The sequence below is a fragment of the Pinus tabuliformis genome, chromosome 8 (genome assembly GCF_031772625.1).
Source record: "Pinus tabuliformis cultivar Carrire ecotype Pingquan chromosome 8, CPIR1, whole genome shotgun sequence".
NCBI lineage: Eukaryota > Viridiplantae > Streptophyta > Pinopsida > Pinales > Pinaceae > Pinus > Pinus tabuliformis.
The window spans coordinates 1,187,556,884-1,187,628,972 of NC_142294.1; positions in this window are offsets into that span (position 1 = coordinate 1,187,556,884).

Genomic DNA, 72,089 nt, shown 5'->3' on the forward strand with positions numbered 1-72,089 from the left:
AGCCGGGTCATGGTACTTTTCATTACCCTCCGGATCCATCACAAGTTGGGAAATCTTCCAGGACCAATTCCTAACAAAGTTTGGTGATGACAGATCAACGGCAACGTTAATCAATGACCTATCTAATCTTAAAGCCGAAGCTAGAGAGCCTATTAAGGATTTCAATTTACGGTTCAACAAAATTCCTACTGCTTCCCAGCCCAGCGAAGAAGTATGATGTGAATGGTATATTAACACTCTGCCATCAAACATAGCCATCTTCATGGACAGGGCAAATAAAACAACCTTAGCTGAAAACATGAAAGAAGCGATAGCAGTAGAAAAATGAATATTAGCCCTGGAAAAGAGATCCGCGATAGAGGAACTTAAGATAAAAAAAGTCACCTTCAAGGAAGACTCCAAGAAGAAACAAGCAAAAGATCCTTTTGATTTGGAAGGATTGCAGAAATTCTAAAGACCATGTCCAATGAAATGGTCGACATAAAAAAGCAAGTAGCAGAAACTTCTTCGAAAAAGCCCTACAGAGCTTTTAAGAGAGGTCCTTCAACGGATGCAAAGTCACCCAATGCCATTTCGAATGCTGAATCCGAGGAAGAGGAAGAGGAAATTGCCACTGAAGGGCAGACCGATGACGAAGAAGTTGTGGAATTACAAGGAATGTGGGATTTCATCCTCCCACAAGAGGAAGATCAAGAAGTATTTCCAGTTAGCACACGAAGTAAAAATCAGCTTGATCCTCCCCAAACTACCCCTAAACAGAAGAGCACAAGCTCTGCAGCAAAGGATAAAGTCGCGAAAAAGAAAACGACATCTAAAGTGACTCAAACTAGCCCAGTCCAAGCAGATGAAATGACTCCATCAAAAACACTGATAGTGTCGGATGAAATGGAGTACAATATTATTGATGACATGAAAAAGACTAGGGCTAATATCACCCTTTACGAACTGAGCAAGTTGAACATCAACAGAGGATAATGATGAAAGAATTACATGCCGTGCCAGTTACACCTTTGCCTGCCGCTGTACTTTCTCAAGCTTCCCACAACATGGGAAGACCTCCAACTAACGCGATTAGTAAGATTGATCCAAATGACATCGCCTTGATTGGAGGAAGATCAAGATCTCACACTCCCTCGTTTCTCCTTACTTATGAAATCTTCAATAAAAATGTGCACAATTGTTTAGTAGATTCCGGTGTTTCATCGAATATTTTACCCAAATCTATATGTGCCAAATTAAATGTTCAACTGCAGAAATCCGCAGTGCGCATAGTTCAGCTCGATCGATCTCAAGTCGAAGTGATCGGCGAACTAAATCAAGTAACCATAACATTTCATCCAACCCAAGGTATGTCAGGTCATTGACATGCTAGTTGCTGACATCCCAGAATTCTATGGCCTAATCCTTAGCAAGGATTGGTGAGAGAAACTCCATGGATACTTCGCAACTGATTGGTCGCACATGTGGCTGCCCTACAACGGTAAACCGAATCAAATAAAAGTTGAACGAGAGTTACACCAGAAGTACATAGTAACAAAGTTAGAGGGAGAAAATGAACCGGTAGCATATAACAGTAGTATCATTGGCAATTACTCGGTAGATTCTTTCCTCGGCAATTTCAATGCTCATGCATCACCATATTTAGAAAATTCTGTTTTGTCCCAAGTTGAAATTTTTTCTCGAACTGATAGTTCGAAATGTATTAATTTTTTAGATAAACTTGTAAATACATCTTTGTTTTGGAAATTATTTTTTGATGGCTCTAGATCTAATGAAGGAGCAGGAGCAGGATGCGTTCTAATTAGTCCAGAAGGAGAAAAGATCATGCTCACATGCAAGACTCGAATTCGATTGCACAAACAACACAACAGAATATGAGGCTTTGGTTCAAGGCCTGTACAAGGCAATCGGGTTAGATGTCAAGTATCTTCAAGTCTTTGGAGATTCTGAGATTGTGGTTAAGAAGGTACGTAACACTATACATTGCTTATCAGGTCACTTAAAACACTATCAATCTTTAGTACAAGATCTGACTGAGAATTTCATAGCGTTTATTTCTTCAATCCCCAGACTCCAAAACGCAAGTGCAGACCTTTTGGCTAACGTAGCTTCTAAGCTTATTCCCTCCGAAGATTTTAGTCCAGATAGATTCTCAATAGAATTAATCTTTAGACCGTCCATTCCTGACAACATCACAAATTGGAGAGTATTCAATGACGATCCTGATATCATAAATTTCCTCACATCTGAAGGATCCTACTCTAATCAAATAATTGACGAAGACTAGCATGATCGACAATTGCAACAAAATAGCACTAATAATTCTATACCGAAGTCAGTGGTCAAGTTAGAAGACTTATACGATTTGAAAGATCGGTTTAAAAGGTTTACCAATTCAAAACTCTACAGTTCAACCTTGAACTACAAATTAGTAAACCTAGGGACCGATACTAAACCACAAAACATTAATCTAGGCCTTGGCCTAGCCCCTGAAGAGAAACTAGCGTATATTCGTCTTTTGAGACAATATAAAAATGTTTTTTCCTGGAATTATGATGAGATGAAAACATACGACACTTCTATCATCCAGCATACTATTCCTATGATCGATAACGAAAAACCTGTCCAACAAAAGCTGAGAAAAATCCACCCCAATTTAGAAAATCAGATAAAAACCGATCTCAATAAGTTACTGAAAGCCAGGATAATCTTTCCCGTTAGACATTCCAAATGGGTCTCCAATATGGTACCCGTTAGAAATAAAAACAGAGATATTAATATTTGCATTGACTTTCAGAACCTTAACAAAGCCTGTCAAAAAGACAATTTTCCTCTTCCACCTATGGAGCAGATACTGCAGGTAGTGGCAGGCTCAGAACTAATGTCTTTCTTGGATGGATTTTTAGGATACAATCAAGTGTTGGTACATCTTGATGATCAGTTGAAAACCACATTCAGAACTAAATGGGGCACATACGCATATCGGAAGATGCCATTTGGTTTGATTAATGTTGGTGCTACATTTCAAAGAGCCATGGACATCGCATTCAAAGGCTTAGTCAATAAATCTGTAGTAATTTATTTGGATGATATAACAGTGTACTCCAAGAAGCGAAGCTACCATCTCAAAGACCTGAAACAAATCTTTCAACGGTGTTTAAGGTATGGAATTTCACTTAACCCAAAGAAATCTTTTTTCGCATTAAGTGAAGGGAAACTTCTAGGATTCATAGTGTCAAAGTCCGATATTCACATTGATCCTGACAGAATCAAAGAAATTTCTGAAATATCCCTACCTCATAACAAAAAAGCCATGCAATCTTTCCTTGGTAAAATCAATTTTGTAAAGAGATTCATTCCAGATTTTTCACGAATCGTGTCTCCTTTGCAAACCATGATTAAGAAGAATTCAAATTTTAAATTGGGTCAAGATGAACATGAAGCATTCAACCTGATCAAGCAAGCTATTATTAATGCTCCATCTTTAGCAACTCCGAATTTTTCGGAATCTTTTATTTTATACACATTTGCCTCAGATAAGTCATATTCCGCGATACTAACTCAAGCGAATCAAGAAAAAGTAGAAGCTCCAATTGCGTTTTTTAGCTCAAATTTACAAGGTGCTGAACTCAATTATTCAGACGTGGAGAAACAGGCTTATGCTGTTTTCAAAGCGGTCAAATACTTCAGACCTTTCTTACTTAAAGCCCATACTAAGATCATAGTATCGTTTCCAGCGGTAAGGAATCTTCTAGTACAGAAGGATGTGGGTGGGAAAAGGGCCAATTGGGTTACTGCCTTATAGGAATACGACCTTGAGATCAAACCAGCAAACATTGTAAGAGGTCAAGGCTTCTGCAAAATGCTGGCCGGAGCATCGCAAATTTCTGAAATTCCATCTGAAGAGGTACAAATGTGTGAGGTAAGCCTAAACAATGTAGAATCATTATATGCTGATATCATTTATTATCTTAAGAACGGGTATGCTCCTTCACACCTTGATCATACTAAGAAAAGAGCTCTAAGATTGAAAGCTAAATAATATCAGCTCATAAATGATATTCTTTTCAGAAAAAATTATGATTGTGTTCTTCTTAGGTGTCTTGAAAAAACTGAAGCTGAAAAAGTTTTGGAGGAACTCCATGATGGGTCAGCAGGCGGACACTATGCTGGAGATGCTACTGCACATAAAATCTTACGCACAAGATATTACTGGCCCAAGCTGTTCAAAGACTCACATAGTTACGTGAGGAGATGTCAAGTCTGCCAAACTACTGCTTGGAGACAGAAGAAGCCGTCCCTGCCACTACAACCGGTAAACATCGAGCAACCTTTCAGTCAGTGGGGCTTGGACATAATAGGTGAGATCGTTCCTCACTCTTCTAAACAACAACGATACATCCTCACGACAACAGATTATTTCACAAAATGGGTAGAAGCAGTTCCGCTCAAGACAACTAATTCTGAAAATATTATTGAGTTCATAGATCAATTTATAATCACTAGGTTTGGATTGCCATTTGCTTTAATGTTTGATAATGCATCATACTTTTCTAGAAATGCAATGACTGAATTTGCACTTAAAAGAGGATTCAAACTTAAAGATTCAGCCAATTACTATCCGCAAGGTAATGGGTTAGCTGAGTCAACAAATAAAAACCTAGTTAGGATTATTAAAAGAACAGTGGACCAGAATCAAAAGAATTGGCACAAAGCTTTGGTATATGCTTTATGGGCAGATAAGATAATGCAAAAAGCTTCAATCGGCACTTCTCCCTTTAATTTAGTTTATGGGAAATAGGTGGTTCTTCCAACTCACTTAGCCATTCCCTCTTTGTCATTAGTACAATACATTGATGAAGTACCTACTTCCTCCTTACAGTCGAGACAAATGGAAATAATTAAATTAGAAGAACAATGAGAACAAGCTAAGAAAACACATGCTCATCATCAAGTGCCAGTAAAATCCTCTTTTGATTCAAATATAATGACCAAAAAAGATTTTCAGATGGGAGATTTAGTTTTAAAGTGGGATAAGGCTCATGAGGAAAAGGGAAAACATACAAAATTTCAAAGGATGTGGCTTGGCCCTTTTCAGATTGTTGAAGTCATAGGTCCATCAACATTTGTGTTACAGGATTTAGCAGGTAAGAGGGATCCTTTGCCTGTTAATGGACAAATTTTCAAGAAATATTTTGCATAGAAGATTGTCCTTCTATTTTTGTAAAATAGTTTTTCTTTTCATAATAAAACCAGTTGTGAGTGGTTACATTAGGTATTTACGAAAAAGACACCAATTCTCTTTAAGATTTTGAGCTTTTCGCTTGTATAAATAGAAAATATTTTGGAAAACTGATCTTTATTATTGAAAGATACAGTTAAAAACTTTAACCCATATATGATACTAGTTTCAACTTCAAAGAATTTGATGAAAGAAACCTTTAGTGAAGAAATTGTTTTATATCAGCACGATTAAAGGTATCAATAACAAAATGAAGATTCTCTGTAGAATAGTTATTTCCAAAAACTCTATTATTGTCGTCTAGAGCTATCTTAAGGAAACAATGACTTCCTCCCTGCTAAGGAAAATCACAGATTTCAGATGGACAATCCAAGGATACACTATATCTTCAAGAATAAGAGGTCTCATCACGAGCCAACTTATCATGATCATAGATATTATAACTTGCTGACTTTGCCAATACTGTCTACCACAACAGGGCAATGACTCAAGATTGTTGCAATCAAAAGACAAGGGGTCTCATCACGAGCCAACTTGTTCAACAAAGTTATGAATCAAGTGAGTGACTGTGTCATAATTTGGCTACCAAACCAAGACATTGTTCTTTAAGAATAAAAAGAAAATCAAAGCAGTAAGTGTGAATATGGATTTTTTCTTTGAAATTTGTAGGTCACCTTAAGTAGGATACAAGATCATTGCTGGGTAACAGGTAACCCTGTCGAGGCTATAAACGCCTGCTGGCAGCAGAGGCTCTACCTATGACAAATGAGCATATTTAAAATTGGTTTACAGAGGAGACTTTATTTTATCTTTACAAAACCAAATAATGGCTGATGTAAATACAAGGACTAGCCTGAGGAAGCAAATAATTAGAAAAGAAAGAAGTTGAAACAAAATATCATTGACAGTTTAAAGCATAATGTACTCTATCTTTCCATAACAAAGTTTAATTTTCTGAAAAATTTTCTGTTTTGGAAGTTTGAAAAATTCAATAGAAAAAACAGAGATAACTGGTTCTTCCAAGTGAATCGCCAATTGTTGTGGCCACCAACAACCCCCCCTCCTTACTTAGTATTAGCAATAACACTAGGTAAGTGGGGACCCTTAGTAAAAAATTCAAAAAATTCAATTAAAACTCATGTATTATACTCCTTAAGAAAACATCGCATCGCGCGAAGAAGATAAGACATTTCCTTGTGAGTAGAATGATAAACTGCGAGACTGCGAGGTGAAATCCATCGTATCGCATGCATTAAGAAACGCTCATAAACGAAAACCTTAATAAATAGCCGATGGCCGATATGCGATATCGCATATCGCAACATCGCATAAACAACACATAACCATTTAACGAATTGTAACAATCTGCGATCTTGCGATAACGCGATCGGTGATCTTGCGATCGCGTGAAACAACAATTTGCAATTCTGCAATAAACATGATCGGGCAACCCTGCGATAACACATCTTGATGAAAATGCGATAACACGATAATGCAATGATGCGATGCTGCGATGCGAATCGCAGAAATCGTCCATCGCAGATTTTACCCGGTTCAACATTCAAGAAAAATTGGATACACGCGTTAATAAAAATTAATGAATGTACGCCAAGTTTTAATGAAAGACAGTTTTGTGTTTTTTGAAGAGTTAGTTCACGTCAGGTGGCATGTTTTTGTACATCCTTTGAGCTCAGAGCTTTCTCATCAATTTTTATTATCATTACTCTCTCCTTATGTGTGAACTGTAGGAATGAAAAACAGAAACAATATGACGCAATGTGCAGGGAGCGATTAAGGAAAAGGGTAAAGCTCCAATGCTCGGAAGCAGAGAAGAAATTCCCTCATGAACGGATACCGCATGCAACAGAGCTGCAAATTCCAGAGCACTGCTGAGATATCCATTACAGATCTATTAGTTAGAGCCATGGTTCAATGAGTAGTTGAACAATGCTGATATCAATAGGCGATTTAACGCTCAAGGTTAGAAGCTCACGAAAGCAGTATGTTTGAAAAATTTTAAAAGCTTATACCCGGTGAAGGAAAAGGCGCTAAAGGCGAAAAACGCACCAGAAAGGCTCGGATCAAAGAACAGAGGCAGTTTTCGATGTGTGATAGCGCCTAGCGCTAATCACGCACCGCTAAGAAAATTTCTCAAAAAGCAAAGTCCCTAACTGCTTAGTCACTCGTAAGCCAAAAAAACGCAAGAAAGCAAAGGTAGAGGCAATTTGAGGGTTAACCAAGTGGAATTTGGGTTATTACTAAGAATACATAGTAAATCCACATAGCCAGAGATGATTCTCAAGTATATCTGCTATTTTGCTGGAAAAAATGGTGCCAGCACTTGACATTTTTGTTTTCTTAGCTCAACCAAAAGCGGAAGACAGTCAACTGACTCTACCCAGGCAAATATTGAATGCTCGCAACATTAAGGAGAAAATGCAGAAATAGTTAGATATTAGATTTAATTTTTAGAAATAATTTTGCTTAGAAAAAGGGCGGTCATTTAAATTGTATCCTAAATATGTGTAATTAAGTTATTTAGTTAGTAGTATTTAAACCCTTCTCATGCATTTAGAGAAGGGTCCAGAAATTTATCAAAAACTTGTCCTCAGAACATGCATTTTGCACCCTCAGAGGAGGTTTTGGTGAATGAATGGATCAAGATTTGTTGATGTTTGCATTTGATATATGCTACTGATGTTGCACTTCTGTACTCTTAGTAGATGTTAGAGCAAGGAGAGATAAATCATTATTGCTTGAAGCTTATGAGTAGGACTAGTCATAAATGGTACTTTTATCTCTTGACCATTTCTGCTTATATGTTAAAGTGATATACAATTTTTAGTTGTTTATATGTTATTGCATGAATGCTTGAGTTACCATTTGGCACTTTTGTACGGTGGTAGCTATTTATTTATGTTTAATGTATGAATAGCTTATTATGCGATATGCTGTTCACAACTGTTTTGCCTAACTTTTTATGCGAAATAGTTCATCTTAATTGATTTCCTTTCTTATAATTACTGAATGATATTTATTACCAGTTGTTATTTGAAATCTCTTTAGATCGCATAATAGAAGAATTACATCTCGCGTTAGCATAGATTAGATGTGCTATTTTTATTAGATTACAATAGCATAGAATTAGATTAAAGTTTGGATTAGAATAGCTTAGATAGTTACTGTTAGATCAGCAACATCCAATTCTTCACACACACACCCATAGATTGGGAAACTGGTCCCATTATCCCCAGTCGGACCCGCTATACCAAACGGATAAGGAGCTGCCAACCAAGGTCCGGACTAGGCGGGTATCCCCCTTGTTGTCGACCCGATTTTCGGGGCTTCAACAATTCCTCAAACAGTTTGGAACTAATTTAACTGGACTTAACTCAGTAAACTTAGTTAACTAATTACAACTCAAATATAACCCAATCTTATCTCCTTAATTTAAGGGATAACTCTTGCATGACTTCAGAAAGACTTCTAACTTGAATTTATCCAACTAATTAATTTAAAATAAATTAATTAATTATTTCCATGTAGCTGTTAAGACTAAATTCGATTTTAATTCACAATTTAATTCAAGGACAAATTAAATTGGAACATTCTTATTGCCATATTTCAACAATTTAATGAGACTGGGGCCGATGTCAACTCCCCACCTCTTCTGCCTCTGCACGACACACGATCACGATCACGTCACATTCACAGCACTTGGTGTTGGGTCAGTCAAGTGAGCTTGCGGCTCGCCGCCCCCTCGAAACTACCAATAATTACAGTTTAAATATATGTGGCCCATGTTATATAACAAAAATCACTGTGTAGTGTATTGGTAAATTATTTCCCTCTGCTGAGCGAGGTTTTGGGGTTGAACCTAGGTGAGTTTGGGAAGTCACTATAACAATTTACATGAACTTCGAGGGACACATGGCACCCTCTCAAGGGGCCACGTGTCGCCCTTCGATTGGCCAAAACCAAAACTTCACCAACAAATATAAAACTGTCAATTTTCCTTGCGCGATCATGCCACATGTCATCATGGGATTGGCCCATCTGAACACTGTACTGCATAGTCACCTTACGGACATCAGTGCCACATCATCGTACAACTTGCCTAGTTAGTTGTCGATTCAACCCTGCAAGTTGACTTTTTAACTATTTGCCAAAAGCTTCAGAATGTGATAAATTTCTCATGCAATGTCAGATTGAGGCGATTCAAGCATCGTTGGAATCAGAACAATGAGATCTACGATCTGGCACTAGTTTCAAGAGAATATGAGAACTTGACTTTTTAGCATATTTTTGACCCCTTGGATCATTCCTCCCCACTGGAAGCTTTTCGACCACCAAAAGTCTATTTTTACTCATCAAGTAAGTTAGGGTACAAATCCCTCACTTTTCCAATCTCAATCCACCTTACTTTACTTGGATTTGTACCTTTGAGCCTTACTTAAACATACTCCATATTACCTTTGCGTGAAGTCTTGATTCTCCTGTCAAGAATTAAGTCTTCCTACAACTCATCTAAATGTTCAGGAGAAAAATATTCTAGAGATGGAATCTGAACATTCCCTTCATGACCATCAATCATTCGAAACTCATGCAATCTCAAGTTTTCCACATTGAAAACAAAATAGATTTTGATGTAAAGTGGCAAATCTAATGAGAAAGCATTATTACCGATCTTCTCAAAGATTTTGAAAGGACCATATATGACTGGATTGAGATTTTTACCTTCACCTTGAATTCTTTCCTTGTTGATATACAACCAAACTTGATCTCGTACTTGGAAATCATGATTAACTCTATGCTTGTCATGTCTTGCTTTGTACTTGGCTTTTCTCTTCTCTAGCTGCTCTTGTACTCTTTGATGCACTAGCTGAATTTGTTCAATGAAATGATTTACTTTTTCCACATCACGATGTCCATCTATTCCAATATCATAATATCCTTAAAGGAGATGCATTACTATTTTATTCACTACTTATGTTTGGCCTTCGGTTTGTGGATGAAATTCAGTGCTTTTCTTCAACTTGGTGTCCTTGAGTTCCCATAAACTTGACCAAATTTCTCGATATATCAAGAATATTGATAAAATATAATAGAAGTGAGTAATACAAAGTGAACCCATACATTTTGGAAGAATATATTTGCAGTTTGTTCAGCTGTAACTTGTTTCTTAAATTGCATCAACACACACACTTTATTGAAACAATCCACAACAACATATAGATAATCATGAATTTTTCTATACGTTGGTAGCCTCCCTATAAAACCAATAGAAATACTTTCCCAAGGATGAGAAGGAATAGGAAGTGGAGTGTACAAACCTAATTTCCTATTGTTAGGCTTGCTAGTAGCACACATGGAAAATCCCTTTACATATCTTGAAACAATTTCATTCATGTGAGGTCAATAACAATACCTCTGAATTTGAGCAATTTTTTTGCCTACACCAAAGTGATCAGCAATAAGAGAAGTGTGGGATTCCCTTATGACATTGACTCTTTCACCCCGTGGAACATATAACTTCCCAAGATGATACAAGAACTTGTTATGAACATGATAATCCAACTACTCAACATGATTGCCTTGACTCAAAGTTGCATAAACATATTTAAAATCACCATCTTGAGCATATTGTTCAATATAAATTTCACACATGATTGACTTATGCTTAAAAATCACAGATAAATTAACAATAGGCCTTGATAACATATCATCAACTTTGTTTTATATACCTTTCTTGTACCTAATTACGAAAATGAAATTGTTGTAAGAGTCCCATCCGCCTGAAATGTCTAGTGCCTTGTAGCTTGGTTTGAGATTACAAATATTGCAAAGGTTGATGGTTATTATAAGTAATCATTTCTTTACCCATCAAATAATGCTTCTATTTATTCATGCTTTATAGCAAAGCATACAACTCTTTATCATAATTTGTATAATTAATCAGTGCATTGATACAGGTTTTAGAATGATAACAATTGTCTTACCATGTTGCATTAAAAATACTCCCATAGCATAATCACTTGCATCAATTTGAATATAGACCTATTTCACACTTGTTAGAGCATGTGATGGTGCTATAGTGAGTAAGAAGTTATCGATAAATTTTCTCCAATATTGAGTTTCTCCCAAAAATCTCCTAACTTCTATTACATTGTTGGGTTTAGGCCAATTCACAATAACTTCAACTTTTGAGGGATAAATGTTCAATTCACCCCCTCCTACAATATGACCCAAATAAACCAAAGAGGTTTTCCCAAATTCACACTTATACGTCTTCAAATATAACTTTTCCTTTTTCAAGTCATCTAAAACTTGTTTCACATGCTTGACATGCTCTTCATGAGTCTTACTGAAAATCAGAATATCATCTAAGTAAACTATGACAAAATCATCAAGGGATGGTATCAAAACATCATTCATAACTCTCATGAATGTTGCAGGTGCATTGCAAATCCAAAACTACATAACTAACCATTCAAACAAACCTTTTTCTATCTTAAAAGAAATTTTCCAAATATCATCTTTAGCAATCCTTATCTAATGATAACCACTTCTCAAATCTAACTTAATAAAGTAAACAACTTCCTTTAATTGATCTTGGAAATAATCAATGCAAGGAAGAGGATAGTGGTTCTTTACTGTGATCTTGTTCAAAGCTAAAAAATCTACACGCATTTACCATGTACCATCTTTATTCGGAACCAAAAAAATAGGAGATCCACATGGAGATTTGATAGGCTTGATGAACCCTTTTTCAAGAATCTCTTCAATTTGCTTCTTGATTTCTACATTCTCCAAAACCGACATTCTATACATGCCAATATTTAGAAGTGGTGCATCTTGCTGCAACTGAAACTCATGTTGGATTCCTCTTTTAGGAGGAAACCCTTCAGGTTCCTTAAACATATTGTCATAATTGTTAACAAATTCAACCAATTCATGCTTGATTTTAGAATCACATCATGTGAAAGCTTCAGATTCCATAGTATCTTTAGCTTTAATTATCAACAACACAAAATTCTTACTAGCATTAAGAAGTCTTTTCATCTTACCAACACTTACAAGAGATATGTTCATCTTCTTGTGATGTGCTCTAACAATATACTCAACTCCATCTTTAAAAAAACTTGTATTTTTTCTCATGACGATAGAATATGGCTTTTCGGTCATACAAGTATGGACTCGCTAAAACAATTCCACATATGTCAAGTGGTACAACATCAAGCTCTACCTCATCTATAAATTTTTCACTGATGGAAAATTTGAGTTTACACTTTCTTTTCACTTGTATGAGGTATAGTTTCTAGATTTAATTTCTTGACAATTGCTTCAGAAATAAGATTGACTTGGGATCCACTATCAAACAATGTATCAACTTTTGTATGTTTTGTAATGACTCTGATATGAAAAATCTCACTTATTTCTTGATCCAGGTGGATATTGGTTGACACCCGCCTATTCCACTTGGACCCCCACTGTTGTTTCTTTTCAGTTTCCTTAATGGTAGCACAACTTACTAGTTTTGGTGGTTTTTCAAGTCCTAAAGCTCCAGAGCCATTTTGAGAGACTAAAATAAGTTTTTAGGGAAAATGGAGAGACCATAAAAGCTTAATTTTAAGCCTCCTCTTTGATATCTTTGAAACAAGGTATTATTGTAGCCAAACAAAGATTTTCTACCAAAGTTAGGACCCAGGGAAGTTGATGTACCAATTTACCCAAGTAGGGCCCACAGTTTTGGTGCTTCATCTCCTAGGGTTAGGTTTTTGGATGTTTAGGGTTTTCCATTGTTTCTCAATAATAAATAGGCCTTTGAGCCTCATTGTAACATAGTTCAGAGGCATGTAGCCAACACATCTCTTCTCAAAGATAAGCTACCATTGTTCGAGCTAGTTTATTTCCATTTTTGTATGTAAGCATATTTCAGTTCTTTGATATTAATGAAATGAATTTTATTTTGGCTACATCTTTGTGTTTATGTGTATATCCTTATTTTATTGTGTTCTTACATAAGTCTGGATTAGTCGTATCAGAGCAGTCTACTCTTTCTCTATTTTTCTTTGCATGTCCCCAATGAGGTCAGGGTATAAGGAGTTAGGGATCGAATTGGTTGAACCTTTGTAAGACCAGCCTCACAAACCCTGATGGCCTCCCATAGAGGAAGAAAAGAAATTTGAGGGGGTAGGAGATCCTTTCAAAATATTTCTTGAGGAAGCCCTCGAGCGACAAAGGAATGCGATGATGGATAACTTTTCCCAGATCCTTTGGCAGCTACCCACAAGTGACACATCTTCATCTAGCAGCCACTCTAGAGGAACCACTCCTTTTAAGGTATAAGTTAACTTTGACATTCCCATATTTGAAGGTTAGATAGATGCAGATTTCGTAGATAGATGGTTAAATTTCTTTGAAGGATATTTTTTAGTTCATGACTTTTCCAATTGGGAAAATATTACTTTTGCACTCCTCAAAGCTGCCCCACATGTCAAGTACTGGTGGGAAACCTACTATGAATATTAGTATGAGGGAATCTTCATTGTTTTCAGCTGCACCCACTTGGAATTCTTTCTGAGACACCATCAAGGAACCATATTACCCTGTCGGGAGATATGAATATAAATACATAAACTGGACCAGACTTTGGCAGGGAAGGGACCAATATGTGCTAGAGTTCACAAATGTTTTCCATACCCTTCATACGAATCTGAATATCAAGGATTTTGAGTAGCATTTGGTACTCAAGTACCGCACCTACCTACACAAGTAATCTAGGATGAGATCAAGTTCCTAGACATATCCTTGCTTGCCACCGCCTATCAATACGCTGTGAAGATCAAGTAGTAATTTAAATAAGAGAAGCGAGACTTATCCTCGAATCCAAAGCAAGTGAAAGGCGCACCCAAACCACAAAACAAAGGCCAAATCCAAGGTGGTGTAACCCAAGACAACTTGTTGAGACCACAAGCAAAGAAAAACACCACGAATACAAAGGACATAGGGAAATGATGCAAATTCCATAAGGGCCCCACTCACAACACAAGTGAGTGTCGAGCCAAGCATTCAATGGTGGTCGAGCTGAGGGCTTCTAAATCAAATTCATGTTCTGACTCTACATCAAAAACCTATAAGGGGAATGGAAAAGGGAGACAGATTAGCGATGTGGAGCCTAGTGCTACCCTTGTCATCACCAAGATCCAAAGGATGGGCCCCAAAATCTAGAGGAGGGGGAGCAACTCTTTCACTCATGGATGTGGGTGAAGGGTTCTACGCTACAATTCATTGTCAAAAGCAGGAGCCAAAATAACCCCATTTCAGCAGGGTTCATGAAGTGGTTGGGCCTATCGACCACACCACACCCACAAACGTACACAATCGGGTGACTTCCCCAAGGGAAATATCTTCACGTCAGACAACAGTTTCCCCTTCCCTACAACATCAAGCCCTTCATAGATGAGGTACTGTATGATGTTACTCCTCTTGAAGTTTGTGATGTATTATTAGGTCAACCATACTTGTGGAAGTGACATGTTGTGTATGATTGTATGCCTCACAATGTTATTATTACTTTGGGAAATAAGTTGTACATGATACCAAAGATAGCACCACCTACTGCCATTTCTTTGATCACTACGAAGAAATGTAGTAAGATCATTTACCAGACCAGGAAATTTGTTTTCCTTATGATTCGCCATCAGGGAAAGAATAATATTGTGGCTGCAACCTCCAAACAAGGCTCTTTCGCACGACGACACTAGATGGACAAGGTTGTGGAGGAGTACAAGGACATCTTGACCTCACCCAGAGGGGAACCTCTACACTAATAGGTAAAGAAATCCATCGATATGACCCCGAGCATGCCGCTACCAAATGGACTAATCTACCAATGCTATGTTATGGAGAAGGATGAAATCAAGAGGCAGATTCAGGAGTTGTTACAAAAAGGGGACATTAGACCATGTTCATCACACTTTGGGAGCCCGATCATGTTGGTAGAAAAGAAGGACGAGACATGGAGTCTCTATATTGACTATCGGGTGCCGAACAAGATCATTGTCTGAAATAGGTATCCAATCCCATGGATTTATGACCTTCTGGACTAGCTCAAGGGGGCCCAATATTTCAGCAATATTGACTTGAGGTCTTGTTATCATTAGGCACCGATCGAACCCTTAGACGTGTGGAAGACTATGTTCAAATCCAAGGAGGGCCTTTTCGAATGGTTGGTCATGCCTTTCAGGTTGACGAATGCCCTTGCAACCTTCATGAGGATGATGGATGACATCTTGTAACCCTTCACTAACTCATTATTGGTGGTGTATCTGGATAAAATTCTGATATTCAGCCACAGTTGGGAAGAGAACCTCCACTATATTCAACAGGGCCTCCAAACCCTGTGGCAGCACAAGCTGTGTGCCAATTTGGAGACATGCTCTTTTGGTATGACCTAGGTTAAATATCTATGGTACATCATTGATGAGCTGGATGTGCCTATGGACCGAGCCAAGATACAACTCATTCGAGATTGGCTAGCCCCAACCAGTCTAACAAAGCTTCACAGCTTTTTGGGCCTTGTCAACTTCTACCACAGGTTCGTGTTGGGGTTCTCTCATATCGCTTAGCCTTTCAGTCAAGTCACCAAGGGAGCAGCGAAAGAAAAGTTATTTTGGAATGAATCCTATTAGGGTCTAAATCTACCTTAGGCTCAATGAAGGCAAAATTAAAGATAACCACAAACCACGCTCAGTCTGGTAGATAGCCTTACCAAAATAGGAGAGGGCTCTCTTCGGGTCACACTCAGTAGAAATAAACAATAGGGTCTGAGATGACTCAAAATGAATGCTGATTTTAGGCTAGTAAATAGATATGAAAAAGAGGTAAATGACTAAATTTTCTGGGCTGTATGGGACAAACAAGACCGCGTGAGCTGGGAAACTAAATCAAAGACACAAAATATTTCGTGAGGCCAGATAGGCATGAGGTTTAGCAATCAGATTGAAGTAATATGGGGTGGGAAGACTGTTGAGAAAGCTGAAAAGGGCATACACATGAATCCTTTTCAGACAGAAGAGGAAACACAGAGGATGAATGCTTTCCAAGGCACAACAATAAATTGGATTCTACCTTTCCTACTTAAAAACATTCAACTGGAAATGACTATGAATGAACTGCAAAACATAACAAGTTACATATGAAACAGAGAAGAAACATATTGCTAAAATCACACCATAGGAATCTCATGAATCAAAGCTGCATCATTTTTATTAATCTCCTTGCCAAACTGTACAGTGAATAGCTGAGTTTTCTCTCCCATCGTTTCCTAGAAACTCCCACCTTTACCAATGATTTTCAATATAGTAAATAAACTGTTCTCTGAGAAAGAAAATCGACCAAAAATGGGGGATTATTTGATCATTATTAACAGAAATGAAAAGCCAATCATCAGTAACAGGAGAAACGTTACATTTTAATTTCTCTGATGACCAATTAAGAAGGCAAAACTGTAGTGTAGATCTTCTGAGTCGTAACTGAAGACAATGACTGTTCGCCTTCCTTTTTGCCATTTGAATAACCACTATTTTTTTATTATAAAAATGGCTTTTGAATTTGCCTTTGATGATAGGAAAAATGAACAATTCCAACTGCCATTTCGTTAAACTCAATAATATCTCCTTCAATACCAGCGAAGGCACCACGTTCACAAATTCCCTGCAGTTTTCCGAATGCTCCTCTCAGACCAGTTGGATACCTCTCAGCTCCGACGCACAAAAGCATCTTGTTAATATGGGGAACATGGAATGGCTATAGATAAACACACAGATGGAACAGGTCCTTTCTGGCGAACTTGGTCATGTACTTGTTACAAGCAATATGGGCCGCTTCGAGTGCCTCGCTCGTCGCATTATATTTCTCCCAACTCACCAGGCGAACACAAAAAGGAAACTCGTCGACTGCTCTTTTCTTGGCACCGACATTGTATAGATGGATTTAGTGATCTGGAACACCTGACATTATCGAGATTCCGGGTGTGGCTTATTCTTGATCTGATGGTAACATCTTGCTGGGACATCCCTTATAATTTACAACATCGAGCCGAACGCCCGTAATGGAGATGAATCCTTCATAAATAAAACAATGATATGACACACCTGCAGTTAGGGAGCATAGGAAATTGAATTAGTTTGAAATTTTGATGAAGCAGTGGTGAAAAACTGGCTTGTCAGCCCTGTGCACCGCGCGCGAGCCCAATGCGCCATGCTCACTGTATGCGCCGCGACATTGTATTTTTACTTTGCGAAATTTCGCCCAATGCGCTGCGCGCTGTGGGTGCACCGCGCCCTATCCCAATGCACCACGCGCATTCCAAACACACAATTTCACCTCGGCGTCTTTGATGTAAATATTCCATTTGAATAAAAATTTTCTTTTAATAAAAATATCTTGGAATTTCCATCTCTCCTTTACACATTCAAAACACCATTTAATTGTCATTTCAAAAGAAATAATCCATAGCTATCAGTCATTACATATGCACCCTCATGAAAATGCCACCTGTCATTGACAACCCACTTCTTGCTCGTTCTCAGATACTTTCACATCTTTGATGCTCATTTTTTCCTGTTGTGCCTTGGGATTTGGAATTTGACTTTGATAAAATGGGGAGCTAGCTGCATCAGGACCTGTCAGAATCTTGCTTCCACTGCCTGGTTCAGGAGGACCTTGACCTTCTTTATATATGTGAGGAGGCATATTTGGCACATTTGGATCGCCTCCTTCCCACTAGTAGTGACCTTCTACCTTTGAAGTCATATAGCATTGCTCTTCATCCAATGGTGGAACATCAGGCCTCCCTGGAGAGGCATGCAGACCAGGATTATGTTGCATTCTCTGGGCAGCAATATGCTGCATTTGAGTAGCAACTAGTGGATCGACATTGGAACCACCATATCCACCTTGCCGCCTCTTGTTTGCTTCTACTAGCTTTTGACTAAACCGATAAGGTTCAAAATAATACCTCTATAAATACATCATTCACTGCCAGGTCCACTTTCTGCAGGTAAAATGCACAAGAATCCCACTAGCACTTTAGATTTTCTCTCTAGTTGATTAGAAGTCCCTTCACGTGATGCAGGCATTCAAATTTGGACAAAGAGCGATGATGGAGGCTCAACCCGTCAAATTCGTGCGTGTTTTGGGCGATGGAGGAAGGTTTCAGCAATTTTTTGGCGTCCTGGCTGTGTGCACCGCACAACAGGCCCAATGCGCCGTGCCTCCTGGATGCACCGCGCACGTGTTATTTTACACTGATAATTTGCGTCCAATGCACCACACCTCACCAGTGTGCCGCGCCACTTGTTCTATGCGCCGCGCACCAATTTTTTGACCAACTTCTTTCCAATTTCACCTTGCTCACCCCAAATGACTTCTATTTTCTTTTTCTGAGCTTTACGCATTTGGAGACATGATTTTTACATGAAGATTTCCAATCTTAATTTTGCCAAACCCATTTTTGTAATGTTTGAAAACACCTTTAGTTACCAACTCTGTTTTTTGGATTTCTTCGTTTGTTTTGTAGGGATGTCTGGCATAGGATTTTGCAAAGGATCAGGGTGGTGCCTGAAACATCTCATGACTAAAAACTGTGGAAAATTACATATTGGAAAACAAATTTGATGAGTTCTTCTTCAAAACAGAGTTTTGAAGAAGAATCGTTCTCAAGCATTATTGACGATGGGATTTTGCAATGGAAACTGATTTGGAACCCCTAATGCGTCTGCTGGCCTTTTGAGGACTAGATCGACAAAACCCTAGACTTAAAAAACTCTAACAAAAAAAACTCTTTCGCTGCCCAAAAGACCATTCATGACTATGAATCACTGAAACATTGATTTTGATGAATTTTGATGAACTTTAATGATCAGACACAAGCCAGCAGATACATGACAAGACCCTTTCGTCAGATTATGGCATGCCCCTAGTGGAATGCAGTTGAGTGAATGGAGCGAGACACCTAAAAATGAAATGCAATAAAGAGATTTTGATCTCTGACAGAGGACTGAATAGACTGACTCTAACATTGGCTCCAATGGGGATGGTAGCTCCTTGGAGGTGCCAAGAACTGCAGATCTCTGGAAGAGCTAAACAATGCCTTTTCAATTGGGCTATGGAATCATTATTTCGACAAACAACACAAAACTCTTGACTCATTTATTAACTGAAACTTGAATGAAACTGACTCAAATTTGGACTTAAAATGACTCAAAGACTTACTAGACCAACTCAAACCGAAACTGAAATAAAATGGTATTTACAACGACAATGGAAATAACAGAAACAACTCAGAAATGGTACCGCTTGAGTAGCCGACCATTGACCGGCCCTCCTGGACAATCTTCCCCGTTCATCTCCTTTAGAAAAAAAGCATTCTGACCCCGATATGTTGCAATCTTGAAGGGACCTTTCCAGAGATTCTCAAACTTACCATGCTTACCCTTTTCCTCATTCCTTGCATCCGACTTCAGCACCACATCATCCAACTAGAATTTGTCCACCTTTGCTTTTCTGTCATAAATTTTCTTAATCTTCTCCTGCAACTTGGATGTGTTTCGGAAAACTTCTTCTCTTGTCTGCTGCAAATGGATCATTTGATTCAATCTTCTATTCATAGGATCGTCTTCACTACCGGCTTCCTGAAGAAGTTTGACTACCGAAGCTACGAGAGAGGTAGGAAACACTGTATCAACTCCATAAACAAGCTCAAAGGGGGACATACCAATGTATTTCTTCTGACTAACCCGATCTGCCCAAAGTGCATTGGCTAACTTCTTATGCCAACTCTTCTTGTTGATTTCCAGCAGCTTCTTAATGACGTTGACTAAAGATTTGTTAGAAGACTCCACCAACCCATTGCCTTGCAGATGATAGGTAGTTGAGTGACCCAAAAAGATTTTATATTTGTTACAAAACTTGATCATCTTCTTTGATTTGAAAGCTGCTGCATTATCAGTGATCAACTTATTCAGGCAACCAAAACGAGACAAAATGTTATTCTCCGGGAATGAAATAATTACCGCATCTGTAGCTTGTCTGGTGGGAATTGCTTCGATCCATTTCGTGAAATAATATGTTGCCGTGAGGATCCACCGATGCTAACTGGAAGAAGCCGGATGAATTTTTCCAATGAAATCCAACCCCCACTGCTAAAAAGGGGCACTCACCTCAATGTGCTTAAGCGGCAAAGGCTGTAATTTATGCCTTCCTTCAAAAATCTGACATTTATGACAACTCTTGAAGACCTTATATGCATCAGAAAATAATGACAGCCAATAGTATCCCTCTCTCAGAATTTTATTTGCCGTTGTTTTCCAAAAAAGGTGACCGCCACAATCTCCTTTATGGAAATCCTCCATGACCTTTTTTTGCTTCTTCTTCCACCGAACAATTCAACAGAACGCCACCGGGATCTTTCCAATAAAGTGCAGAATTTAGAATGCAAAACTTAGCAGCCTTTAATTTGAGAGTTCTACTTTTGTTTCTAGTCATGCCGGCGGTGGTGACAAATTCTGAAGCACATATATGATATTTGAATACCACGAAGAAAGAACAAATATTTCAGATACCTGAATTGATAAACCTTCCTCATTCTCATCGGACATAGCAGCGATCAGATTTATGTCTAAGGCGTGAAAGTTTGATTCAACCATTAACTTTGCCAATCCCTGTCCTTTAACAAGCTTTGTGGGCTTTATTTCCACATCATACTCCAACAAAGCTGCAATCCACTTGCCTCGTCTTCCTTCCGGATCTGTCTGCACTAAAACATCCTTGATAGCAGCGTTAGGAACATAAGCCGAAATATGAGAATGAGGAATGTATACCAGAAAATCTTTCAATGATTTCACAAGTGCAAGGGCTTTCTTTTCAATGATGTTGTACTTTAAGGCTGCATCTCTTATAGTTCGGCTGAAGAAAGAAATTGGTCTTTCGTGCTCATTTCTTTTCTGCGTCAACACAGCCGCCATAGTATGCTCCGAAGCAAATGAAAATAATATAAAATCCTGAGTGTAATCCAAGCTGATTAGAACCGGAGCTGAAGAAAGAGCCAATTTGATTAAATTGAAAGATTTTATAGCCTCTTCCATCCACTTCACTTGGCTTTCCTTCTTAAGCATGTTTGTAATCTCTCTTAGGTGTTCAGCAAGATTGGGTACAAAGCGGCATAAAAAATTCATCTCACCATTAAAAGATTGAATCTCCTTCTTATTCTGGGGCAGATCAATTTTTTGAATTGCTTGTACATGTGCCGGATCAATACGAATTCCAATTTTGAGATAATGTGCCCAAGTAATTTGCCATCCTCCATGGCAGACAAGCTCTTTTTCGGATTCAACAACAAACCATATTTTATGCACTTTTGAAAAATAATTTTTAGATGATACATGTGTTCTTCATCTGATTTGGAAAACACCGTCAGATCATCAAGGTACACGACCAAAAAGACATCCTTCTCATTTGTGAAAGCCAAGTCCATTGCCCGCTGAAATGTGGCACCCGTGTTCTTCAAACCAAAAGGCATTTTAGTGTAATGAAAAGTTCCCCACCGAGTGGTGAACACTGTCTTGTCTCGGTCATCTTCATGGACCAAAATTTGGTTATATCTAGAATAACCATCAAGTAGTGACATACGAGGTGCTCCAACTACTCGCTGAAGTATATGATCCATTTTGGGCAATGGATAGTTATCCTCCAATGACACTTTATTTAGATTTCTAAAATCAATGCACAAGCGAATCTCACCTGTCTTCTTTCGTACGGGCACCAAATTAGAGATCCAGTTAGAAAACCTGATGGAAACAATGATTCCTGATTTGTACAACCTGTTTATCTCCTTTTCAATTGATGGCAGCAGTTTTGGATTTAGCCTTCTCAACTTCTGTCTGGAAGGCTTCTGATTAGGCTTAATGGGTATAATGTGCTGAATTATATTGGTATCATATGTCTTTAAGTCTGAATAATCTCAAGAAAACACATCAGCAAAAGATGACAACAAACTGATATATTTGGCCTTTATCTTTTGTGGCAATGCTTTAGATAGTTTTACCATTTTGGGATTTGCAGTTGTTCCGATGCTGACCTCTTCAACACCCTTTTCTGTTGGCTGCAATGTTGGTTTGCGGGCACATCGCTATCTGGAGACTCACCATTCAATTCTGGCCCAAAAATCATTTCGGGTTGATCATCTTCGACATTCACCATATCAGACATTGGATCAAAATTCAAAATTTTAGAAACTTTCCCTCTATAACTGTTGTTCCTCATTATTTTAGTCAAGGGAATGGATACCTTCAATTTAGAAATTTCATTCTCTAAACTAAAAGCTGAAGTCTTTTCTACCTCTTTGATTGGGACATCTTTATTTTCCTTTTCTTTCGATACAATTGGTTGATTTGATTTTTCTACTGACGGTGATTTGCTGATATTAGGATCCACTGCCTCTTCTCCTTTCTTTTGTACAACAGATGAATCATTCTTTGATGCTGAAACTTCCTTCCTCTTCTGAATTGGGTTAACAGGGATATCTCTATTTCTAAGTGAATATTTCCACTGCTGAGCGAATAGAGCATTCATATAACCTCTTTGATACTCATCCGATTCTTCTTCCAAAATTGTGTCATTTGCTAGAGTGAAATCTGCATCTTTGTGTGCCGCTGAACTTTCTGCATACTCCTCATCTTTAGTAATATAAATAGGCAAATCATCAAGAGTAAAGAAGTGATTTTCCTCTCCTATTACATTCCCTTCCTCATCTGACTCCGGTCCATGCACAAAATTTTGCTACAGAGGTGGCTGTACTAGCTGCTGTGCTATCTGATCTTGGGCTCGTTGCTCTCTCTGTTTTATTCTATATTGTGGCTGTTGCTAGCCATGGAAGTTAGGATTCCTAACTTGTGGCTCAGGTTTGTCAAGTTTCACCCTTTCAAACATCTGCTCTACCTTCCAGAGTAATTGATCTATCGAGGAAGACTCTTCTTTTACTGTGAACTTCTTTTCTTCTTTTGCTCTAGCCCTCTTGGTCAGTAGATTTGCCTCAACGCTGATCGTGATCTTTTGCATGTCTTCCATTGTGGCTAGCTCTCTCTCTCTTAGTTGATAAGCCATGTCAGCATCAAAACCATCCGGAAATTTCATCATGGCTAGCCCCACAGGTGGCCTTAGATGATTAGGAATCTCATTATAAACGGAATTGAATCTAATGCAGTAGTCTTGGACCGACTCACCAACGTTTCGCTTGATCTGATCATATTCAGCAAGAATTTGAAGAGGATTCTTTTTCACTTCCCAGCGGTCTAGAAATTGTCTTTGTAGGTCGGCCAAGGTAGTGATACGTGCAGCTGGAAAAGCTCTGAACCATTTCCTAACTTCACCCGCAAATGTTTGTACAAAGAGTCTCATTGTCACATTTTCAGCATCGATCTCATGAAGGCCACAGAAATCTGCCATTCTATCCACATGTTGCAGAGTGGTAATGTTTTGAGGAGAGCCATCAAACAAAGGAATTTTGCTTTGATAATCTACAGGCATATCATCCAAAACTTGAGGCAGCACAAGAGGTGCTAAACGAGCAACCATCACTCCTGGTGGATTTGGTCTTGGGGATGTTGGAGGAGTGGGTGCAGCTGATGTGTGAAGCGTATGAGGAGGGGTGTACAGGTTTGAAACCACAATTGAATTTCGAAGCTATGTCACAATATAATCATCAATTGACCGGTTAGCCCTTTCAGTTTCTAGGTCTACAAGAAAATGCAGATTGGGGATAGTAGAGTCAACAACCCTTTCGGATTTGGTCTCAAACAATGATATTTCGAACTGCTCATCAAAATCAAGCTCTTCAAGATACTCAAAAATGGCAGGACATGAATGGGATTTAAACACAGGAGTCACAAAGCTCTCTTGACGAAGAAATCTTGGAATCAAATTAGGATTTTCGTAGACAGGAGGAGGATCTGGATCTGGATTAGCTCTGGTATATCTTCTTAAAGCCAGGGTGCTATTTTCAAAAGATCAAAAGGACATAAACAACTTACTCAGCCTATCAAATCCTAAACTTATCATCTGGAAGATTAGAATTATCAGAAGTACTGGGGTGTTTGTAAGTTAAGCCTGCCGTTTACGTAGCGAAGAAGACTAACAAACAAAGAATTTCGTTCCCCATCGGATTCGCCACTATGTTAGGGCCTAAATATGCCTTAGGCTGAAAGAAGGAAAAATTCAGGATAACCACAAACCACGCTTAGTCTGGTAGCTAGCCCTACCAGAACAGGAGAGGGCTCTCTCCGGGTCACACTCAGTAGAAATAAACAATAGGGTCTGAGATGACTCAAAATGAATGTTGATTTTAGGCTGGTAAATAGATATGAAAAATAGGTAATTGATTGAATGACTGAATTTTCTGGGTTGTATGGGACAACAGGACTGCGTGAGCTGGGAAACTAAATCAAATACACAGAATATTTCGTGAGGCCAGATAGGCAGGAGATTTAGCAATCAGATTGAAGTGATATGGGGTGGAAAGACTGTTGAGAAAGCTGAAAAGGGCATACACATGAATCCTTTTCAGACAAAAGAAGAAACATAGAGGATGAATGCTTTCCAAGGCAGAGAAATAAATTCGATTCTACCTTTCCTACTTAAAAACACTCAACTGGAGATGGCTATGAATGAACTGCAAAACACAACAAGTTACATATGAAATAGAGAAGAAACATATTACTAAACTCACGCCATAGGAATCTCATGAATCAGAGTTGCATCATTTTTATTAATCTCCTGGCCAAACTGTACAGTGAATAGCTGAGTTTTCCCTCCCACTGTTTCCTAGAAACTCCCACCTTTACAAATGATTTTCAATATAATAAATAAAATCTTCTCTGAGAAAGAAGATCGACCAAAAATGGGGGATTATTTAATCATTATTAACATAAATGAAAAGCTAACCATCAGTAACAGGAGAAGCGTTACATTTTAATTTCTCTGATGACCAATTAAGAAGGAAAAACTGTAGCGTAGATCTTCTGAGTCGTAACTGAAGACAATGACTGTTCGCCTTCGTTTTTGCCGTTTGAATAACAACTGTTTTTCTTATTATATAAAAATGGCTTTTGAATTTGCCTTTGATGACGGGAAAAATGAACAATTCCAGCTGCCATTTCCTTAAACTCAATAATATCTCCTTCAATACCAGCGAAGGCCCCGCGTGGACAAATTCCCTGTAGTTTTCTGAATGCTCCTCTCAAACCAGTTTGAGACCTCTTGGCTCTGGTGCACAAAAGCATCTTGTTAATATGGGGAACATGGAATGGCTACATACAAACACGTAGATGGAAGACGTCCTTTCTGGCGAACTTGGTCATGTACTTGTTACAAGCAATACGGGCCGCTTCAGTGCCTCGCTTGTCACATTATATTTCTCCCAACTCACCAGGTGAACACAAAAAGGAAACTTGTCGGCTGCTCTTTTCTTGTAATCGACATTGTATAGATGAATTTAGAGATATGGAACACCCGAAATTATTGAGATTTTGGGTATGGCTTGTTCTTGATCTGATGGTAACATCTTGCTGGGACATCCTTTATAATTTACAACATCGAGTCGAACGCCCGTAATGGAGATGAATCCTTCATGAATAAAACAATGATATGACACACCTGTAGTTAGGGAGCATAGGAAATTGAATTAGTTTGAAATTTTGATGAAGTAGTGGTGAAAAACTGGCTTGTCAGCCTTGTGCGCTGCGCTCACTGTATGGGCCGTGACAGTGTATTTTTACACTGCGGAATTTTACCCAATGCGCCGTGCGCTGTGGATGTGCCACACCCTATCCCAATGCACTGCGCGCATTCCAAACGCACATTTTCACCTCGTCTTCTTTGATGTAAAGATGCCATTTGAATAAAAATTGTCTTTTAATAAAAATAGCTTGGAATTGCCATCTCTCCTTTACACATTCAAAACACCATTTAATTTTCATTTCAAAAGAAATAATCCATAGCTATCATTCATTACATATGCACCCTCATGAAAATTCCACCTATCATTGACAACCCACTTCTTGCTCGTGCTCAGATCCTTTCACATCTTTGATGCTCGTTTTTTCTTGTTGTGCCTTGGGATTTGGAATTTGACTTTGATAAAATGGGGAGCTAGCTGCATCAGGACCTGTCGGAATCTTGCTTCCACTGCCTAGTTTAGGAGGACCTTGACCTTCTTTATATATTTGAGGAGGCATATTTGGCACATTTGGATCACCTCCTTCCCACTGCTAGTGACCTTCTGCCTTTGAAGGCATATAGTGCTGCTCTTCATCCAATGGTGGAACATCAGGCCTCCCTGGAGAGGCATGCAGACCAGGATTATGTTGCATTCTCTGGGCAGCAATATGCTGCATTTGAGCAGCAACCAACGGATTGACATTTGAACCACCATATCCACCTTGTCGCCTCATGTTTTCTTCTACTAGCTTTTGACTAAAGCAATAAGGTTCTAAATAATACCTCTATAAATACCTCATTCACTGCCAGGTCCACTTTCTGCACGTAAAATGCACAAGAATCTCACTAGCACTTTAGATTTTCTCTCTAGTTGATTAGAAGTCCCTTCACGTGATGCAAGCATTCAAATTTGGACAAAGAGCGATGATGGAGGCTCAACCCGTCAAATTCGTGCGCGTTTTGGGCGATGGAGGAAGGTTTCAGCAATTTTTTGGCGTCGTGGCTGTGTGTGTCGCGCAACAGGCCCAATGCGCTGCGCCTCCTGGATGCGCCACGCATGTGTTATTTTACACTGAGAATTTGCGTCCAATGCGCCACGCCTCACCAGTGCACCGCGCCACCTGCTCTATGCCCCGCGCACCAATTTTTTGACCAACTTCTTTCCAATTTCACCTTGCTCACCCCAAATGACTTCGTTTTTCTTTTTCTAAGCTTTACGTATTTGGAGACATGATTTTTACATGAATATTTCCAATCTTAATTTTACCAAACCCATTTTCGTAATTTTTGGAAACGCCTTTAGTTACCAACTCTGTTTATGGGATTTCTCCGTTTGTTCTGCAGGGATGTCTGGCATAGGATTTGGCAAAGGATTGGGGTGGCACCTAAAACATCTCATGACTAAAAACTGTGGAAAATTACATATTGGAAAACAAATTTGATGATTTCTTCTTCAAAACAAAGTTTTGAAGAAGAATCGTTCCCAGGCATTATTTATGATGGGATTTTGCAATGGAAACTGATTTGGAACCCCTCATGCATCTGCTGGCCTTTTGAGGACTAGATCGACAAAACCCTAGACTTAAAAAACTCTAACAAAAAAAACTCTTTTGTTGCCCAAAAGACCATTCATGACTATGAATGACTGAAACATTGATTTTGATGAATTTTGATGAACTGTAATGATCAGACACAAGCCAGCAGATACATTACAAGACCCTTCCGTCAGATTATGGCATGCCCCTAGCTGAATGCAGAAGAGTGAATGGAGCGAGACACCTAAAAATGAAATGCAATAAAGAGATTTTGATCTCTAACAGAGGACTGAACAGATAGACTCTAACAAATCCCAATAGAGGAATTTACTGGAGTTGAATCATCACCTCCACTCTACACCAGTGCTCACATTACGATACCTGCATCAAGCATTGGAGATCGAGACAAATGCTTCCGACTATGCTATTGGTGCATTTCTTACATAGCAGGGGCATCCTGTGGCATATCAGAGTGAGACACTTTTAGACACAATCTGAAAGTATCCCACATATGATAAAGAGATGTATTCCATTGTGTAGGCCCGTGGACAATGGAATCATTACATTTTAGGAAATGAATTGATCATCCACATAAACCACTGACCCCTGTAGTTCATACAAACATAGGGGAAGTTACATAACGATCACCATCATTCCACATACTTGTAATAGTTTCATTTGAACATTAAGTACTAGAAGGCCAACACCAACAATGTTTTAGAGTGCCTTAGCTAACCGTCGGTCATGGCGTTAACAACTATGCTCAATGTAACACCCTCCTCCCACATCTACCCAAGCAACTGGCTAGTCGAGGTAAACATGTGACTAGAGGCCACTATGATATGATTTGACCTCCTAAGTCACGTTAAGGAAGTGGAACCAACAAAAACACACCATACATACATTAATCATCAGCTACATGACCCTCAAGAACCAATCCAGTACATTAGACAACTTACCTTGGGGTCACACCGAACTTTTGGACAACTTAAGCCTCAGTCGCTCCCATGCTATAGGCACGAATGTGACCAGAAACCCAAAGTCTCTCCCATAGCCTTTCCTACTAGTGACTAGAGACCATAATTGTCAGTGCTATGCCAACAACTCTAGGATTTGAGCCACCTTTTCATGCCCAGAGCCCAGGTCACTTCCCAAAATTGAACCATCTCTTCAAATCATAAAAATAACATAGAAATGATAGTACCAAAGCAATCACTTGTTCAAGACATTGATTGGTCCCCTACTAGCCATGAGAGGCATTTCGTCAAACATATTAAAAATGTGCAATCTACAGGTGTAATTAACATTTATGAGCATAAGGGTATCATACTTAGCTGAGAATCGCTAAGAACCATTGATGATTCAACACATCAACTTCCATTCCATCCATTAGGTCATAGATACATTGATCATTCAATTAAATTTAAAAACATGATGAGAGCCACACATGGCTACTGTCATAAAACACATACATAATCAACATAATAGCAACAAAAATACTCATGAAAGTACAATCATATAGACCACATATAATCCTTCAAAATTCTCATAGAAATACAAGGAGAAATTAGCTTTCATTAGTGCTGCAAAATACAAACCCAGGATGGGGCTTCCATGTTCCACCTGACCATCGAATGGTTCAGGCAAATCTCTCTTAAGCCATTCACCCTCGTGTCATATTCCTAGCATGAATGTGGGATCTCATAGAAAACATCAATCAAAACTCATCTAGGGCTTGTAGAGGCCATCCACCTCAACCCATCAAACAGTGATTCCACCTCATGACTGGACATCACGAAACCATCATCAAGTTGGTCTCCACCTAGGCCTTCCAGGGCTTCTAGAGTGTTTTTTCCAACCAAGGCTTCTATGACTGGTAACTCAACCCACAACTGTTGTCGGGCTTCCAGAGTGTTTGTCCAACCAAGGCGTCCAAGACTAGTAACTTAACCCGCCAAGGGCTTCCATAGAGTTTTTCCAACCAGGGATTCTAGGACTAGTAACTAAACCCAAGCTGTTACAGGGCTTCTAGAGTGTTTGTCCAATGAGGATTCCAAGAACTAATAACTCAACCCAAGCTAAAGAAACATGAGAACCAACCAAAAGCAAACACTGAAAGTAAACCCACAATCACCATGGCTATCCAGGAAATGGAAAGGCTACATAATCCACTGTCAATCCAGGAAATCCTCCATGACAATGACAGATCACAACCAAGAAACCACATGCATGTGCCATGTATTCCAGAACTAGTGAAGGAAACATACATGCAACTTGGTACCTGGAAGAAAATCTGATGTAGCTACTTATCCCCATGCCATCTTGCGCTTTCCTGCTCTTCCTTTGACTACTTGGTCCAAAAATGTAAGTATCCCACCCTCACCAAGAGCACTCCAAGAAAAATCTAAGTCTCCAAGAGTATGAGAGAGAGAGAGAGAATAATGAGAGAGATCCAAAACTAAAGTGACAAAAGGTTACCAATTGATCCTTAGAAGCATTTTTATGAATGAGGCCTCTATTTTCTTCATTTTCCATTATTTTCCTTCATTTTCCTCCTCACATGCAACCTATGACCTTTCACCTCCTTTTTCTCCTAATTTCCATTATTTTCATAAATAATTGTGCAAAAATGCCATCTTTCCTTTCCAAATCCTTAGCGATTTCCTTTGCCAATTTCCTTAGGCATAAACAATCAGAAGTGATCCCCATAATTGGGATTTTTCCTAACATTGATCTTGGAATAAGTGTCCCATCATCCGTGGTTCCTATTTTTCCTTTATTTACTTTTATTACATGGAATTTTCACCAAGGCTATTACAGAACCCACCCCCTTGGGGGAACACTGTCCTTGGTGTTCAACAACACCTATAACCACAAAGATGATGTCACAAAATATATATTGTTGATGGAGCTTTATAACTTAGCTCGATGCAGTAATTACAATCACGCTGCTGAAAAGCAAACCAAATCAACATAATAACATGACATCATAACAACATACCACATAGTGGAGATTTATAACACAACTCATGGCAGTGTTTACATCCATATAAATATGTACATAAACCAACATCATCAAAACATATAGCAAAACATATACCAAAGCATATACCTAAACACCAAGCCAAAAATACTTTGCGTCAACCAGCAAACAAGGAAGGATACATAGCCCGCATATGATCTACCATCTCCCACGTAGCTTCATCGAGCCCAAAGTGCTTCCATTGCACCTTAAATTGCTCAATTTCTCAGTTCTGGAGCATGAGCACCTTTTTCTGCAATATACACTAAGGCTCTAGCTAGAATTATCCATCTTGTTCCACTTGAAATACATACCAAACAATCACATGATCAACATCCTTAAAATACTTCTTAAGCAAAGATACATGGAAAACATCATGGAATTTCACTGTCAGAGGCAGTGAAAGTCAATAGGCTATTGGTCAAATCCTCTCAATAATGCTGAAGGTTCCACAAAACTGTGGTTCCAAATTGGCACATGATCCAATTCGCAAATCTTCTTTGATTTGATGAACAAGTACATATGTTCCCAAACCTGGAACTCCTTGAACAACCTGTTCTGGTTTGCATAGCTTTTCTGCCTATCCTGTGCTAGCTTTAGATTTTTCTTTACAACCTACATTTCTTGTTCCATGTCTACCAACATATATGGTCCAATCAATAACTTGTTAACCAGATCACTCCAACTGATGGGAGTGTTGCAAGTCCACCCATATAATGCCTCAAAATGACTCATCCTTAATGATACTTGATAACTATTGTTGCACGTGAACTCCACCAGTGAAAAATACTCTTCCCACTTTCATTGTTGATGCATCACATTTATCCTCAACATGTCATCCAATATCCTGTTGACCCTTTTTGTTTTTTCATCTGTCTGCGGATGATAACTTGTGCTAAAGACAAACTCTGTGCCCAAACCTACAAACAATTCCTTCTAAAACTTGGAAGTGAACTTCGCATCCCTGTCTGACACAATATTCGTCGGAACACCATGCATTCTAACCACATCTTGAATGAATACCTATGCTACATCACTAGCTGAGAATGTAGACTTCACCAGAATGAAATGAAACCTTCGTCAACTTGTCCACAATAACCATAATGTAATCATGTTCTTTCACTATCTTCAGCAACCCTGTGATGAATTCCATGGAGATTACTTCCCATTTCCACTCTAGAATTGCAATCGGTTGTAGAATTCCACTTGGATGTTTAGACTCTTCTTTCATTCGCTAACATTCGAAACATCTAGCCACAAACTTTACTACATCCCTCTTCAAATTCAGCCAATAATAAAATCTCTTCACTGTAGTTAATGTTTTCTGATAACTTGGGTAACCTAAAAAAGGTTTCGCGTGAAACTCCCTCAATATCACCTTCTTGAGCTCACTGTTATTTGGTACATATATCTTGTCTCAGTACTTGACCAATCGATCTATTGTAATACAATGATCCATACCCTGTACACTTGCACCTGTACCTGTAGCCATACTTGTACTTGTACTACCACCTGTACCTGTACCACTACCTAAACCTATACTTGCACCAATACCTATACCTTTAATATCACTTGTACCTATACCAGCACCCTGCTACAACCTATTCATAACTCCATATACTTGAATTCCTTCTAATCTTCCTACAAGATCCCATCCTATAAGTCTATCCCATCAGATCTCATAGTTTCCAAGTGATTTATCTATACTGTCTATTGAGAGCATCTTCCACCTTGTTCTCTTTACCTTTGATCTAATTGATCTCGAAATTAAGTTCGCTAATCATGGTTAACCATCTAGTTTGACTGGCATTCAGATTCGGATGATCAAACAAATACCTCAACCCAACATGATCACTCATAAGTACACACCTTCTGCCAAGAAGATAGTATCTCCACATCTTCAATGCATGTATGATCATTGCCTCCAAATCATGTGTCAGGTAGTTCTTCTCATGCTTGTCTGGTTTTCAGGACTCATAACATACCACCTGTCCATCTTGCATAAGGACTCCACTAAGTTCTCTCTTGCAAGAATTTGTGCATACCACAAACTCTTTTTCCAGATCTGTAATCTATAATATGGTGCACGCTTAAAAAAATTCTTGAGTTACTCAAAGATAGCCTCACAATCCTCAATCCTTTTGAACTTCTTACATTTCCTTTTCAATTATGTGATAGGATAAGCAATATTTGAGAAGTTCCCGATGAACCTCCTGTAGTAGCATGTCAAACCCATAAAGGATCACACCTCATCTACATTATTAGGAGCTACCCTCTCCATGATGGCCCTTATCTTCTCTGGATCTACTATAATTCCCTCCTTGGAGACAACATGCCCCAAGTAGTGTACCTCAGTCTAAAATAAACTACACTTGTTGAGCTTAGCATACAACTTATTCTCTCTCAACAACCTCAACATTGCTGCTAAGCGCTCGATATGCTCTTCCTCATTTTTAGAATATACTAGTATATCATCAATGAAAACTATTATAGGCTTATCCAAATATTGATGCAACACACTATTCATCAAACACATAAATGTAGTTGGATCATTAGTTAAGCCAAATGGAACTACAACAAACTCATAATGCCCACACCTGGTCCTGAACGCAGTATTTTAAATGCCCTCCTATTTGATGCGTACCTAACGGTATCTGGATCTCAATTCAATATTCAAGAACACTGTTTCTCCCTTCAACTAATCAAACAAGTCATCAATCCTCAGCAAAGGGTACTTGTTCTTGATAGTCACTTTGTTCAACTACCTGCAGTCAATGCATAATCTGAGTGTACCATATTTCTTCTTCACAAACAATACTGTTGTTCCCCATGGTGATACACTTGGCCTAATGTAACCCTTGTCCAACATTTCCTTTAGTTGCAAATTTAACTCAACCAACTTAGATGTGGTCATCTTGTAAGGTGCTTTTGATGTTGGAGCTGCCCCTGGTACTAACTCAATATTAAATTTTACCTCCATGTGAGGTGGAAACTTTGTAATGTCTTCAGGAAATACATCCTTGAACTGTTGTAAAATTGGGTACCTACTCAACACATCTATATCCTAAACCTCCTTACCCTTATCACTAGAAATGTGCACTACGAATATCTTACACCCTTTCCCGTGACTATAGCTACCTGCATAGCTGTCACCATCCTAACTGATGTAGCTTTCATATTACCCTATAAGACTCTTAGTTCCCTATTTTCATCGACACACTCAATAGCTTTTTCATAATAGTCTACGTTGGATCTATGAAGATACAACCAGTCCATGCCCAACAACATACTTTATGAACCGAATGGTAATACATTCAAATGTGTTGCGGTAGGAATGCGATTCAAGTCAAATGCACAAGCTCTTACCCAATGATGAACTTGTTTCTTTGTAGCTATAGCCAACTACACTAACTAAGACTTTGCATGCAATTCCTTACTCAAACCACACTTATCCACCAAGTCAAGATTAACATATATATAATTAGATTTGGGGTCAATCAAAATAGAAATAACTTGATCACAAAGCTTACTATCCATCTCAATGATAGATGCTTGATTCTCTATCTATTTGTTATCCAATGCTACATATATACGTGGAATAATCTTACCAACATCCCCAACAGTCTATGCCTCCTACACACTGTATATCTGAGATCTAACACCCTGATTCTGTGGACAATATCTCCTACAATGATCCTTGCCACAAATCCAACACTCCATAGGCTTCCAACCTGTCTTCTTATTTTGTTATCTTGATCAGAATCCTTGTCCTCTATCTAATCCATTGAACTTACTAGGTCGTGCGACATTATCCTTGTTACCTGTATCCATAGGCCTTGCTCACTTTCTGTCCCATTTTTCTTTGTTCTTTTCATTACCTCTCTAGTTTGGCTTAGTCTCGATTCTGTGCTTCGATTGTTCGTAGCATTGCCTTAGCTTATGAATGGCCTCCTCCAATGATCTAGTCTCATCGATCTCAATTCTATATTTAAATGCAATAGGTAACCCACTAATGAACCTATAAATATTTTTCTTTTCCTCTATGAGATATGTCATATACGTCAGTAACTCCAAGAACTTGCTAGTGTACTTATCATTTTTCATGGAACCCATCTTTAGCTCGTAAAATGCCTTTTCTCTCTCATCAAAGTATCTCTATGAAAAGTCCTTATTCTTGAATAGCTGCTCAAACTCACTCTAAGTAAAATCCTCCTCAAGAATACATCTGAAATCCTTCACATCTTCCCACCAAATGTTTTCTTTACTATTGAGACTGAATGTAGCTACTCTAGCTTTCATGTTCTCTGAATAGTCATGCAACCTAAAGAATTTCCACATGCCATGAAACCAGATTTCTGCATCCTATGGTTTCTTTATCTCTCCATTAAATTTTGGTGGCTTCTATTTCTTAAACTAATCCGAATAATATCCCCTATCACTTCTCTTCTAAGGATGATATCGATGATGATCATGGTGCTTATTTGAATTAGAACTAGAATCATGCTTGTGTCTATCCCTTCTCCTATCCGGAGTGTCCGACCATATGCCATATCTGAATGTGTCATCTCTATATGATTTATGATCACCATGCGATTAACTACCATATGCCCCATTAGTTCTATCCTCCTGCTCATAGCTGATCCGACGTGGTCCCCATTGCTGCAAATATGACAAACTCTGAAGTAATACTGCATTTACCTTTGCTTCTTTCTCTTGTTCCCTTATGGTTCTGTCATTATCTTCCTTACAACTCCTTATCTTTTTCGTTAAGCTTCTTAGTGTAACTACCAAATCTAAATGGTTCCCAACACCATACTAGTCTTTGAATTCATAGGGAGAGTCTTTGTAGTCAACCATCTTGCTAGCCATTTAATATTTCTTCCCGCAATGTGTATCATGTCAGCTACACCAAATCACAATAAACCAACGTACCATAGTATATCTCGGGGAGGGTACCTTGTATACAAGATCAACAAATCAATGTGATATGTGTATAACATAATCATGACAACATATAGAAACATAAAACATAAGCATATGACCATGAAACTTCCATTCTAGCTAGGGTACATTCGTTAATTCATGACCTCAACCACCACACACACCACGACCTCATGAATGAAAACTATCATCATTATGTCACTATACACTTGACCACATGCAACCATGAACATGCACAAGTGATGCATAACCATCCACACATATGCATAAACACGTATGATCAAGCATGAATGAACAATACTTGAAATCAAACCTGCAAGAATGATACATGCAACCAAGCATACAAGAATGTAACCAATAAAGCAATATTGAAACCAAAAATACTACAACAATACATGTAAGCGACATAAATTGACATGTAACTACTCATACATTCACGACACTTCATTTCACCACAACAACCTCAATTTTCACATGAAAAAATCACTAAAACCATGAACAACATCATGCAAATACAACAAGTACATGGAATGCAAGTGTAAGAGAAACACATACAACTGACATGCATGCATGATCAACACATAGCCCATCCAGTTTGAGGGGTGAACCATGATTTGATACCACTCTGTAACACCCTTTTCCCACATCTACCCAAGCAACCGACTAGCCGTGGTAAACATGTGATGAGAGGCCACTATGATATGATTCAACCTCCTAAGTCACATTAAGGAAGTGGAATCGACAAAAACACACCATACGGATATTAATCATTAGCTATAGGACCATCAAGAACCGATCCAATACTTTAGACAACTTACCTTGGGGTCCCACTAAACTTTTGGATAGATTAAGCCTCAGTCGCTCCCATGTTATAGGCATGAGTGTGACAAGAAACCCAAAGTCGCTCCCATAGGCTTGCTTTCCAGTTACAAGAGAGCAAATGTTAGGTCCCTACAATTCTAGTGACTCCCCCATTACTATTGTCATTGTAGACCTTATTGTTATTTTTGTGGCCCTTTTTTTTCCCCTTGGAAAAATTGTAATTTTCATTATATCAAGGAAAATTACATGTTGTAGATGTTGTTCACATATGAGGTATATAAGGCTAAGTTCCTGTCAAGTAGATTTAATAAAAAAAAATATAATCAGCACTCCATGCAGGGAGGCTCTGTCATCAGTAGAGTTCATATAATCTTATAAAAAAAATAACTTTGCTCAAAGAGTATGTCTATCTGTAAATACAATTGTTAAAAATATAAACATGATAATATTAACATAAAACAAAAAAGCACAGGCTCTTGCTGAGCCTATACTATATGGTCCATGAAAGGGCGATGATAGTACTGGTCATGTGCTTCATCCCTCTACTCCTGTATCATCTACGTGTCACGTGTCTTGACCGCTACCTCCTTGGATAACATATCGACAATTGTGTTGCATTCCCCAAAGATAGCGCAGCTTTAGCAGTCGCCCTTGACCTAGTCAGAGGAGGAGATGGTGGCTGATATGATGCTTTTCCACACTTCTTTGGAGTCTCTATGGCTGGGGAATGCTCTACTGCTTCAGGGGCTATGTGCTCCATTGCTTCATGTGAAGGGTTGTGCCTTGTTGTTTCCTGAGGAGTTTTAGTTGGAATTGTCTGCCTCCTGTTCCCATTCCTCGCTTTCCCATTTAGAGGGAAGTCCTTGTAGAGGTGACCCACTTTATGGAAGTGCATGCACCTAAATGGTACCCCCCATAATCCAGGATCTATGTTTGTGTGAAATTCATCCACTACAAAGTAAATTGCTCCTATCGACCCTCTCGGATGTTTATACGAACTAGCATCCTCACGAAAACCATGATTCCTGCGGAGTGGTATGGCTTGTCAAATTCCAAGTAGGTGCCGGGGGAGTTAACTATGCGTCTGAATATGTCCTTAGACCAGAATTGTAGCGGTAGGCTGGGGAGGCGAACCCATACTGGCCAATCCCCTAACCATTCCCTCTTTGGATTGAATAGGGGGCTCCATCTCCTCAACAGCATAGGGGTCTACTCTATATGCCATAATGATGACAAAACCCAGTTCGTATGCTCGGCCCGAGCGAAACGCAAAGTAGACCAGCCGCGGACGAAGGTTTGCATGAAAGGAAACTTGGCCAGGTGTTGTCCATAAATTTATTCCACCCATTGTTTTAGTTGTGCCACTGTATAGTTCTTGCCCCAGACTCTCCCCACCAGGACTCATTCGGCAGTGTCCATGGATTGACCCCACTCTATGTCTTCCTCCAAGCTGATGATGACGTCCTGCGTTCTTGATTTTATGCACTTCTGTCGTTTCCCCAGACTATGTCCCGTGTCAGTACCGTCCTCCTGTGATTCACTGTGGATAGGGTAAGTAGGGTTAGGGTTTGATGGGTTCAAACCAAGGCCAGAGGGGAAGGTGTCCAATAGGGGCGGGGGACGTTTGTGAAACTGCCTGAAAGGGGAAATGATATCAAAGTCGAGGGGGGTAGACCATGAGAGGAAAGCAGTGGCTCACAAAGGGATTCTATGGACGGGTAATGCGATCTGGCGGATGGATGAAGAGGATATCCACCAGAAGAGCAGGTAGCGAGATTAGGGCCAATGCAGCATGCCATGAATTGTAGGAAAGTCAATGACATAGGAGGCATACCAAACGGTGGCTAGGAAGGAGGAACATCGGGTAGAGTGATAACTAAGCAAGAAGTCCTGTTAATCACAGGTAGAGGAGCAATGGCCTCTGTCAAGTCTCCATTGAATGTAAAGAAACTCCCCGAGTTTGTATGAGGGGTAGTCCATAGGGAGGCACCTTTGAGAGAGTCCTTCGAATAATACATGAAATCTGGGTCCATGTCTTCTCCCTTTTATGCCCCTATTGTCCCCATATTGTTATTATTGTGCCCCATAGAAGCCCAGTATTGTTATTGTTGTGCCCTTATATTATTATTGTTATGTCGGCCTTGATTATATTGTGACCCCTTAGAATCCTATTTATAGAAAGGAGGTTTTGTCAATTGTATCATCCGATAATTGTTCATTTGTGTAATGTAAAGGAGGTTTCCCCCTCAAAGAGGCTCATTTCTAATTTTTGTGAGCTCGTTTCATAACATTTGGTATTAGAGCTTTGCATTCTAGGGTTTCGCTGCTCCAAACAGGTCATCATGAAATTTTCACTATAACTTTGTGTATGCACCATTTCAAAAGCTAAAAACAAAACCCATTTGAGCAAAATCGTTCTGAATCTCGGGTCAGAATTTCAGGTCTTTTCTCACTATATTTGCGAAGATATGGTCTAAGGAAGTTAGGGTTTTTTCATTCTCCTGAATTACGTTCGAAATAGGTGACCTTGGTAAAATAATCATAACTTTCTCTCTGAGTATCCTATTGAAATTTCATAAGAATTTACAAAAACAGGATGGACAGTAGTTTTCGGTGTATCATTTTTAGATAAGTGGCACTAGGGCGGGGCTACCTCTGTTATCATGTATAATGAATTATTCAAATAAATAATGACAGTGCGAGGTCTTGGCTCATACACAGCATGTCGCCTCCATAAGTATGGTTGGCCTAATAATACATTACAAACAGCCAGAGGTGTAGCATCACACAATACCTCGTCTGTGAAAGGCTTGAACTGTAGGGAAGGTGACACTGTTGGAAAAATTTGAGATCTCGTCCTTCATGAAGCCACCCAATACTGTACGGCTACGGGTGTGGTGTAGTCGGTAGGTCCAACTGCTTCATGACCTTTGCTGAAATGAGGTTCTTTTGGCTGCCACTGTCGACAATGAATTGCCGCGGCAAACCCTTCACCCATATCTGTGAGTGGAAAAGACGTTCACCCTCCTCTGGATCTTCGAGCTCATTCTTTTGGATCTTGGTGGTGGCAATAATGACACTGGGCTCCACATCAATGATCTGCTTCCCTTTTCCATTCCCCTTATTGGGTTCTGACTTAGGGTTGGAACATGCATCTGATTCGAAAGCCTTCAACTCGGCCACCAATGACTGCTTGGTCAGACACTCACTTGTGTTATGAGTGGGACTCTTCTGGAACTCACACCACTTTCCTGTGTCCTTCTTTGACTTCATGGTGTTGTCCTTTTCTTGCAGCTTCGATGGGTTTTCTTGGGTCACCCCACCTTGGCTTTGTCCTTTCGTCTTCAGAGTCATAGATAAAAAATCTCTCTTCTTCTGTTTGAACTTTTGCTCGATTTTGATAGTGTATCGGTATGCCAGGCAAAGCGAGAAGATGTTCAGGAAACCCTTCTCTTCCTGGATGTATCTGTGTAGGAAGCCATGGTATTTGAGTACCAAATGCAGCTCAGAGTCCTTGATACCCAACTGTGTATGAAGGGTATGAAAAATGTTTGTGAACTCTGACACATATTGGTCCCTTCCTTGCCGCAGTGTGGTCCATTTGATGTATTTCTCCTCATAGCTTTTGACAGGGTCAGCATCCCAGAATGAATCCCAAGTGGGTGCAGCTGAAAATAGTAAGCCCATACTTTCATTCTTCTGCTCGCAGTAGGTTTCCCACCAGTCCTTGACGCGGGGGGTTGCTTTGAGAAGAGTGAAAACAATCTTTTCATGACTCGAAAATTCATGAACAGAAAAATACCCATCTAGAAGATTTAACCATTTATCTATGACATTTGCATCTATCTGACCCTCAAATACGGGGATTTCAAAATTAACTTGTACCTTAAAGGGCATGGCATTTCTAGAGTAGCTGCTGGAAACTGATGTGTCCCCTTTCGGTAGCCGCTAAAGGATCTAGGCAAATTTTTCCATCATCACGTTCCTTTGTCGCTCGAGGGCTTCTTCGAGCAAGATTTTGATAAGATCTCCTATCCCCTCATCTTTCTTTTCATCCACCATGGGAGGCCGTCGGGATTTGCGAGGCTGGTCTTGCAAAGGTTCGACCAGTTCAAGCCCTAACTCCTTATATCTTGACCTCATTGGCGACATGCAAAGAAAAACAGAGAAAAAGTAGACCACTCTAATACGACTAATCTGGATTTAAACAGGAACGCAATAAATTACATATATAACCATAAAACAGATATGCAGCGAAAATAATACTTCATTTCATTACTGTAAAATACTAAAATATGCTTATAAACAGAAATGGAAATAAACCAGCTAGGGCGATGGTAGTGGATCTCTGAGAAGAGATGTGGTAGCTATAAGCCTCTGAACTGTGTTACAATGAGGTTCGAAGGCCTATTTATTTTTTAGAAACAACAGAAAACCCTTAACATCCCAAAACCTAACCCTAGAATATGAAACACTAAATTGTGGGCCCCGTTTGGGTAAATTGGTACATCAATTTCCTGGGGTTGTAACTTTGGCATACGATCTTCGTTTGATGCATACAATAGCTCCTTAGAAAGATCTATCTGAGCATTAAAAATTTGGGAAGAGCAACATCAGTCTATGGACCCATGTTACCCCCAGATGTCCCAAAAAATGTCGTTTAGGGCCTCAAAACAGCTTTGGAAGTTGAGGACCCGAAAAATGCTAAAAATAGTAAATTGTGTTGCAATTAAGGAAACTGAAAAACAGAAAGAGATAGTTATGGGGGTCGAAGTGGGATAGGTGGGTGGCCACCAACATCCACCTAGATTAGTCCAACAACCTGCCATCTCTCACTGTATCAGATCTATCTGACCTGTGTCTACCAGGAGATCTACTACCATATGCCCCATTAGTTTTATCCTCTTTTCCATGGATGATCTAAAGTGGCTCCTGTCGTTGCAAGTCTGACAAACTATAAAGAAGTATATCATTAACCTCTGCTTGCTTCTCTTGTGCCTGTATGATCTGATCATTATCTTCCTTACAACTCCTTATCTCTTCCTTCAAGCTTCTCATTATATCAGCCAAATTAGAAGTATGCCCCACACCACGCTGCTCCTCTGATGCATAGGGAGGTTCTACGTAGTCCACAACCTTTTTATCCATTTGATCTCTTTCTTTTTGTAATGCATAATATGTTAGATAAACTAAATCACAATAAACCAACGTACCTTAGTATAGATTGGGGAGGATACCTTGTCTGCAAGATCACCAAATCAGCATGAAACATGTATAAAATAATCATAACATCATATAAACATACACAAATAAATGTATCAATGCATAAACATCACTCTAAATAGGATACGATCATCAATGCAAGGCCATATCAACAATGCATGCTATGAAATCATGCATGACAACAACCATTAATCCATTGTACACATTGTCACATGCAACTGACAATATGCATAAGCAATGCCTAACCAACTAAAAATACACATAACCGCATGTAGTCGAACGCGATCGGTAATTTCTTGTAATCAACCTACAAGACTGATACGGGTAATTAAAATATTCAAAATGCAACTTAACATACAAGGATGTAAGTAGATGACATAAACTCAACATATACAGTTAGTCACATACTCATGTCAATTACTCTTCATGAAATCAACATCAAATTCTCAATGATAACCATACTACTACCCTAATCCATCATCCAGAAAATGCAACAAGTATATAAGTGTAAGAGACGCACATCCAAATGACATGCATGCATGACTAACACATTTAACCCTTTTAGCTTGAGAGTTGAACCATGATCTGAAACCACTTTGTAACACCCTCCTCCCACATTCACCTAATTAACCATGCCAACTGGGGTAAAAATGAGACGAGAGGCTACTGTGATCATATTTGACCTCCTAGGTAACCTTAAGGAAGTGGAATCAATGGAACATCTATGTAACACCCTCCTCTCACATCCACCCAAGTAACCATGCCAACTAGGGTAAGCATGAGACGAGAGTCTAATATGATCATATTTGAACTCTTAGGTAACCTTAAAGAAGTGGAATCGAAATAACATCACATAGAGTAATTTAAGATCATCAACAGAACCCTCAGGAGACAAGTCATCCACTCAGACAACCTGTCCCTAGGTCCCACTATTGTTCTAGACCTCTTAGGCCATAGCTTCTCTCATGCTATGGGCAAGAGGATGACCAAAGACCTAAATTCGCTCTCACATGCCTGCCTGCCAGTGAATGTGGACCAAACTTGCCATTTCTGTGCCAGCAACCTTGGCAATTAAGCCACTTTTTCAGGTGAAGAGCCCAGACCACTACCCAAATTGGAATGAAAGCTCAAAATCAAGTAAATTACAGGGAAACAATGATGCAAAATTAAATATTTGATCAATACCTTAACTAGATCCATACTAGCCATGACAAGCATTTCATCAAACATATTTTCAACGTGTAACCTACAGGTGTAAACAACATAATTAAGTGTAGGGATCTCATACTTATCTGAGAATCACCATGAATCATTATTTCCTCATGTCATTTTTTTCCTTATCACGTATTAGGTCATAGATACCATATCCATTCAAATACAAGTAAAAACATGTTGAGAGATAAGCATAGTTTCTACCACAAAATATACATCTAACCAACATAATAGGAACATAATTACAATGAACATATCAGCCATCAAAATCCATATATATATCAATACATTTACACTTTAAAACCAATGGAAGTAATTTCTCATTAATCAATGCAATGAACCAACCATGAGGGACTACCACATTCCACCCGACCGTAGATTGGATGAGCCAAGTCTCTCTTCAACCAATCACCCCTATTGCATATTCCAAGCATGAATGTGGGACTCATAGAACACATCAAAAACACCAATCAATGCAGATGCCACTGGAGTTCTACACCTACGCTGTGAGGAATTTGAGTGCCTCCTAGTCTCTAAGGTTTTACTGTGCATCCACAGTCTGATCCAAAGATCACTAGGTGCTACACTGAGCGATATTCTCCAGGCTTCACCGTGCATTCCATCCCGGAATCACTAGGCCCAACAGAGATAAAATCCACCTCTTGTCTTTACCGTATATCCCACCATTCACCGGCAAGGATTCCTAGGCCCACCGAGGCACACAATTTGGCTTTATCGCAAACCATAGTCTTTTTCAAGGGCTACTAGGCCAATGGATTCATGCATCCTCAGTCTGGTTTAGGGACCACTACCACCATGTGTTTATCAATTTGGAGATCCACCCTACTTGACTTCAAATCCAATCCGTCCATCCCACACAAACCGTATGAGAGAACCCATCTCATCAAAGATATCAGGAAATGGCAACGCTAGGCTGAAAATATTGTCACACTTGGAAAAACCCATGCCATGGTAGAAAAGAAACACATGCAATCCCATGCATGCCAAATCTAGAAGGGAAAATACACATGCAAGTTGATATCTACAATGAATCCTGTTGTATCTTCTTGATCCTGTTGTTCCTTGCTTGATCTTTACTTCCTCTTGCCTTCTTTTCCTTTCTTGCTCCAATGCCAAAATGCTCCAAGAAAACTCTACGTGTCCAAGAGTATGAGAGATAGAGAATAATGAAATAAATCCAAAGCTAAATTGACAAAAGGTTACCAACTGATCCTCATAATCCTTTTTATGAATGAGACCTCTATTTTCTTCATTTTCCATTATTTCCCTTCATTTTCCCCCTCACATGCAACTTGTCGTTTCACTTCATTTTTATCCTAATTTCCATTATTTTCATAAATAATTGTGCCAAAAATGCCGTTTTGCCTTTCCAAAGCCTTATCCATTTCCTTTGTCAATGTCCTTAGCCATAAATAAACAAATGAACACCCCCTAGGATGTCTTTCTCAACATTCAACTTGGAATAAGTGTCCCATTCATCTGTGGTTATTGTTTTTAATTTTATTACATGGAATTTTCACCAGGGTTATTACAAACTATGAGTGAAAATGGATAACCATGATTGTGAATGTTATAGATGAATATGGTTAGGCATGTTGATTATGGTTGACCATGTTGAGCATTGATCACCATGGCTAACCATGTTACCCATGGTTGATTATGGGTGACAACCTTGACCATGGTTGACCTTGGTTGACCATCTTGGCCATGGCTAAGAAAGGTTTAACCATATTCAACATGGTTTACCATGGCCAACCATGGGTGACCATGTTGTTTGCATCAAGCACATTAGAAGTGGTTGATATATGTTGATCAAACATGTTTGACCATGAAGACAATATATGACCGTGTTTGGCTATGGTTGACTAGGACTTTCATTGTGTCATTTGTGACCATGTTTGACAATTATGATGTTGTGACCATGTTTCACATGGTTGACTATGGTAAATTATGGTTGACCATGTTTCCTATGTTAGATATGTTCCTCATGGTTGAGTATGGTTAATTGTGATGAATGTGATTACTACGGTGATCATGTGATGATGTTGACTATGATTGACCATGTGGCTATGATTCACCATGGTGGACCATCATGACCATGCTTTACCATTGTGACATTGAGAAATTGTGACCATGCTTGACCATGTTGACTATGGCTAACCATATTTGGATTTGTTTGATAATGAAGACTATGTCTAGCCATGTTTGGCCATGGTTAATTATGGGTGACCATTATGCCATCATCACATTATGACACTAAGACATGGATGTCCATTGTAGAATCAATATTTTATTCATCACATTATGATGATGATGTTTGTTCATTACATTATGATGTGAACTTTTTTAATTACATCAGGTTGTCAGACCTTGTTCAACATGTTGTGACATTGTTATCTAGTGCTTTTCTATTCATCACGTTCTAGTGCCAATTTTTCTTCACCACATTACATTATGGATTTTAGTTCATCACATGTGACATCAATTTTTTTCATCGCATTATGATGTTGATTTTTACTCATCAAATGTGACATCAATTTCTATTTTTTCCATTGCAATGTTGATTTTTGTTCACCACATTGCAACATTGATTTTTGTTTGTTACATTGTGATGTTCATATTCGCTTGTCACTTTGTGACATTAATTTTTGTTCACCACATATGATGATCACGTTTTTTCGTCACATTGTGATGTCAATTTCTATTCATATCACTGCAAGATTGATTTTTATTCATCACATTGTGAAATTGATTTTAGTTCATCACTTACAATGTCAATTTTTGTTTGTCACATTGTGACATCAAGTTTTTCCACCCCATCACAACGTTGCTTTTTGTTCACTACATTGCAATGTCAATAGTTGTTTATCATATTGTAATGTCAACTTCTTTTTTTATCACATTGCATCATTTTAGTTCATCACTTACAATGTCAATTTTTGTTTGTCACATTGTGACATCAAGTTTTTCCACCCCATCACAACGTTGCTTTTTGTTCACTACATTGCAATGTCAATAGTTGTTTATCATATTGTAATGTCAACTTTTTTTTTTATCACATTGCATCATCAATATTTGTTGCGTCATGAGGCACTCTACATCCCAATATGGGGGAGATGTTGTAGTGTCTATAAATGAGTGTAAACATTTAAAGATCAACTCAATATGAGAGATCTTGTAGTGTCCATAAAATCAAACATTAAATCAAATAATAACAATAATAAAACATAATATTTGCTTACTTAAAAAAAGTAATAAAAATAATAAATTGATTCAACTCAATTTGTTTTATTGCTTTTTTTATTTTTATTAATATCCATATTTGTAATCATGATATTTCAAAACATATAATTAAAAAGCATATAAAAGCATGATAAATTTAATTAATAAATGTATAATTAAAAATAAAAAATAATGCGAAATATATAATATAAACTGTAGTTATGGTTTGTGTGGGGTTTAGTTCCTCTTAAGTTTTAGGTTCGAATCTTACAGGGAGGGGTTGAGGATGAGAACCATTTGTGAGGAAAATAAACTACTGAATGGATATCGAACAATCTCGATAACAACCTCTCGTTAAAAGTAACAAAAAATAAATAAGTATAGTTATAATACACATTATCATAATTAATATAATTATTAACCAATGTAGATCCATCTTAACTCCAAATCTATCAAGCACTGAGAGATGTTAAATCGCTCAAGATGTAAACTTGTTTTTGATTAAAAAAACACGAGGAAGGGTTTCAACCTCGGGAGATTTGATTTCTTTTATGCTTGGTAGATCCAAAGTTAAGATGGACCTATGTTGGTTAATCACATTGCGAACCAACTTTTGTTCATCACAAGGTGACATTAATTATTGTTCATCGCATTACAACATCAACTTTTGTTGATTACACTATGACCTCAATATTTGTTTCTTACATTGTGATATTGGTTTCTATGCATCACATTGTGACTGATTTTTGCTCATTGAATTACAAAATCGATTTTTTTGAATATGGTGAATCTTGTTTGAACATTGTTGACTATGTGTTAACATGTTTGTTCATGGTTTTCAACACTTAACTATAGATAAATATGATTTACCATGTTAATGATGGATGACCATGGGAGAATGTTTGACTATCCCTGAGCTTGTTTGATTGTGGTTGAATATGGTTGTATTATTGACCATATTTTACCATGGTTAACTATGGTCAATCGTGTAAGACTATGGGTGAACATGGTCGACCATGGCTGACTATGGGTGAATATTGTTGACCATATTGACTATAGTTGAACATGGATGACCATGGTTGAGTTAGATTGCTTAATTGCGATAACTCATTTTGGGAATATCCTAGAATCCAATAGACAATATCGAGATCAAATAATTGACCCTGTTGTTGTCCATCAGATTCCAAGATATTCCTTGAATCTACAGTTTGGATAAGGATCACCAAGCTAGACGACCATAGTTGAACATTGTTGAAGTTGATTTACCATTGTTGATTTGGTTTGACCATTGTAGGTCTTGTTTGACCATTGTTGGGCTTGTTTGACCATGGTTGTGAACAAGTAACTATAGATGTATATGGTTGACCATGTTGACTATGGTTGATTGTGTTGACAATGATGACTATTGGTACCACAATTGATCATGGTTGGATATATTTGAACTTGTCGACCATATTGTACTATGGTTATACATGATGACCATGTTTGAACATGATCAACTATGAACAAGAATGGTTGGCTACAGTTGAACATGATTGAGCATGATTTCAATGTTTAATTATAGATTTTTATGGATTTTCATAACCATTGTGTATGAATATGGTGAGGATGATTGACTATGGTCAACCTCATTTCCCATAATTTGACCATGTTACATGATTAGGCTATGCATAATAATATATAATAATAATAAGAAAATATAAATTAATATTAGAAAAAATAGCTATTTATTTTAATTTAAGATTTACCACTATTTTAAAATAAATCACTTAAATAAAAAATCAATCTCATTAGAAAATATTTTATTAAATATAAACTGATATCACTCTTTGCTGAAGGCTAGAATTAACTTTTTTATATAATAACAATAAAGAATAATATAAACATTTCTTTTAATATTTGAAAAATGATCATTTATTTTAAATGGTTAAAATAATTATAAAAATTAATTAAATAACTATGATTCTATGAGAATTAATGAGGGTAATGATTTATTTTTGGAAAATAATATTAAAATAATTAAATGTCTGCACTATATATTTTTGTTCAAATATCAACCACTGCATAATGGCAATTTTATCAATCTGCACTTTATTTTCATTCACAACGATCACTGCGTAATAAATGCCAAAAGATTTACGGTGAATTTTCAAGCACTATGCGCGAGATAAATTCATAACCGGATTTATTGGTGTTTTCATTGAAGGTTCAATTTTTAGAAGAAATTTATGAGAAACTTGTTTCACAACTTCATCGCACGGATATATATATATATATATATATATATATATATATATATATATATATATATATATATATATCTATATTAAATGAAAAGAACCACATAACCTTATAATTAACTTCTAGATCTTGAGGTTTAGTGTAAATATAGTGTAAATATAATTAAATTCAAGTTTATATTAAGGTTTTGAATTTATTTAATTTAAGTTTTATTGATTAATAAATTGAGATATTTTGTTAATTGTAATCTTGTTTTGTGATATGGAGAATCTAATCTTATCCATTAACAATAATAATGTCTTACTGTAATAATAATGTCTTTTTAATTATATATTTCTTTATAGTATGTAAATTATTAAAAACAAAGTTGCTTTATTTACTTATTTATTATTTGAATTGATAACCATTTGAATTTATTATTAACATTTTTTTACTATATTATATATTATATATTATATAATATAAATTAGTGATTTTTATTTTTAAAATAATTATATATTAATTAAATAAATCTATATTAATTATTTTTAAATATTTGACTATTTTTAATATATATTAAATAAAAATTTAAAAAATGATGATTGGAATTCATATATATTTGAAATTTTGTTTTAGTTGGATTGTTTATTATTTGCAGGGATTTTTTTATCTTCACATAATGCTAACAAATGCGTTGATGCAGTGAAAAAATAATTGGTAGGCGATATTTTGCGAACTTTCATGGTACCCACTTTATTATATGTGTTATCTTTAGTGCGATTTTTTGGAAGTTTTTTTGGTGGGTTTTTCTGGTCTAATTTCTCTAAACTCCGGCAGGAATTTATTGAATTACAAGTTTGATGGGTAACCCTTGCACAGTCGAGGTGCCCTAGGGGTTTTTCAAGGCAATGAATCCATATATACAGTCAAAAAACCAATTTAAATAACACAAATCAAGATTTCACCTCACATTTTACACCACAAAGTCCAAAAAGTCACACTAAAGACAACTCCCTTGTTATATGGATGGTTATTAATCATTGTACTTTATACACTTAACCAAAACTCTTACGTATTTAATTTTAGATAACATAGATAAAAGATAAAAGTTCAATCAAAAGTAAAAACAAAAATAAGAAGTCAAAATCTTATTGATTAAGGATGCTGCCTAAAATATTTGCAAAAAGTTTTTGGTTTTGTGATAATATAAAATAAGCCCTAAATTAATCATATTTTGGTTTTGCAATAATAGTATCATTATATTATAAAATATGAGTTAAATTAATCATAGTGTATATAAATATTTTAAAATATTAATAAAAAATAATAAAATTCAATCTATAATATTAAATTATAAAAACTTGCAAATGTTTTTTTAATAAAAACAAAGTAATACCCTATTAAAGGTGAAACTGAATGCCTAACACCTGGTCTGCAACAACTATAATAACAGTGTGTAAACAAACATCAAGGATACCTAGCAGTATCTTTATTTCAATTTCAAATGAGAAGAATAACAATCGATGCATTTATTTACTAACAGTTCAATGCATTCGATTCTTGCGGAAATGCTGCATAATGAAACTTTAACTTTAAAAAAACATTTATCCCGCCCTGCTTAAACAATCAATCAGTTATAATTAAATTTTTAAAATAAACAAGGAATTTATTGTTAAATTATCATTCGCGATACATCCAAAGACCACATACTGTCAAAAGTACTCACGCAGACCACAACGAAGATGAGTGGATAGAGGAGAATATCGCAGCCTAATCCTGTAGGTGACGACAAACAGACAAACAACTTTACTGTGTTCGATAAGTTTAAAATAAGTCGAATATAGTGGACGTACTAAAGAGCCTTTAAACATAATTATTATTCAATATCTGAAAAATAATGACACTTTCTAATTTCATCCATAGTCGGTAGATGCTAAAATTCGTAATGCCCATACCTAGTCTTGAACACAGTTTTTTATATTTCTTCTTATTTGACGTGTACATGATGACATCTGGATCTCAAGTCAATCTTTGAGAACACTACTGCTCCCTTCAACTGATTGAACAAGTCATCAATCCTCGACATAGGATATTTGTTTTTGGTAGTCATTTTATTCAATGCATAATTTGAGAGTAACATCTTTCTTGCTTACAAACAAAACCAGTGCGCCCCAAGGTGTTACACTTGGCCTAATGTATCCCTCATCCAAAACTTCCTTCAGTTGTAACTTTAACTCAATCAACTCAGGTGTGATCCTCGTGTAAGGTGCTTTCGATGCTAGAGTTGTCCCTGGCACTAACTCAATCGAAAATTCTACCTCCCAGTGAGGTGGCAACTGTGTAATGTCCTCATAAAATACATCCTAAAATGGTTGCAACACTAGGTACCTATTCAACATATATGCATCCTCAACCTCCTTACTCTTATCACTAGAAATGTGTACTACAAATGGCTTTCGCCCTTTACTGCGGCTACGCTTTGCTTGCATAGTTGTCACCATCCTAACTGATGTGGCCTTCTTCTTACCCTGCAAGATTCTTAGTTCTCCATTGTCATCAACACACTCAATAACTTTGTCACAGTAATGAACCTTGGTTCTATGTCGATACAACCAATCCTTGCCCAATAACATACTGTATGAACCCAATGGTAATACATTCAAATGTGTTGTTATAGACATACCATTTAACTCAAATGTGCAGGACCTTATCCAATGATGAACTCGCTTCTTTGTACCTGTAGCCAACTGCACTAACCAAGACTCTGCATGCAATTCCTTACTCAAACCACACTTATCCACCAAGTCAAGACTAACATAGCTATAATTGGATCCAGGGTCAATCAAAAAAGAAATAACTTGATCACAAAGCTTATTGTCCATCTCAATGATAGATGATTGGTGTTCTTCTTGCCCATTGTCCATTGCTGCATAGATACGTGGAATACTCTGACCAACATCCCCAACAATCTGTGCCTCATGTGCATTGTATATCTTAGTCCTTCACCCTGATGCTATGAACAATCTCTCCTAAGGTGCTCCTCACCACATGTCCAATACTCCAATCGACCGCTGCCCTCACCTCTATGCTGATGTTGCTATTGTGGCCCATGTCCCTATCTAGTTTCATTAAATCTCTTTTGCGGTGCACATTTTCTTTCCCATCTGCATGTTGAGGCCTTCTCCTCTTAGGCTACTATTTACCTCTACCTTTGTCTTTTCCTTTCCATCCATGTTGAGATTCATTCTTATGCTTTGATTGGTCATATCGATGCTTTAGTTTCCCAATGACTTCCTCAAGCGACCGAGGCTCATCATATTGAATATAATCTCTAAATGCTAATGGAAAACCACTAACAAACCTCTAAACTTTAGCCTTATCATTAGTAAGATATGGTACATACCTCAATAGATCAAGAAAATTGGTCGTATACTCTTCGTCTGTCATTGACCCCATATTTAACTCATAGAATTCTTTAGCCTTGCTATCGTAGTACCTTTCTGACAAGTACTTCCTCCTAAAAAGCCTATCGAATTCCCACCAACTCAAGTCATCTGTTATGATGTCTCTAAATCTTGAAATCTTCCCACCATATGTCTTCTTTAATTTTCAAGCTAAAGATAGCTATCCGAACCTTCATGTTATCTTTGTACTCATGCAACTCAAATAATTTGTTCATGCCAAGTATCCAAGCCTTTGCATCTTCTGGCTTCTTCACATCTCCATCAAAAGTAGGTGGTTTTGATTTCTTGAATTCATCCGATAAGTATCTCCTATCATTACTCCTGTAAGGATGATAGGGACAATGATCATGATGTCTATCAGAACCAGAACTCAAATAATTCATGTACTCATTGCCCCTCCTCTCTGGAGTGTCCAACAATCTGCCATCTCTCACTGTATCAGATCTATCTGACCTGTGTCTACCAGGAGATTACTACCATACACACCATTAGTTTTATCCTCTTTTCCACGAATGATCTGAAGCAGCCCTTGTCGCTGCAAGTCTGACAAACTCTGAAGAAGTATATCATTAACCTCTTATTGCTTATCTTGTGTCTGTATGATCTGACCATTATTTGACTTACAACTCCTTATCTCTTCCTTCAAGCTTCTAAGTGTATTGGCCGAATCAAAAGTATTCCCCACACCACGCTACTCATCTAATGCATAGGGAGATTCTACGTAGTCTACAACCTTTCTAGCCATTTCATCTCTTTCTTTTTGTAATGCATAATATGTCAGATAAACCAAATCACAATAAACCAACGTACTGTAGTATAGATTGGAGAGGATACCTTTCCTGCAAGATCACCAAGTCAGCATGATACATGTATAAAATAATCATAACAACATATAAACATACAAAAATAAATGTATCAACACATAAACATCACTCTAACTAGGATCCAATCATCAATGTAAGGCTAGATCAACAATGTGTGCTATGACCTCATGCATGACAACAACCATTACTCCATTCCTATCCTTACTTTTCAACCCCAATACCTCACATCCTAAATAATCACTAACCCTAATCTAAAATTTTTTAATTCAGATTTCAACTAGAAATATAAGGTTTTATTAGTTAAAAATAAAAAATAAAAAATTGAAAATTAAGTAAAATTATTTTTAACTAGATAATTTCAAAAGTTAGATTAATATTAATATCAATATTATTTGTGATTAATATTATTATTAAACATTATTTCTTAATCCAACAAAATTAAGATCAATCATTTCGAAAGGCAAATCTATTCTAAAAATTTAAAAATTTATTCTAAATTAAAATTAACATTAATTAATTAAAATAACTAGTTAAAATAATCTCAATCAAAATTACATTAATATTAATATTAACTTTACCATTAATTGTTAAGGAATTTTTCTAAATTAAAATTCAACATAAATTATATGATTATGGATATTAACATTATTAATAATTTTAAAATTTTATAAAGACAAATTTATTCCAAATTAAAAATTAATTCTTAATCTAAAAAAATTAAAAATCAATCATTTCGAAAGACAAATCTATTCTAAAAATTTTAAAAATTTATTCCAAATTAAAAATTAACATTAATTAACTAAATTACAATTAGGTAAAATAATCTCAATCAAAATTATATTAATATTAATATCAGCTTTACCATTAATTTTTAAGGAATTTTTCGAAATTAAAATTCAACATAAATTATATGAATATGAATATTAATATTATTAATAATTTTAAAATCTTGAAAAGAAATTTAAAGCATCCTTATTAAAATTCTAAAATAAAATTAAAATTAATTAGAATTAATTGAAATTATAAAATAAAATTAATTAGAATTAATTGAAATTATAAAATAAAATTAATTAGAATTAATTGAAATTATAAAATAAAATTAATTAAAAACAAAAGTAATAAATGGAAAAAGAAAAATTAATTAAAATTATCATTAATTAGAATTATTTAAATTTATTGAAAAAATTAATTAAAATTATCATTAATTAAAATTAATAGAAAAAGAGACTTTAGTCTACCTGCAAGAGTAGGGTGGCAGACTCACTTTATTGACTCACACTGTCAATTTCAATATCACTATCATTCTAAGAGGAACTGCGCTGCACTGTACCCTAGCCGCGCCGTCTGAAGCGACTCCCCCTCACGCGATCTCCCCCATGGAGCCTGGAGGTGGCCCTACGACCCCTCCTCCCTTACCTCCGGAGCTCGAAGTTTTCAAAGCTCTAGTAGCTGCTGCAGGGAAACGCCATCCCTCAGGCCCACAACAAAAGTTTGTAAAACAACTGGACAGTATCCCCACGGTGACCTTGCCAGTGGAAGAAACTTGTAGATCAGCGCTGAATCTCGCAGAAAGAGGCCTCATTGGCCAGTTTACCGGATTGTGGCCATCCCCGAGAGCAGTCGAAGAATGGGTCAAAAGAAATTGGCTACCACTGGTTAACGAAGGAATAAAGAGTCATTTCGTAGGCAAAGGGTTCTTCGTCTTCTTGTTTGAAAATATAGAGGAAAGAAGCCCGATCTTCAGAAATGGGCCATACTTCATGGGCCCTCAATGCCTCTACCTGAACAAATGGTCTCCAGATTTCGACCTAGCACAAGATGTGCCCAAGGCTGTTCCTGTCTGGGTGCGCCTCCCGCATCTTCCTCTTCATTGCTGGATCCAAAACTCACTTCAATCCATCGGCAATGCACTAGGGAGATACATAGATCAGGCCCCAAGGAAGGATCAATTCTCCTGCACTCAGATCTGCGTGGAGGTTGACCTAGAAATAGGATTACCGGAAGCAATACAACTATCAGTGGCAGACTGGACACATATCCAAGAGCTCGACTATGAACAACTTCCTTTCAAGTGCCGACATTGTCATGAGTACGGGCACTTCGCAAGATACTGCAAAAAGAGAAACAAGGAGACAACAGATAAGGAAAAGGGAGAGAAATGGAAACAGGAAAAGAAATCTACAAACAGCAGAGAGAGCAACAAAAATAAGGCCAAAGAGATAGAGAATAAAGCAGGTAATGGAAGTACAAGCAATCAAAACACCGGAAGCAGAGACACAAACAACAATGAGGGGGACAAAAACCCCTTTGAAATTCTCATGCCGCCTTCAGATCCCCTAGAGGCAGAGAAAGAAGATCCACCTCAGCTGGAGAATAACGACACCATAGATCCAGGTAATAACTCAATCCCTACCCCAAGCAATATTTCCTCCCCTTCCTACGCAGATATTATCAAACAAAAGAAGAAAACCCCAGAGAACATGGGCTCATCAGATGATGAAACATTTGAAAGGCCAGCAAAAAAGGTTGGACGAAGAACAAACAGGGAAACTAGAGAAGAGGAGTCAGAAAGACAAAAAACCCTCGGCAGTCAAGCCACCATAGAAATGACATTTGGGAGAAATACCAGGCCTAGGGCCTCCAAAGGAGGAGGGCCTACCCCTATAAGTGGTAAATGATGCAGCTGATCTCTTGGAACTGCAGGGGTTTGGGGAATCCCACAAAAGCAGAAGCCATAAAAGATCTTTTGAAAATGGAACCCACAAACATCCTCATGCTCCAAGAAACAAAAGTAGAAGGGGAGATCCTTCTAAGCACCTGTAACACCAAATGGAAATTTGACTCTGGAAAGGTTGTGAGTGCAAGAGGCACGACAGGAGGAATAGGAACATTCTGGGCAAAAAACTCCTTCTCTCTAGAAAGATCATTCGAGACCCAGCATTGGATATTTACAGAACTACGGCATATAGCAAGCAATCTCAGCATAGCCTTGTTTAATATGTATGTTCCTGTGCACTACGAGGAAAAGAGAGAGTGCTGGAAGACACTATCAGGGTTTCTAGACCACAACAATCCCAGGAACATAATAATAGAAGGTGACCTGAATATAATTCTTGACCCTAAAGAGAAGAGAGGAGGGAATTAAGAGACCCTTTTCTTCCCACAGTGGAGAACATAATATTATAGAGGGATTTAGTAGATTTCAAGCTGGTTAAAGGAAAATACACATGGACCAATAATAGAACAGGAGAAAATCATATTGCAGCAAGGTTGGATAGATTCCTTGTCAGCAGCTCTATAATGATGGGAAAAAGAATAGTCATTAATAAGATCCTTCCAAAGCTCAGCTCGGATCACAAACCTGTCCTCCTCTGCCTGAAAGATGAAGAGGATTTAGGACCCCTCCCCTTTTGCTTCAGTCCTCTCTGGGCGGAAAGAGAAGGATTCATGGAAACAATCCAAGCAGCATGGAGTACAGAAGTCTCAGGTTCCCCAAGCTATCTCTGGGAGAAAAAAATAAAAAATACAAAAAATTCTCTTAAACAGTGGATAAATAAACCTTTGAAAACTCCCATCAGTCAGAGGAAAGAGGCTGCCACACAGCTGGAAGAAATTCAATTTGATATGGAAGAGAAAGACATCCATTCCACGGACTTAGATCAAGAAAAAATTGCACAAAGGAAAACATATTGTTCTTTTAGAAATGAGGAAGAGTATTGGCGCCTAAAGTCTCGTAGTCTGTGGCTTAAAGCTGGGGACATAAATACTACATATTTCCATAAACAGTTCAGGGCTCGACTCAGCCGAAACCACATAGCATAAATCACCTTATCTAACGGACAGGTTTGCAAAGGATTCACCCAAATTAAGGAAGCTGCTGTAAACCATTTCCAAACTCTACTTACAGCAGAAAAAGAGGGGAGTGAGGAAGATACACAAGAGTTCCTTGCTAACATTCCAAAGCTAATTAGTACAGAGGATAATGAAAACCTCATGAGCTCAGTAACGGAAGAAGAAGTATCCAACATTGTGTAGTCTATGGAGCCTGACAAAGCGGCAGGACCCGATGGTTTTACAATTCATTTCTATAGAATCTGTTGGGCATTAATCAAACCTGACCTCCTCAGAATGATACGTGGATTCATGAGAAAGGCAAGGATCGGGGGCAGAATTAACTCAACCTTTCTTGCCTTAATTTCTAAGGAGACAAATCCAAGATCTTTTGACAGGTACAGGCCGATATCTCTATGCAATGCGTCCTACAAGATAGTGTCCAAACTTCTGGCGAACAGAATCAAGCCTCTCTTGCAAAAGCTCATTTCTCCAGCTCAGGGGGGATTTGTGAAAGGAAGACACATTCTGGATAATGTTATTCAAGTCCAAGAAGCTTTGCACTCGAGCCACTCACGCAAAGAACAAGGTATGCTTATAAAACTGGACATGTGTAATGCTTTTGATAGAGTTAATCGCTCTTTTTTGTACAGGGTCCTTACAGCCTTTGGTTTCAATCAAGAGTTTATAAATCTAATCAAAGCATGCCTAGAAAAGATCTGGATAGCCCCAATGATAAACGATAGACCGTCAGATTTCTTCTTAGCCACCAGGGGACTGAGGCAGGGCTGCCCTTTGTCACCATTTCTTTACATACTGATGGCAGACTCTCTGAGCAGAAAACTAACTCTGGAAAAACAAAATGGTAACCTCCCTGGAATCAGGATTGTGAAGGAAATCGATCCAATGAACCATGCGCTGTTTGCTGATGACTCACTGTTGCTTGGGGGCGCATCACCACGAATTGCGAACTCCTTCAAAAACATTCTCAAAAAGTTCTGCAGCATCTCTGGAGCGTTAATCAGCGAAAGGAAAAGTGTTGTCTATGGGTGGAACACAGATCAGAAGACTATCAACAGAATTGCCAGCGACCTGGGCTTCAATGGATATGCAGATTGGGACAAATTTAAATATCTGGGTCTCCCAATAACAATGGGATCCAACAGGAATCAACTGTGGGAAGAGGTGATTTCCAAATTTAAGAAAAAGATTGCAAGTTGGGGGGGTTATTGGCTCACCACAGGAGGCAAACTCACGCTCATTAGAGCTGTACTCTCGGCACTACCAACATTCCAGGCCTCCTTAATGTTAGCTCCAAAACGAATCTCAGACCAGATCTCGAGTCTTATGCGAAATTTCCTGTGGAATGGAGGGCGAGGAAATGACAATAGATTTCATTTAATAAATTGGGAAACAGTGAAAAGACCTATGGAGGAAGGAGGCCTCCAAATACGAGACCCTCTCCTTGCAAACATAGTACTGGGATGCAAATTACTGTGGCAAATGCTTGAAGAGCCTAGTCACCCTGTCAGTCTGATATTAAAACACAAATATTTCAAACAACAGCCAATCAGAACCTTCATTCCGGAGAAAGCCCCTAAAGGAACGCAAGCCTGGAAGTTATGCAGCAAAGGTATCGAATTCTTCAAAGCTCACCTGTACAAAATTCTTGGGAACGGAAAAAACACTATGTTATGGAAAGACAGAGTCATGGGACACCCTCCCCTCAAAGAAAATAGTGAAATCGTAGCGTTAAGATTATGGCTACAGTTAAAAGGAATCCGTAAGATCGAAGACATAGCTGGCTGGGATAACAGAGGAGAGTGGCAACGCTGGAATTTCCCCAAGGCTCCAGCGCAACTCACCACTCAGCTTCAAGTTCTTAAAAAGGCGATTACAGACTTTGCTCCAGTCCATAGAGACGAAGAAGACACCTGGGGATGGGGGAAGATGGGTGTGTACACAGCAAGGCAAGGATATCTACAAATGCAAAGCAAAAAGAACTCGCCTCATCCGAAAGAAGTATGGAAGCAGGTATGGGACAATTTTAGCATTCCTAAGATCAATTTTTTCTTTTGGACTCTATTCCATAACAAAATCTTGACTGGAGAAAACTTGAGCAAGAGAAACATAGCATGCCCCCATCGATGTGTTCTATGAAAAAATGCTCTGGAAACCACAGATCATTTGTTTATTAATTGTGAGTATGCCAAGAAGGTCTGGATTAATTTTCAGACTGGACTAAATGTGAGACCCCCAGCTCACTGTACGATTGCAGAAATGTTTACCACTTGGAAAGCCAGTTACCCACACAGCATTACTGGCAAATCTCTATGGTACAAGATATGGATTGCTGCTCCAAAATATGTATGCTGGAAGCTCTGGCTTGCCCGGAACGAAACTATCTTCAACCAAAATGAAATATCAGCAGAAAAAGTGGCAGAACAGGCAAAGAAACTCCTTCTTGAAACCCTGAATTATGCTTCAGTCAAAGATGACAATTCCCTCCGAACAGAGGAAAAGGCCTGTCTGGATGGTTTCTCATTCATTATTAGACCTTCAGCAATCACTCGGCCAACCCACAAGGAAAGATGGCAGATCCGAGAACCCGAGGATAGATTTCAGCAGTGGTGGAAATCCCAGGGCGAGTGCACTATCTTCTTTGACGGCGCTTCAAAAGGCAATCCAGGCAAATCAGGAGCAGGAGGGGTAATTTACTATCCGAATGGAGAAAAAGAAGATTTCAGTTGGGGCCTAGGAACGAAAACCAACAACCAGGCAAAAGCTCTTGGTCTCTTAAAAGCTTGTCAATTAGCCAAAAAAGAAAGCCAAAGAGAAATCATCATTTTTGGAGACTCAGAATTGCTGATAAAGGCATTAATAAGTAAGGAATGGTTGAAGGATCCCCTATTAAATAAACAGCTCTCAAGAGTGAACAGAATTTTGAAGGACTTCTCCTCGGTGCAAACATTTCATATTCTCAGAGATTTAAACAAGGAGGCGGACAGATTGGCAAATACAGGTTGCACTCAACAAAGTGGAATGATCAACATAAACGCAGGCGCTTTGAAAATGGCAATCATCCCTTAACTGGGAGAGGTGCCCATGTAAACCCATGAATTGTAATTTGGTTGATTAGGCTCTGCCCAACCTGGAATTCTCAATAAAGCACAACCGTTTCAGTTAAAAAAAAAAAATTTAATAGAAAAAGAAAGGAAGAAAAGAATTAATTAAAATAAAAATAGAAATTATTTAAAATTATCATTATAAATAATGGCATTGTCGGCTAACAACATTCCCTCTCCACATAGCTCACTCCTCTATTTATTCAGTTCCTGCAAGATCTGTCCTTCACATTTATAGATCTATCTTGATGATAAGCCACGGTGGATGGCTCGAGACGTCGATTGTAACAACAATGGATGTGATAATTCCAAAAGAAAATTATACACACAATATAAATCGCAGAAGCCTCAAAACAATAACCATTACTCCATTGTACGCACTGCTACATGCAACCGAAAATATTCATAAGCAATGCCTAACCAAATACAAATACATATAACCGCATGTAGTCGAACGTGATCGATCAATTCTTGCAATCAACCTACAAGACTGATACATGTAATTAAAATATTCAAAATGTAACCTAACATACAAGGATGTAGGTAGACGACATAAACTCAACATGTAAGCAACAAATAACCATATACAGTCAATCACATACTCATGCCAATTACTGTTCATGAAATCAACATCAAATTCTCCATGATAACCATACCACAACCCTAATCCATCATCCAACAAATGAAACAAGTATAGAAGTGTAAGAGACACACATGCAACTAACATGCATGCATGACTAACACATTCAACCCATTCAATCCGAGAGTTGAACCATGCTCCGGTACCACTTTGTAACACCCTCCTCCCACATTCACCCAAGTAACCATGCCAACCAGGGTAAACATGAGATGAAAGGCTACTATGATGAGATTCAACCTCCTAGGTAACAACCTTAAGGAAGTGGAATTAACAGAACATCTATGTAACACTCTCCTCTCACATCCACCCAAGTAACAATGCCAACCAGGGTAAACATGAGATGAGAGGCTACTATGATCAGATTTGACCTCCTAGGTAACCTTAAAGAAGTGGAATTGACAGAACATCACATAGAGTCATTTAAGATCATCAACAAAACCCTCAAGAGACAAGTCAGCCACTCAGACAGTTTGTCCCTGGGTCCCACTGTTGTTTTAGACCTCTTAAGCCATAGTCACTCTCATGCTATGGGAAAGAGGGTGACCAGAGACCTAAAGTCACTCTCATATGCCTGCCTACCAGTGATTGTGGACCAAACTTGCTAGTTTTGTGCCAACAACCTTAGGAATTAAGCCACTTTTTCAAGCCCAGAGACCAGGCCACTGCCCAAATTGGAATGAAAGCTCAAAATCAAGTAAAGTACATGGAAACAATGATGCAAAATTAAATACTTGATCAGGACCTTAACCAGACCCATACTAGCCATGACAGGCATTTCATCAAACATGTTGTCAACATGTAACCTACAGGTGTAAACAACATAATTAAGTGTAGGGATCTCATACTTATCTGAGAATTGCCATGAACCATTGTTTCCTCATGTCATTTTCTTCCTTATCACGTATTAGGTCATAAACACCATATCCATTCAAATACAAGTAAAAGCATGTTGGCATTTTTGGCTCAGGAATGGCGCTATGATACAGGTGTTGTCCTTGATGGCAACTCTCTTTGATGACAGATCTCCGTTCAGTCTACAGAATGAAGCGAAATCTCATATACGCAGGTTAATTAAGTCCAAGTTGCGTATACACGCTGGTGATATGCATACTAAGTCGCGTATACGCAGGAGAGCTACATAATAAGGCGCATATACACGCAGATGCATGAACAGAAAAGTGCGTATATGTCGGGAAGTTTCCTTTTGGTCCATGGTAGTTAGTCCTCGGTACTTGTGCCCATGTCTTTGGACCAGAGTACCTCGACAGTCGTGTAGATCTCTAGTTTTGAAGTTGATGGTTTTGGATTTCTATGGTTTTGGCTCTTGGTATTGAGCAAGGCCTAAGGCTATATAAGGAGAAGAAGATCATTAGGCAAAATCATCTTTCGAAAAGGCTTGAATATCTGAAAAAGAAAGAGATCTGATATGCAGGTTCTGGGTTGCTTGATCTAAGCCAAGGAGAGATCACATCGGTTGATGGAAGACTAGATCTAAGGATAGATCGGGATCTAATGGTTTGAAATGCACTATCATGATATGGTTGATTATGCGTATTTCTAGATCTGCATACTGTCGCAATGTTATGCTCTGGGTCTAACTGATGTCTGGTACAGCTGCAAATTGAGAAAGTTTATTTTTAGATCTGTACGCAGGTTGGCTTCGGTAAAAGCGCGTGTATACGCGGGTTTTGCTCATTGAAGTAGCATATATCTTTTGAAGCTTGATTTTGGGTTTACAGTTGGGTCTGACTGTTATCGCAGAGTTCTGTAGTCTGCTCTGTGTTCTGGTAACTGGTGATTGACAGGGTTCAGTGGTTCAGTGATTCAAAGTTTGGTTGTTTTATGCTTCAATGATCTGTTGTGAAAGGTGAATGAATTGTGGCCTTCAGATTGTAATGTTGTGCTTCAGGAATATCCAGTCTGAAAATGTATGAAAGGTGGTACCTGAAGGAAAGAAGATTGTAGGTCAGCACCTACGTACTAGTATCTTGGCTAGTACAAGAGCAAAGGGGGTTGGAGCTCCCTTCCAAGGAAGTTTGGAGAACGAGAGAAGGTTGTAGCCTTCTGCAGGTTGTAGCCTGCGTACTGGTATAAGGCTGCACCAGTACAAAAGATTGTAAACTGAAGTTTCATATTAAAGAAAGATAGAGACAACTTGCAGCAGGTGGTTTTCACCCACATTGGGTTTCCACCTTATATCTTGGTGTTCATGTGTGTGGCTTTTGATCTGTTCTGTTATACTGCACCTGTTTACTGTTAATGTGGTGAATAATGTCCTGACGAACTTAACTGAAGAATAAGCTAACTAAATTATGAGTTTTCTTCTTATACGCTATTTTATTTAGTCACAGTAGCGTGTACACGCTGGTTCACTTAATTGAAGTAGCGTATATGTTTCTGAGCATTGAAAAAGTTTGATTGATCTGATAATACTAATTCACCCCCCCCTCTCAGTATTATTTCCAACAATTGGTATTAGAGCAGGTCCTTCAGAGAAGCTTGATCGCTTGAAGGTAGATCATTCATCATGAGCAACTACGAGAAAGAAGCATCAATCAGGCCACCGATTTTTGATGGGACAAATTTCAATTATTGGAAGGTAAGAGTTACTGCATATCTTCAATCTCTTGGTACAGAAGTTTGGAACATTGTAGAAACAGGCTATGCTTTTCCTTCAGCTACTCCTACAGATCCAGCTGAGAAAAAGCAGTATGAAACAAATGCAAAACCAGTCAGTACTCTATTAGGAAGTATATCCCAAACAGAATTCATGAAGGTCATGCACTTCAAATCAGCAAAAGAGATATGGGACAAAATGATCACTAGCTATGAAGGAGATGTACAGGTAAAGCAAGCTAAACTTCAAACTCTCAGGATTCAATATGAGACTCTCAAGATGTATAATGATGAAAGTGTGGCTAATTATTTTCTTCGGGTAGATGAGATTGTTAATTGTATGAAAAATTTGGGTGAAGAAATAAAAGAGACTATAGTAGTTCAAAATATTCTAAGATCATTATCCCCCAAGTTTGAATCTAAAGTATCTGCAATAGAAGAAAAAGAAAATCTCCGTGTTCTCACTATGTCTCAGCTACATGGAATTCTAACTGCTTATGAAATGAGAAAGGGAGGTCCATCAGACAGAAGGGAAGCTGCTTTTAAGGCATCAGGAAAAGAAGATTACTATGAAGCAAGCCATGTTCCAGAAGAAGAGGAAGAAGAATCAAATTTTGTCAGAAATCTTCAAAGGGGTTCTGGAAGGTTCAGAGGTAAGCTACCTTTCAAATGCTTTGCTTGTGGAAGAGTAGGTCATTATGCTGCAAAATGTCCTTATAAGGATAAAGGAAAAGAACCTGCTAGATGGAACAAGAAACAAAGTGCAAATAAGAAAAGCTACTACACCCATGAAGATAGTGATGGCTTATCAAACAGTGATGAAGATGAACAAGGTAATAAATATAAGCTGTTAATGGCATTTGAAGATGATGATTATGAGGATGCTGTAGATGTGGATAATCTCTATAATGAAATTACTAGACTCAAGAGATGCATAGAAGAAAAGAATGTGATCATTGATACTTTGCAATTTCAAATTGATGAAAAGGAAAAACATCTTGAAAAACTAGAAGGTGAAATTGTTGGTCTCAGAAAAGAAATTGAGAAAACAAAAGCTATTAATCTTAAGTTTGTCAAAGGATCTGAGACTTTGGATGAGATTATCAATGTGCAGCGGTCTCCTCTAAACAAGACAGGTTTGGGCTATAATGGAGAAACCTCTCAAGCATCCACCTCAAAAAGTTATCTTGATGCAGCAAGAAGAAATGAGCAGAAGAACAATGAAGATAATCAGGTAAAGCAGGGACGAATTACAAACAGAAACTATCAGGGACAATCCTTCTTAAGGGTGAACAAAAGCTACAACCAACCACAGGTAAAATCTTCTCAGTTTGGCTCAAGAATAGATGAAAATAGAAATTACAATCAGTTGGCTGGTAGATTCAATAACCGCAGAAGCTTCTTCAATGGACAATGCTTTTCTTGCCATAACTTTGGTCACAAAGCAGCTCAATGTGTTGCATATAAAACAATCATGACTAGGGAAGCTCAAAAACAAAGAAGTATGACAGGGATTACAAAAAGGACCTATAACAACTTTTCGGTTCTTGAAAATGAAGTTGAATGTTCTATTTGCAATAATTTTGGTCATAAAGACTCTGAATGCAGGAGCAGGTTTCAGGAGAAAAAGGAACAAGCCACGAGCACCAAAACATGGAGAATAAAGGAACCTCAAACAGAAAGATGTGGGATAGCATTTTATGCAGAAGGACAGGAAAATCTATGGTACATTGACAGTGGATGTTCGAAACATATGACAGGTGATAAAGAAAAACTTGAATCTTATTCTACTTTAGAAAAGGGAAAGAAAGTTTCTTTTGGAAATGATACTCCTGCAACTATAAAAGGAAAAGGTATTGCTCCTTTGAAAGAAAAGGTCAAGGCTGGAAATGTTTTATATGTTGATGGATTGAAGCATAATCTACTAAGTGTCAGCCAGATGTGTGATCAAAAAACCGAGGTTATTTTTAGATCGAATGGATGTCTTGTTCGTGATCTTGATACAGGTAAAACAGTTCTCAAAGGCAAAAGAACTCCAAATAATCTGTACATATTTGAAGAAGGACAACAACAATGCTATCTTAGCAAGGATGAAGAGCACTGGTTATGGCATCGAAGGTTGGGACATCTAAGCTTCTCACAAATAAGGAAAGCATGCAAATATCAGGCAGTTCGCGATCTTCCAGATATCAAAATTCCAGACAACACCATATGCAAATCTTGTCAGTTTGGAAAGCAAACCAGAACTAACTTTCCAGAGAAGGAAGGATCAGCTAGCTTGCCTCTTGAGCTAGTCCATACAGATGTATGTGGTCCATTTAGGAAAAGGACACCTCGAGGAGAAGAATATCTGATATTATTTATTGATGATTTCTCAAGGCTTGTTTGGTTAGGGCTTATGAAGCACAAAGATGAAGCATTCGAAAAATTCAAATCCTTCAAAGCATTGGTTGAAAATGAATCAGGACACAAAATTAAGTGCCTCAGATCTGACAGAGGTGGGGAGTTCACCTCAAATGAATTTTTAGATTTCTGTGACGAACATGGGATAAGAAGAGAATTCTCTACAGCTAGAACTCCTCAGCAAAATGGGGTTGTGGAAAGAATGAACAGAACTATCCAACAAATGGCTCGTGCTATGCTCGATGAATCAGGTACTCCTGCAACCTTCTGGGGTGAAGCTGCACATGCTGCTGTTATTATTCTTAACAAAACAAATGTCCGAGTAAACAGCACTCAAACACCTCATGAGCTTTGGAGTGGTAAAACTCCTTCCGTGAAGCACTTCAAAATCTTTGGGAGCAAATGTTATATTAAGAATACTGATGAGCAACTTGGCAAACTTGAACCAAGAGCAGATGAGGGCATTCTTCTTGGTTATTCTCCACATAGCAAAGCATACAAGTGCTACAATAAAAGACTTGGCAGAATTGTTGACAGTATTGATATAGTGGTTGATGAGAAGGGATATATTCCTAGGCAAGTTCATCATGAAGACATTGAAGAAGATGAAGGTTACTCTCAAAGGCGAAATGATGAAGAAGAAGAACCTCAAGAAGAAGAAGAATCTCAAGAAGAACCAGAGGAGCAGACAAGAATAGAAGAGAAGACTCCATCCAGATATGTTCAAAAGAATCATCCAGAAAATCAGATTGTGGGGCAGAAAGAAGCAGGAGTACAAACAAGAAGGACACTTGCAGAAGCTTCAAGCTACTTGGCATTACTCTCCTCCACTGAACCACAAAATGTGAAAGAGGCATGCAAAGATGAATGTTGGGTCAAAGCAATGGATGAAGAACTTGAGAAAATCGAAAAGAACAACACTTGGGAATTAGTTCCTAGACCAAAAGATAAGAATGTAATAGGAACAAAATGGGTCTTCAAGAATAAATTAAATGAAAATGGAGAAGTAATTAGAAACAAGGCCAGACTTGTTTGTAAAGGGTATGCACAGCAAGAAGGAATAGATTTTGAAGAGACCTTTGCTCCTGTGGCAAGACTTGAGGCCATCCGAATGTTCCTTGCTCTCTCAAGCTTTCAAAACTTCAAGGTATTTCAAATGGACGTGAAATCAGCCTTCCTGAATGGAGACTTAGAAGAAGAAGTATATATTGAGCAGCCAGATGGCTTCATTCTTGGGAATGATCCAAACCTTGTATGCAGATTGAAAAAGGCACTCTATGGACTCAAACAAGCTCCAAGGGCTTGGTACTATCGGTTGGACAAATATCTTCACCAACAAGGCTTTTCAAAAGGATCAGCAGATAGCAATCTCTATATAAAAGTTGAAAATAACAAATTGCTAATTCTTGTTGTTTATGTAGATGATATTATTTTTGGCAGCAATGAAGAGACTATGAGTCAAAACTTTGCCTTGGTTATGCAGAAAGAATTCGAAATGTCACTTCTTGGAGAATTGACATATTTTCTTGGATTGCAAATCCAACAAAATGAAGGAGGTATCTTCTTGTCTCAAAGCAAATACCTCAAGCAGATCTTGAAGAAGTATGGCATGGAAGAGTCAAAGCCAGTATGTACACCCATGGTTACAGGATGCAGCCTCAGTGCAAATGATGAATCAGCAGCAGTTCACCAACCCACTTATAGATCCATGATTGGGAGTTTGCTTTATTTGACAGGTACTCGACCAGATATTACACATGCAGTAGGAATGGTTGGAAGATTTCAAGCCAACCCAAAGGAAACTCATCTTCAGGCAGTCAAAAGAATCTTCAAATATCTTAAAGGGACCCAAAACTATGGCTTATGGTGTCCTAGAAATACAGATCTCACTCTTCATGCTTACACAAATGCAGATTGGGCTGGAAGTGTGGATGATAGGAAAAGCACAAGTGGTGGTGCTTTCTTCATGGGTTCCAGACTAGTATCTTGGTTCAGCAAGAAACAGAGTTCGATTGCCTTATCTACAGCTGAAGCAGAATATGTGGCTGCAGCATCTTGTTGCACACAACTTCTTTGGATGATGCAGACCTTGCAGGACTTTCAAATCACTTGCACTCCACCCGTCTCTATCTTATGTGATAATACAAGTGCAATCAGCATTTCAAAGAATCCAGTCATGCACTCAAAGACCAAGCACATACCAATCAAGTACCATTTTCTTCGGGAACAAGTGCTTGAGCAGAAGGTTAAGTTGGAGTATGTTCCTTCTAAGGAACAAGTTGCTGATATTCTCACAAAACCACTGCCCAGGGAAACTTTTGAATATCTCAGACAAAAGCTGGGAGTAGTTGATGCTTCATCCTGCTGTTGAAGTTTGTTTATTCTACAGAAAAGTTGGTATACGCAGGTTACGGAAGGGATATCCGCGTATATACGCCGATTTATGCGGAGTAAGTCGCGTGTATGTTGGACGCTTGTTGCCGAAAGTATATCCGCGTACATACGCAGTTTCATACAGGAGAAATCGCGTATATGAAGTTCTGAACAGCAAGGGCAAACTCTGGAGTTCTGAACAGCAATGGGTATGTCAGAATTCTTCAGGCACAGTTTTCAGGGGGTGCAGCAGGCACAGGTTCAGGGGGAGCAGCTTAAAAGTCTCATAAAGCATTGTTGGCATTCAGATATTTTGGTTGTTGATTTCAGGAGAAGGAGCTCAGAAAGATCTCTTGGTTGCTGATCTAAAAAGATGTTTATCAGATGCTGCTGGTGACTTTCATAAGTCTTGGTCTAGATCTATTGTCTCTATGTCATGTATCTCTCTTGTGATATCTCTTTTATGGTGTCAAGGTCATGTAACGGCCTATGTTGGTTTCCCCACTATGCCTGGGATGAATAATGTAATATAATTGATTGTCTCTGATGTGTCCCCTCTTGGTAGGGAGTATGGATGTATGTATTGAGTCTTTTGGTGGTAGGAAGGTCCCTTATGGTGTATAAGTCTTGGTTCCTGTTGAAGAACATCTTTTGCAGATCTTGCCTACAGTCAGGGGAGCATGTTTCAGCACAGCCAAGCAGAGGTATCAGCATGTTCTCAGGGGGAGCACAGCCCTTTGCCCTTGATGACAAACAGGGAGAATGATTCTAAGGATCTGAAGGTTGCCATCAAGTCCAAAGGGGGAGATTGTTGGCATTTTTCGCTCAGGAATGGCGCTATGATACAGGTGTTGTCCTTGATGGCAACTCTCTTTGATGACAGATCTCCGTTCAGTCTACAGAATGAAGCGAAATCTCATATACGCAGGTTAATTAAGTCCAAGTTGCGTATACACGCTGGTGATATGCATACTAAGTCGCGTATACGCATGAGAGCTACATAATAAGGCGCGTATACACGCAGATGCATGAACAGAAAAGTGCGTATATGTCGGGAAGTTTCCTTTTGGTCTATGGTAGTTAGTCCTCGGTACTTGTGCCCATGTCTTTGGACCAGAGTACCTCGACAGTCGTGTAGATCTCTAGTTTTGAAGTTGATGGTTTTGGATTTCTATGGTTTTGGCTCTTGGTATTGAGCAAGGCCTAAGGCTATATAAGGAGAAGAAGATCATTAGGCAAAATCATCTTTCGAAAAGGCTTGAATATCTGAAAAAGAAAGAGATCTGATATGCAGGTTCTGGGTTGCTTGATCTAAGCCAAGGAGAGATCACATCGGTTGATGGAAGACTAGATCTAAGGATAGATCGGGATCTAATGGTTTGAAATGCACTATCATGATATGGTTGATTATGCGTATTTCTAGATCTGCATATTGTCGCAATGTTATGCTCTGGGTCTAACTGATGTCTGGTACAACTGCAAATTGAGAAAGTTTATTTTTAGATCTGTACGCAGGTTGGCTTCGGTAAAAGCGCGTGTATACGCGGGTTTTGCTCATTGAAGTAGCGTATATCTTTTGAAGCTTGATTTTGGGTTTACAGTTGGGTCTGACTGTTATTGCAGAGTTCTGTAGTCTTCTCTGTGTTCTGGTAACTGGTGATTGACAGGGTTCAGTGGTTCAGTGATTCAAAGTTTGGTTGTTTTATGCTTCAATGATCTGTTGTGAAAGGTGAATGAATTGTGGCCTTCAGATTGTAATGTTGTGCTTCAGGAATATCCAGTCTGAAAATGTATGAAAGGTGGTACCTGAAGGAAAGAAGATTGTAGGTCAGCACCTACGTACTAGTATCTTGGCTAGTACAAGAGCAAATGGGGTTGGAGCTCCCTTCCAAGGAAGTTTGGAGAACGAGAGAAGGTTGTAGCCTTCTGCAGGTTGTAGCCTGCGTACTGGTATTAGGCTGCACCAGTACAAAAGATTGTAAACTGAAGTTTCATATTAAAGAAAGATAGAGACAACTTGCAGCAGGTGGTTTTCACCCACATTGGGTTTCCACCTTATATCTTGGTGTTCATGTGTGTGGCTTTTGATCTGTTCTGTTATACTGCACCTGTTTACTGTTAATGTGGTGAATAATGTCCTGATGAACTTAACTGAAGAATAAGCTAACTAAATTATGAGTTTTCTTCTTATACGTTGTTTTATTTAGTCACAGTAGCGTGTACACGCTGGTTCACTTAACTGAAGTAGCGTATATGTTTCTGAGCATTGAAAAAGTTTGATTGATCTGATAATACTGATTCACCCCCCCCTCTCACTATTATTTCCAACAAAGCATGCTGACAACGAAACATAGTTGCTACCACAAAATATACATCTAACCAGCATTATCGGAACATAGTTACAATGAACATATCAACCATCAAAATCCATATATATATATATATATATATATATATATATATATATATATATATATATATATATATATATATATATATATATATATATATATATATATATATATATATATATATATATATATATATATATATATATATATATATATATATATATATATCAATACATTTACACGTGAAAATCAATGGAAGTAATTTCTCATTAATCAATGAAATGAACCAACCGGTGATGGGACTACCATGTTCTGCCCGACCGTAGATTGGATGAGCCAAGTCTCTCTTAAGCCATCACCCCTATTCCATATTCTAAGTATGAATGTACGACTCATAGAACACATCAAAAACACCAATCAATGTAGATGCCACTGTAGTTCTTCGCCTACACTGTGAGGAATTTGAGTGCCTCCTAGTCTCTGAGGATTTATTATGCATCCACAATTTGACCTAGGGATCACTAGGCCCTACACCGAGACATACTCTCTAGGCTTTACCTTGCATTCCATCCCGAAATCACTAGGCCCAACAGAGAGAAAATCCACCTCTTGGCTTTACCATATATCTCACCATTCACCAACAAGGATTCCTAGGCCCAACGAGGCACACAATCTAGCTTTATTGCAACCGACAGTCTGGTTCATGGGCTACTAGGTCAATGGATTCATGCATCCTCAGTCCGGTTCAGGGACCACTACCACCATGTGTTTGTCAATTTGGAGATCCACCCCACTTGGCTTTGAATCCAATCCGGCCATCCCACACAAATAGTATGAGAGAACCCATCTCATCAAAGGTATCAGGAAATGGAAAGACTAGGGTGAAAATACTATCACACCTAGCAAAACCCATGCCATGGTATAAAAGAAACACATGCAATCCCATGCATGCCAAATCTAGCAAGGAAAATACACATGCAAATCGATACCTGCAATGAAGCCTATTGTAGCTTCTTGATCCTGCCTTTCCCTTCTTGATCTTTTCCTCCTCTTACCTTCTTTTCATTTCTTTATCCAATGCCACAACGCTCCAAGAAAAGTGTCCAAGAGTATGAGAGATAGAGAATAATGAAAGAACTTCAAATCTAAACTGACAAAAGGTTACCAACTGATCCTCATAAGCCTTGTTATGAATGAGGCCTCTATTTTCTTCATTTTCCATTATTTTCCTTCATTTTCCTCCTCACATGCAACCTGTGACCTTTCACTTCATTTTTCTCCTAATTTCCATTATTTTCATAAATAATTGTGCCAAAAATGCCATTTTGCCTTTCCAAAGCCTTATCCATTGCCTTTGCCAATTTACTTAGCCATAAACAACCAAATGAACACCCCTTAGGATGTCTTGCCCAAGATTCAGCTTGGAATAAGTGTTCCATTCATTCTTGGTTATTGTTTTTTATTTTATTACATGTAATTTTCACCAAGGTTGTTACAGACTATGAGTGAACATGGATAACCATGATTATGAATGTTATAGATGAATATGGTTGGGCATGTTGATTATGGTTTACCATGTTGAGCATGGATCACCCTGGTTAACCATGTTACCCATGGTTGATTATGGGTGACAACCTTGACCATGGTTGACCATCTTGGCCATGGCTAAGAAAGGTTTAACCATATTTAGTATGGTTTACCATGGTCAACCATGGGTGACCATGTTATTTGCATGAAGCACATTAGAATTGGTTGATATATGTTGATCAAACATGTTCGACCATGAAGACAATATATGACCAAGTTTTTTTGTCACATTGTGATGTCAATTTCTATTCATATCAATGAAAGATTGATTTTTATTCATCACATTGTGAAATTGATTTTAGTTCATCACTTACAATGCCAATTTTTGTTTTTCAGATTGTGACATCAAATTTTTCCATCCCATCACAACGTTTCTTTTTGCTCACTACATTGCAATGTCAATAGTTGTTTATCACATTGTAATGTCAAGTTTTGTTTATCACATTGCATCATCAATATTTGTTGTATCATGAGGTACTCTACCTCCCAATATGGGGGAAATGTTCTAGTGTCTATAAATGAGTGTAAACATTTAAAGATCAGCTCAATATGAAAGAGATCTTGTAGTGTCCTTAAAATGAAACGTTAAATCAAATAATAACAATAATAAAACATAATATTTGCTTAAAAAAATTAA